Raw genomic sequence first — 72,089 nt, 5'->3', positions numbered from 1 at the left:
TATGAGGTATTCCTTGCTCAGTGCTTATTTCATGCTTTTTGCATTAGCAAAAAACAATTTCACACCCAGTGAAATTAGTGTTACATGTAATAAGAATATGCAGTTTGAAGCTTCATTCTGCTGAATTGGCCTGATTTGGTACACTAGGTTCCTAGAGAGCCATGCCTGTATTTTATATGGTTCAGTGAGATCAAAGGGTATTTTTTGTTTTTTTACTTCATTCTACTCTCATCAAACTGGAGAAAACGTATAAATTAGAAGAGTTTCAATCTAGTAAAGCAGTTTCTGCTAAGTATGTGCTTAATTTTTTGTTAGTCAACAAAGCACTTAAACATTTCTTTTGTTCCTACTGATTTCAAATCATAAACAAGCTTAAACTGAAATACACATATAATTGACTTCATAAAACAAGACCAAACTAAGAAATACATTTTCGATGGACTTATCCAATAAAAGCTTCAAGCTGCCATCTGATTCCATTAAAATTCATTAAAGATTTTATTTTTCTCAAAATCCCTGAATGTGGCTGGGGAGAATAAATTGTCAAACTTTGATACCTTATCTAAAGTTAAAACCTTTCTGTCAAACTTTGAACAAATATCAAAGTTGTCATGTTATGTTCAGCAAATAACTACTGATTTTTAAGAATTTAAAATAATCTATGACGTAATGAGATTAAGATATGTATTATTTGTAAAAATGCCAAATAAATGCTATTAGTGCTTTTGAAATCAGATAGTGAAAACCACTTCTCACTGAATCTCAGAAATAATATCACCAAGTATTCTCACATTTCTTCGCAAATGCACAAGTCATCTTTGGGCTTATCTTTTTCCATCAAATAGCAAAAATTACTTTTAGTAGAACAGCACAGTACACTTTTAAAGATCGTGAATATTTATAGTGAATGGAAAATCTACCAATGGTTATGTAAAATAACCATCCCAAATAACAGAGTAGGAGTACTGAATAAACCTGTAGAAATGTTTGATGTCTCCATCTTCCAGTTTAGACTTGATACTCTTCTATCTGTAACACCATAACAATATGATTTTTACATTTTCAGCTTTTAAATTCCTAACTTCTGAAAACCTCATGCACATCCCTTCATTAAGATCCTCACTCTTCCTATGTGAAATCCACAGAGGGAATAGGTTAACACATATTGCCACTGACAGAACAATTATGTGTGAAAATTACACCACAACAGGTGGTCAGCTCTCCAGCCTAAAGGGTATATGCTCATTAAGAAACACCTCACCAGGTGCTCCCCTAGTCACCTGTACCTTAAAACTTGTACCTCTGCATTTTTAGGAAAGCACTTCTGTCTCTTCACCACTATTTCTTTGTGAAATCTCCGTATCCCCTTACCTACATTTTTTTCTGAATTACAGTAGTTTTCTTCTTTTCAATGTTCCCCAAGTTCCAGCTGCTCGAATGCAGATAGTAAAAACAATCAATGAACCCAGCTAAATCATTGCTAAGGAACTTCATCTTTCTCCCATTAATTTTAGAATCAGATGCATATAGTCATGTGCTATCACATGTGCATTTATTGCCCATTTCACCTATGGGCTTTGAAATGGACAGAGCTGGCCAGGAAAGTCATGTAATGAACCATGGTATGTTCAAATCCAATTCCTCTCTTCAGCAGTTTCTATAGACTGGGCTTCTCAGGCCCCAATGAAATGTAAATCTGCTGTTACCCTCACCAGACATTCAGAAGGAAGCTGAAAAAGGAAACCCTACCAACACTCTCCTTCAAAAAGCTTTCTCCAGGGCTCAGAAATCCTCAGCAGACTTCCTCCTTAGCTGGGCCACCTGGAAGTGCTGCCCTGACTCCTACCCTGCCCATGCTACATGGCACTGGCTTTTCCAACACAAAACACTTTCTCTTTGGCCTATGTGTTTACTATTACTTATTATTTACATTTTTCACTTTTCACAAACTTTCCTATAATGAATTTGGGTATGCTTTTTAATGAAGAATGTGAAAAAAGTGAAGCCATCTGACAGAGTTTTCTATTAGTTTTTGAGTAGTAACCTTCGCAGCTGTATAAGCATCATCTGGAGATATAAACCTTGTTCTAAGCAAGGAGACTGCTTGGCTGTCTGATGAAAGGGTGTGTAAAAACAGAAGCAGATAAGAAACCCACAGTACATAAACATGAGGAGAACAGCTTCTTATAACATGAAAGCAGCACCACTGATAAAGCGGTTAAGGCAGTAAAGTATCTGAAGAACAACAGGCACAAAGAAGGAGTAATCAAACAGATCAAACCCTTATCCTCATGTCACAGAACCTATCAAGTAGTTAAACACAGCACAAGTTAAAAACAGAGTTAATTTTTTTTTAATAAAAAATATATACTCAGAGGTTTTTTAGTAAAATAAATTGCATATGTCTGTGTGGCTTTCATGACACATATACAGGAAAGAGATAGAATGAAAATAGAACAGTTCAAAATGGAAATAATTTGATTAAATAACAAAAAAAATAATTCTGAAATAAGTGCAGAAAGAGCATTATTATGGTTTTCGTCCTCTCTCATGCTTTTCCCCTTCTATTTCTAGTTAATAAGTTGCAGACATGTACAGGCACATCTGAGAGCAGTATCGCAGTATTTCAGTATCAGATCAGAAGGAACAGGGGTTCTAGGGAATTGCTGTATTCCCTTCTCAAGCATGGCTAGAGAGAGAGAAGCAGGATATTCAACAGAGGCTGTGGACCCAAGTGTTTGCCTTGTGAAGCCCATTTGGAGCAGCTGAGGACTGTAAAGAGACAAGCCATGACTGAAGCCAAAATCTCGCAATTCATTCCAATAGAAAACTTATGAGAGAGAATGAGACAACTAACGACTCTCTTGCTCTGTGTTGTGCTTGATTAGCAGTTAACTCCATGCCCCAATGGTGAATCCAGCGAAACCAACAGCAAAACTTCTCTTGTTTTCAACATGAGCAGGATTGCCTCTGACATTTATAAAGGAGAGCGGTAGCTACACAAGGTTACCCGCAGTTCCAGCAAAATCTCCTAACCATCTTTTCTACCTGCAGTTTCCTTTGCCTGCAAATATTACAAAACAGGAAAAAAAGCTACACAACCAGTGAGAGCCTTCTGCACAAGAGGAATGTCCACATGCATGCAAAAAGACATTCACAACATTTCAGACAAATTTAAAGTATTACAATAATTGCCTATATTAATGGCAAGGAAAATACTTCACATGTTGAAATGCTAATGTTTAAAAGTGAATTTCAAGTTACAATAATCACAGTGATTGTTAATAAAAATGAAAATTGTCATATTCTTTCATATATACATATAAATGTCATAGGAAATGCAAATAAACACAAAATATTTCTCGAGAAATTTACTAAAATGGAGGAAAACATCAAAAAAGATCCTTCTCCTCTAATCTGAGGTTCCACAAAATTATTTATTATTTTACAAAATTAATACATAATTTTTTTATATATTATCTACTAATCTTGGACATCAGAAAGTGCAAGATTCATGTTAATTTTCACTAGGTTTGAATCAGTGTCTAAGCAACCATTTTTTCACTACTTGGAGTATGCCATTACTAACTAATCTCAGCAAACAAACCAACCAATCTGAAGTGTATGTAGATTATACCTAATATAAAGTCTCTGTCATCACAGAAATATCTCTATGCCTATGAGAAGTAGATGAGTGAATGATGAAAAATAATCATGGCAAAAATAGATAAACACGTCGAGAAATTTTACAAAACACTGGGTATAAAATTTGATACAGTGAATTTGTTAATGATGAGAATAACCTCTCTATCTCATGATGGATAAGATCTGATCCCTACATATACTACTCTCAAAGATGGAAAAGAATGCTTGCAATTATTTTTAGATGACTTAAAGCATCTCTTCTTCCTAAATGAATTTTTCCTCTGATTCAAGCCACTGTCTTCTTCATTCTCCTCTGACTTGCAGGGAACTGCGTTGACAGTTTATCAGTTGAATGCAGTAACCTATCCCCTGAAATGCTATTAGCTTGAATTTGAACTGTCGGAGTTTAAATTTAATTAATAATAATGTCCAGTCTTCGTGAACGAAGATTTTGGGAAAGGTCTTTTACCTTTCAAGCCTGCGCAATGGATTTTTTAGGTGAGACACAGCCTGCGCTGAACTGAGCCCACCCTTTAATCCTAAGGTTCATCTGCCGGGGCCAAGCAAGCTTGGACAATGGCAGTGAGGTCCTCAGGACGTAGGTTTGTTTAGAGTGACCTTCTCATAGATGGATGGCCTCACAGGGCTAACGAGCTCCATCTGCCCGGGGGACCAGGAATCGAACCTGGGTCGCAGTGGTGAGAGTGCCGCATGCTAACCACTAGGCCACCAGGGGTCCCTAAATTTAATTAAGTGATCCTAATTTCATCTGTCCAGAATTTGTAAAATTACATCAGTGGATAGAAGAACGACTGTGTACCAAACTTGGCTTTCCAAAAGTTTTCATCCTTAACGTAACTATGAATGAGTGATCCTCTCCAGCTAGAGAAATGATCCACTGCCTTTCAATGCATACAAAGTTGACTCAAAGGCCAGAGATCGGCTGCTAAGTATAGTAGGGGAGTTATGTAATTAGTTATTTTGCAAGATCAATGAACTATTGGACTGCTCATACATTGCTGAACTCAGCCATATTCATATTCTGTATTGCCCAACATTCACTTCATTCTATATTTATGTTGACTACTTCGCAGATTTTATACTACATCTAAGCAATATACAATGAAAAAAAATAAAATGTACTGTAAAGTAGAAAAAAATGTGATAGCAATAAATGAATTCACATGTAAAAGCCCTTCATAATAAACTATCCTTCTTCTCCTTCGGGAGTTATTTAGTATATATACTCAAGTATATATGCTTGGGTATAACCATATATTAATTTTGCTCTTCCTAAAAGCTACAATGCAACTTTTTTTTTCCGAAGTTCATAATTAAATGAGTAAGACGCCTAAGAAAAATGTATTTTCATTTTATATTTGAAATTTGATTCCTTCTCAGTTTCATTGCTGTCATGCTTTCAGTTTATGCTCCCGTTCATAAAAGCACATAAGTGCATGCTCGACTTTAGGTATTCATGCAAACTCATGTAACTGAAGTCGTTGAAACGTTGCACCTTGTGACTAATTCCATTGGCTTTAACAGAATGTAGGCACTTGCTTAAAACTAACAGAAATAAAGTAGGTGTTTCAATACTTTGCTTAATGAGTCTGCAACGACTCTCATGTACTGAACAGTTCATGAACTGAACTGTAAACAGAAGAATGAATCACTTTATATTTGTTCAGGAAAATATATACTTGTTTAGCAGAAAAAGACTTTGAATATCATACATAAATATCATTTCATATGTAAAAGTACAAAAATTCTAAGAAATTTAAAGTCTATTTCTTCACCTTCAGTAGTAATCAGATTGTAAGAGTATCAGTAGAAGTATTTTGAAGGCTTTTCTATCTGCTTTAGCTCATGTTTCTACAAGAATTTTATTTTATAGTAAGAGATAAAAGTATAAATTAGGCCAGTTTGAAGTGTTAAAATTGTAATTGTGACATTGCAGAATTAATTTAAAGAATTTATAATATTTTAATTACACTAAGAGAAGATTAAGAATATATTACTTCACAGCAGAAGATATCAGTTATGGATAATAAAGGCATAATTCATGTTGCTGGATTCAACTGATAATGTCCTTTCTTTTCACAGTTCCATCCCAATTTTAAAGATGTAGCTATCATGCATGTAAGCATTTTGCTTTCAATAAAAAAACCCCACAAGATTTGCTTACATTTAGCCATGCATATAAATATTTATAAAACATCTTTGCTATCTGTAAAACTTTGAGGGATGTGATGTCATCTTTGTTTTAGAGATAAACTGCAAAGACTTGTAGAGATTTGCTTAATCTTGGAGTAAAAAAGGGTTGTATTTTGCTTAGCTGATTTTAAGTGCTACAGAGGTAAGAAAGAGACTGCCAGCCTCTTGCCTGGAGTCAACCTGAGTTAAATTTAACTGCATATTTTCTGATAGATCTAGGGAAAGAAAGGAATCCAGAATACCAGAAATACTTACAACCTAAACAAGGTGCCCATCTCATGCCTCCAGTTTTATGGCCAGCCTCAATGCCACTGTGAAGTGATTTATTCATCCAGAACATGGAATCATTTCGGCTGGAAAAGACTTTTGAATGAAGGTCTCATTAAAAACCGTTAATGGGAAACACCAACCTCGGTTGCAACCATGTACATCCATGAAGTATTCTAAGTGCTGATTTTTTGTTTTCAAGGTACAATGGGACGGACACCAAAGGCATAAACAAAAACAAGTGGTGGATAAAGCTGAACCAGCTTGATGGAAATGCAGTCTGGCTCAGAATTCCCCACAGCTAAGTGATTAGGGCATTAAATGCCCTAAAACCTTGTACATGGCAAGAGTTTGGGGAAGTGATTTGGCTAGAAACTCTAATAACTTTATCTAATAAATAAATCCCTGAACTAATTCCTGAACTGGCTCACCAGGAAGCTACCTGAATGTCAAATGCAAAAGCAAGGGCGTGGGTGGGACTGCTGATGGGAGAGAGGGAGGAGGACAACAGAACTGTAGCAGCCTGGATTTGGATTAGGTTAAAATGAACCACACCTTTCTAAGACTGAAGCCCACATAAATTGGGACATGTGGAAAACTTGACACTAAATCAATGAAGTTACAATGGACTCTTAAGCCTGGTATCATTCTCACTTTGATGCCTCTGACTAAAGGAAGATTTTAGCTGTTTCTTTTTTCTTGGTAAATCCTTAGTCTTGAATATGAAGACATTAACATGAAACCAAATAGAATTTCAAAAATGTTGAATTAAAAGATTTATTTTGTCAATGCATTAGATGAGTGTGTCTTAAAAGAGACATAGACAATTTCACTTTAAAAGTCTTTTAAATATTCTAAATACAGGGGAGAAATTTTGTCACAGAAATTTTACGTTTTTCTGACTGAGAACTCCATGTTGAGATAGCTTAGTTCTATGAAGTTGGTAGCAACAGATGGGGTTTATTATTCTGTTTGACTACACTGAATTGTATAAAGTTCAAATAAGGCGTCTTGCTACCAAAAAAATTGACAAAACTCAAATTAATTATTTTACACTACTCTTTGCAGAAGCATGGTAAAATTTGTAAAAGTTGTAAAAACACACTATAGTTGCACACCATAAATTTTATGTAATATGACTCATACTATTATTTAATTTACAACTTTTGCAGCATTCTAGAGAGCAACGTAGCAAACACTTAATTTTCTGGGCACAGTAAAAATGGAGCATTTGTGAAGTAAGAATGCACAGTATGGGAGAATATGTCCTGCAACTGCCTTCAGTAATTTAAAGAAGGGAGGCTAGAGTGAGAACTCCTTGCATACAATCAAGATCAAAAATTCTGGATATCCCATTGGCTGGGTGACTGCTCTAACCTGATATTCAAAATGAGATGTGTTAGTGTCAATATACATAACTAGTAGTTTGGGGAAAAGAATGAACAAAAATATGTCCTAGTGCATTGCTACTTTATTCTATCTTTGAACTGAAGAAAATTTCACTATCTGTCTTCAAAGAGCTTGTCCAGCACAAAGTTGTTTCAGGGTCTCCTAATGGATAACACAGCATTCCTCTAACATAATTTTTTCTGAAAAGTTGTCCATGACTTACTTTTGTGAGGGGAGAAGTTTTGCATATATGTGAGATATACTTTCAGAATGCTTAACAGAACAAGTTCCTCAGCAAAAGTAGGCAAAGCAACATCTTATTTCCAGATCTCAATCTAGTTTTGGCAGAAGCTAGACAAAAACTTGCTCAGTCTGGGCAGAAGTCTAGACACCCTAGTAACAGCGTTTCAATGTTTGAACTGGCTACGTCGATGCATTTCCGAAGCGAGGCGTCAACTCAGTAAGACTCAACAGAATCACAGTTTTGGATGTAGGCAACTACGTTATATTCTTGGTGTTTAAATTCTCATTTGGATTCAGCCACTATACTCATCAAAATTTAAATGCTTTTAAAAAAATGTTAAACATACTCATATTCAAATAAAAGTGTGATAGTTGCTATACAAATGTGTAGATATATTCACATGATGTGTGATTGTTCATTAAACAAATGGTTTTATTTCCATAATATGAAGGAACTGCTTCAGATGGGTGGAACAATTTCCCCCTTCCTTTGTCACAGGCCAGGATTTCTTGCACGAAAGGGTGATGGTTTACTTCATAGGGCTTGCCTGATCATGAGCTTCTTTAGCAAAACAAAACAGAAGATGAAAAACACATACCAGTACTAATTATCTTTACTAGTTATTCTTCCTCCTCAGTGCAGTCCCACGTTTTTAGGCACTGTAAGTAATGTGACTAAAGGAGACAATACAGACCTATTCATTAGTAATAACCACCATTGAAGGACTTCTCCATTTCCTCCCTACAGGTCTTAACAGGTTCTGTAGCAAACTTGTTGCAGTAGTTTTACTATTACAGTGATGGTAAAGATAGGCTTTAACAAGATTTGTAAGGAAAATCATATATTTGCAGGGCAGAAAGAAGTAGGCTTTCAGGTAGACAAACGCAAACCTGCTCAGACCACAGGAAAGACTCTTTTGTCTGCAGTCATGGAGACATTTAAATGACTGATTCCTTTCCCAGAGAGTTAGGTGCTTTAATCACGTTCCATTTGCACGGTATGTGTACCACAGTGTCCCCTCAAAATTACAAAGAAATGATCTGTTATACCAATTCATTGAAAGGTAAAAAGTTTGTAATCCTTTCCATTAGTTTACTTAAGGTTTCTTGAGAGGAAATAAACAATAAACAAACAAAAAGGAAGAAATGGGAGGAAGGTTAGCAATTTAGGACCCAAATAATCATTGAACTATTGGTGTGGCTACACGTGCTGAAGTTTGGCAAACCTACATACATAAAAGGCAGCAGGAAGTAACCAAATTGACACCTGGGACCCTTTTGGATCTTCAAAATTCTGAGTTTATAAAGGAATATAAGTACACTGAATATTTTTTGCAGATTAAATGGAAGAATAAACCCTCATCTAAAGTCATGAGTACTGAGAAAACGATTTAAACTACTGTTCTCTGGATTTTTGTTTTTTTATTTAGAAAGGCATTTACTGTCTTTGGAAAGGATCATCTGTAACATCTGATACTTTGGAGGGAAAATGAAAATAGAGTTAACCTTTGGTGTAAGCACCTGTAAGGGAAAGGAATGAAAACATAAGGCAGTAACCTCTAAGATACAGGAACCTAGCTGTAGGTACCTAATGCATGTGTGGAAAAAGTGAAAAAATTGAGAACTATGAATTACCGAGAGCAAGGGAAAGGCTAAGATTATTCAAAAAGTAGTTGTGACCAAAAGTTCACATTTTAAGTTAGAATAGTGGAAAAATTGAAAGAAAAAAGGAGCACAGGGCTGCAGACTTGCTTATGAATTATGTCCAAATTGGGCAAGAGACTATGTTTCATATCCACTATTGCAACCCAGTGGTCATCTCTACTTCCACTTGCAATTTCTGAAGTTAGGAGTTTTGATTCTCAGTCTTGCTGTATGTAAAAAGAATGGTATTTTCTTTCCCTGAAGTACTGTGAATTATAATCAGTATCTGCAAGATAAATTCTAAGTAGGTTATACAGAGGTGGCAAAGCACACTAATAGTTATGTTGACATTCTAAATATAAACATTGCAATTATATTGCTACAACTACAACTAGTGAATGCTTTGGATGCCAAGGAAGTAAGCTAATTTTAATCTTAAAACACTGCATCAAATGGAACTAATCCTGTGCTTAGCAACCTTGCTGAATCATAGTATTTTTGAATATGTGTTGTTGTACAGGCCACCAACTGCTGAAGCATGGCAGCAGGAGGCTCTTTAAAAGAAAGTTTAAGTTCCTGAATGGAAGTAATTTAATCATTAAGTAAAGTTTGTAGCACAAATGGAAATATCAGTTGAAAGTAATTTATCTTCTGTAAAGTACTTTATGTCCATTTTAACATCTGAGCAGTGAATGATTTCTTAGTTTTTAATTAAAAAAAAATCTTCAGGAAGATCAAATATCAATTTTCTTGGATAGACTGAAGTTAAGGTACTTTCTCTTGAAAATAATGATCGCAATCAGCTTATACCTTTTTTTCTCAATTTACAACTATTTGGCTAAAAAAAAAAGTTACATTTTTATATACAGTGAGATTTCTTCAATGTATAAATGTTTACTTTTCAAATTGTTATCTTAAACAAATTTTCTGTTATTGTTAAGAGAGCTTTGTTGGCTTGCTCATCTTTTGACCAAACAGGAATTAAATTTATAGCTTAACAGAACATTTACAGCTTCCATTTAAGGAATCTTTAAAATACTCCATTCGAGGCCTGAATCATGGTAGTTCTCCCATACAATGTACAAAACACAGTCACAGAATGAAATCACAGGTTGGAAAGGACCACAGTGGGTCATCTGGTCCAACCTCCCTGCTTTAGCAGGGTCATCCTAACGCACATCGCACAGAATTGCATACAGGTGGTTCTTGAATATCTCCAGGGAGGGAGGCTCCACAACCTCTCTGAGTAATCTGTTCCAGTGCTCAGTCACCCTCAGAGTAAAGAAGCACAAAAAGAAATTAAGTAAAGTAGTAAAGCAAAATAGAAGTGCAAAACTTGCATTCTAGAGAGTTCACAAATGAAATTTGAAATTCTGTAACAAAAGTGATGTCATCCTCCTTGAATGGTGACTCTTCACAGGCTGACAGGAAACAGAGATGACCTAACGTTTTTCCGAATTACTCATAACCCTTCATGTCAACAAGCTAAAAGATAAAAATGCATGTTATATCCTCTGAGTATCATGACTACAAATGACACTGTAAGGATGTCTTAAAATTCAAGATAGATGTACATAAATTTGTAATTCTTTAAAATAATATATATTTGTATTAATTTTTTGCATACACACAATTATTTCCCATTATTATTGAACCTACTCCACGTAGAAACTAAAAGGCCTTATATTCCCATGTTGTCACATTTAATAAAAAAGAGATGCCAAAAGCCAGCCGTGTGACTTGATTTACACATCAACTATGCAGATATCCAGCTTACTAGAGCATAAAGTGGGAGTTGTGAATGGGGTAAAACTGGGCCAGAATAAGGCATGGAAAAAATTAGGATTTCCTTCCCAATTTTGACACGTACGCTTCGCAGTGACTTGGCTCACACACCAATTTTCCCTGTCTTCCAGCGTAATCGTCAACAGCTTCTTGGCTGCTGAGGAAGGAGCTATATTCGGTACTCGGCTGCTGCTGTTACATGCGGTGGGCGCCTCCTCGGCTCAGCCGAGCAGCCCAGCACACCCGCCAGCCATCCCCAGCCACACCGATATCCCGCAGGATGGAGCAGGGGGCGGGTATGGACTGCGGTCGGTGCAGTACCCACACCTGCGAGAAAACGGGGAGTTAAATAAGGCGTGAGAAGCCCTATTAGAAGACGTGCGGGTGAGGGACCCTCGCTGACCCCCGAACAGCCGCGTTACTCAGCTCCCACGCGTGGGGAACGACCGCCCCTTCCCAGAGGTGTTACTGTACAGCTGGGTGGGCCCAAAGGCCGCTTCGTAGGGGCCCCATCGTTCATTTTTAACTTTCTGCGGGAAGCGGACGGGATCTTCCCCCTCGCCCCGGAGCAGTGAGGGAGTGCGGGGGCAGGCTCCCCTCCACCCCCTTCCCCCGCAGCACCGCCGCGCCGCCCCTCGGGCGGGACGCAGGGGTGTGGAAGGACTACCGGAGAGCACCGGAGCTGCCACCCATCCGCGAGCCGCGCCCGCGGCGAGGGGTGATCACCACTCTCCCGCTGTGCGCCGGGGCCGCGCTTCGCCCCGGCCCCTCCCCGCCCCGCCAGCCCTCAGCGGGACGGAGCCGCAGCGGCAAACCCCGCCCCCCCGCCCCGCGTGTGTCGCGGCTCGGCTGGGCTCGGCTCGGCACAGCGCTGCGCGGCACAGCTGGGCGCACCCTCGCCATTGTCTGCGCGGCGGTCCCTGCTGCGGGCACCGGCGGGCAGCGCGGCGGCTGAGGCCGCGATGCTGAAGGGCTCCGTGCCCCCCCAGAGGCGGCAGCGGGCTCCAGCCCCCGGGAGCAGCCACCCCTTCTGCTGAAGACTGAAACTTTGCGTGTCCGCCGCTCCCTCTCCTCCCCCTTCCTTTCGCCCTCCTCCATGCGCTGAGCGGCCGCGGGGCGCCCGCCCGGCCCCATGGACGCCTTCAGCGCCGCCAAGGCCAAAATGGGGGCGAAGAGCGGCGGCGAGGCGGCGGCGGCGGCGGGGGTGGCCGCGCCTCCGCCCGCCGCGCCGGCCCCCAGCCCCGCCGGTCCTGGCTCGCCTGCCGCGCTCGAGCCCGCCGCTTACAAGCTGGAGGACCTGGAGACCCTGGCCACCGTGGGTGAGTAGGGGAAGGAGTGGAACAAAGGAGCTGCTGAGGTGCCTGCTTGCGGCCGTGCCCGGCGGGAGGAGGTGCCCCAACAGCCGGCTGCCCCCTTTCCCAGCGCCTCTTTTTAGGCTTTTTTGTTTTTCCCCTGTGTGCCCCACTGCCCGGTCCGCGCCCTTCTCTGCCGCCCGCCCCCCGCCGGCCGGTGTAGGGCAGCTCGGGTGCCTGCGGTGGCTGCCGAGGTGGGCGGCCGAGGGGGACACGCCGCAGCCTCCGCGCTGATCGGGAGCCGCGCTGCCGGTCTGCGGGAGGCTCTTGGTATTGTCTGCTCCAGGTGCTGTGCCGGTGCCATCGACTCCGGGATCGCGGCTTTGATCTGCAGCACAGCGAGCCTGTAGCCGAGTTTGGCCTGTCTAAGGCGGGGGCAGCCAATGCTGAAGCGGAAAGACCTTTTGGTGTAAAACCTGGTTTATCTGGTTTAACTTCATTTACCTGCATCATGATAAAGAATTCATCATTTAAATGTAGTTGTCGGGCCAGTGAAGAGATCAAACAGGTTAACTGAATACAGCTGAGTGTATGTCAAACACCCAACACGCTGTTGCCTGGAATATTGATGGAAAGATGCTTTGCGCGTGTAGAATTTTTGGTAGAAGGTAAGGTCACATCTCACATGTACCACACCTATTGGAAACTACGTGTAGTCAGTGGCAATGTGGAGTAAATGCGTGTGTGTAATAAATTGGCATTTTAGACATCAGTGATGATGTTCGTTGTGTTCATGTATCTGTGCATTGCATTTGAATGTACATTCGTGTAGTTACAGACGTTTTTGCACCTGGTTTGAAAGCTTGTATGCTCAACCACGTGGAAGTTTTGTTCATTTTTTTCTTTATAGGACTGTGAAATTATTTTGGATAGATTTATTTCAGTAAGTGCTGTAAATCTGAACTTCCCGTAAGCTCTCTTTAGCCAAAAACGTGCGATACAAACCCTTTTTTAGTGAAGTTGATGGTTTTAATAGGTCTTGAAAAATGGAGTTGGAAAGGCCCAAGAGCGTAGTTATCAATGAAGAACATGTTATTTTCTCTTCAAATGCGTTGTTTTTTGATATATTTTTCCACTTTGAAACGTGAACGGGCATTTTATTGAGAAGTTATTTGAGATTTTTAAGAGACTTCTTGAAAGGTTTGTGATATGTTTTTTCTCCCGAAGTGGTTGATCTCTTTCGTTACATCATGACCAGTTGCTGTTGATACAACTATCATCACAGATGATTAAGACTTCAAGTGAAACACGAATTGCAGAAAAATAGTAATTTTTAAAGAAAGCATAGTAGTCATGGAAATATTCCTGAGGCCAGTGAAGAAATGTGGAAACAGTATACCTTTTTTAGAGTGTTCTTTAAGGTGTTCCTTCAAGGTTAAGGAAGGAAGCAGAAAGTTGTGATTCCACAAGGTATAAAGAGAAGCCTTAAGTGAGACTGCTTGATATGAAGAAAGAGAGAAGGGAATAAAATGTGAAAGGAGCAATAGCTGCCTGTCAGGACTCTGACAGAATGCTTAGTCTCCCTTTTCTGTCTTCTCCAGCTTCATTGTTTTTTTCTTTTCTTTTCTCAAATAGCTCTGTCTGAAAAGATGGCCATTCTTTGCATCTCTTTTGAACTGTGACATTGGTTGTTTTGCAGGGAGAAGGAAGACAAAATGCAAAACTGGAAGGGTATAAAAATGTGCACAAATAAATACGTAAGGCCTCACCTTGTCAAAGAAACTGATCTGTGTTACTGTAAGTTGGTTTAAAAATGAATTTATGACATGCCTGTGCGTCTCAGTAGAAGGCTGTGACAGGGACAGGATCTCACTCCTGACCAGGAAGCAATATTGCAGCCTCAAAGTGATACTGAAACTGAACACATTTGTACCTGCCTCTGAGTGGCTGAGTTTATAAGAGGTGCAGTGCCCTACCAATGTCTCTGTAGTGCATCTGAGATCTGAGGTTGGGCTGCTCCATGTGCACTTACTAACATGCTACATTGCATTCCTGAGTTAAATGGGCTGCAAGTTAAATCAGTGCAAAATAGTGCAGGGTAACATGTAGATGTGTAGTTTACCTTGAAAACCTCTTTTTTGCTTGGTTTATACCTTTTTGAATTTAGTTAAGTACACTGTAGGTTTATATCACAGGTACTGAAAGAGTATATCTACAATTCTTTTTAGCAGTGGTTTAAGTCAATATTACCCTGTCTTCCATTTTGATCTCCCTACACAAATAGATGAGATTAATGTCATCAGTTTCACTAAAGCGATTTAGAGTCGTCTGCAGTTTGACTGCTCTGATAAGAAAAATCATTTTCTTTCTGCTGATGTTCTCGAAAGCTGTGTGCTCTGAGATATTTGTGGAGGGGAGGAGGAGTACTCAGAAATTACATAACAGGAAGTTCTGATATCTTCTTTGCTAGAATCATTGTTGCTTATAGATATACCCAGGCTTAGAAATAGTTAGGGCCTTGGAAACAGTCAACTTGAGAAAGAGTCGAAATAAGACAGTGAGCTCCATGCTCTTACAGCTGTTTATGAGTAGTATTTAAGGTAAAAAAATTATGTTGGTGTCTGTGAGATTATGATCATCCATGACTTTAGGCATCTTCTCTTGGAGGACAGAATAAAGGCCATGTAAAAAAAAAAAGTTGAATGCAATATCTGCTTTGAATATAGTAACTACTGTTTTAAGTATCCTTCATAGTCTAAGAGGATTAAATTCTCTCTGTTAACCCGACCACCATAATGCAGGCTGAATTGCATGTGTTCTCTGTGATTTCTGCTGGGACACTGTGCCTGGTTTAGCAAAGAACTTGCTATGAAGGAAGGAAGAGCAAAAGGGAAGTACAGTTTAGCATAATGATTCAGAGGACATTTATCTCCCTCAGACATCCCAGAACTCAACCTTTGGTTTGGTGTTTGTGGGCCCTTTGTTAAAAGGCAGAGTCTAGAGTACAGGTATGCTTTGGGGGGAAGTGCTCTAATATTTAGTTGATAAAGTGAAGTTATGCATTTGGGGAGGGTGTAGGACTGGGATGCATGGTGGTTTCTGGCACTAGTGGAAGTTGAACAAGAAAAATATTTCTTTAAGGATACTATCTGAGGGGTTGAAGATGTGTTTTTGAACCTTTGAATTGTATGGAGTTTTTAACTAGTCTTATATGAAAGGTGAACACTCCTGCTCTGGAGCTATTGGAGGTGCCTGGTTATCCCCATCTTGTTTTGAATTAATTTTCCTTTCAAAGGAGATTGAAATACAGATGTTTGCTCAGCACACTCAGAAACTGTTGCTCAGGCCAGACTGAAATACTGTGTGCATCTCAGTGAATTTACATGCTCAGCTGTGCCATGATTGATTTAGTTCTGTGCTGCACAGAAACAAAAATTAATATGCCATGACCACCATGTTCATTGAAATTTAACTGCTGAAAGTTCATGGACCACTTCTGCTTACCTGAACTAATTTCAAACTTCTTGTAGGTCTGGTCAGTGGAAGAGGGAGACTATGAACAGTAGTGGCATAATTTCTGAATCATGCTTGGTTTTAATGAGCATTTAACATGAGCAACCTTCCTATTCCAGTAGCCAGAACACCTGACACGTATCCTGAAATGGAGATATTAAATTTTTAATTATACCACAATGAAAAAGTAATTCAGGTAAACCAGAATAAGTAGTACAGGAAAACCAGAAGGTACTTCTTCACTTTTGTGTAGGTGAAGTTGGCAGAAGGAATGTTATGTTCCCAATTGAAATGTGTGGTAATAGGAAAGGGAGAAAGAAGAGAACACCAGGAGGAGAAAGATGACAAACTTATTCTTGCCCTCTGTTCTGTGAGATCTGTTTCTTGCCCATTTTTCAAAGTGCAGTGAATTCCATAGTAGTCTTTATAAATGTAAATTTGGTTTTGTAAATCTACTCAATTGATTGAAATATTTTAATAACAGTATTTTCATGCAAAAAGGTTCCTTTAAACTACTGTTCCCATGACGTGCTTTACACTAAACAAATGCAGAATAAAAAGTTGGGCAAACCAGTATTTTCTTTTTTATGAGCATGGGAAAATTTAAAAAAGTTCATGGGAAAGATGAAGTGCAGCGTATTTTCAAATACTTAATTTCTCTATGTTCACACACAAAAGTTGCTAGTCAAATAAATTTCGAATGGCATTGTGTCAGCAGGACAGTAGGTACAGAACTGTAGTCTAAAGCAGTAGGAATTGACTCCTGGATAGGACACTGCAGTACTATTTTCCCAGCGTATTGTTTAGGTAAGAAATTCTGCTACAGAGTAGCCAGTTCTTTACACCAAAGAATGCTGGTGGCTTTTTTCTCCAGGGGAATTTTAGATGACAGTTCTCAAATTACTTCAGTTTCTTACCAAGTGTTATTTTTTGTTTCGCTATCAAGATCCTCCCCTTTTTTAAAATATTCTAAGGGATGTGTGAGCATTTTTTTCCTTTTTTGTCACCTTTTCTTGATACTAAAATGATAAATAATAATCCATGATTTTACTTGGCAGTGTTTTTAAATAACCACAAGTTTTGAAAGAAAACATGGTCTGAATGTTGTGACTGTAATGGTGACCTGAATTCACCATTACGTTTGTACATCTTTGAGGCTTTAGTCATAAAGCTAAATGACTTGGACTTTGTTTTCAGTCTCTGTATTTCTTACTTCATTTTTCACTCCCACAAAATGATACTTGTCCCAAAATAAATTCTTATTATTGTTATAGCTGGTGTTCTAGAGAGAAAATGACCAGGTGTGACTCATCTTTCTTCTCTTGCTTTTCCTGTTATCCACTGCTGAGGTGAATTTCAGTAGCATAATGTTTATTGTGGATTAGGCAGCAACAGGTTCTTTCCCATAAGGTTCTTTTTCTCACTAGGCTAGAAAAAATGGATTGAAACAAGTATTTTATCTTTCAGAGAGGTTCAGGAAAGTGAGAGTGTATTGAAGAAGTCTGAACACGTGAAAATTGAAAGTTCACATTTCTACTTTTCTGTCTTCAGTGTTTAAAATCAGTCTTGAGGTAAATGGTCAGTGTTTGCCTGTCACCTGTTTCTTTTGTCTGAGTCTAATTTAGATATTTAACTGATTGCAGAAAGAAATTCATTATTCTTTGTCTGATGTTGTGAATTTAACACAGAATTATAGAGTTAGATGTTATAGAGTAGGCTTTGACACCCACGTATGCTTCTGGAGATAAGTAATTTGTTAAGTCCTATAAATAGCCCAGAGATGCCCAGAAGTGCCTTTTGCAATGCAAATAATCAAATAATCTGGAACCCAACTAGTGCTAACATTCCAGGAATAAGAAGCGTGCAAAACTCTTCCACAAAATGAAAAGCACCTAAGACCATACCTTTCTTTCCTCTGCCAAGTTTATGCTTAAATAAAAGTAGTGTTCCAGGTGAAAATACTTTTGAAAAATTTCTCTGTCAAGTGTTGTGTGTCAGCCCAAACTGAAGAAGATATGAAACCTGAAGAGAAATACCAATTTGAACTAATTTTTTTTTCTTTCAAAGGGAAGAAGTAGGAACTTAAAGTACTGGTGGTTGAGAACATGAAGGCTCTTAGGGCTTGACTCACCTTTTTCTATATTTAGGTTCCTGAGTTTGCGTGTCTGGACTGTTTGTAGTGGACAGGGAGAACAGCCTTTTGGAGATGGATACCTTCATATTTTGGCTTTTATATCCCAAAAACTTAAGGAGGCAAATTCCTACCTAAAGTGTGTTTAATCCTAGTTTGGTCCACTTTTAAGGATGATATGCAGTATAATTAGAAAAAAGACAAATGTGGTGGAATTTGTGTGCCACTTTTGTTTGTTATGAGCGGCATAGATATGTATACAGTGATGAAAAGTGAATTTTTGTGAAGTAAAAGATGGGAACAACATTCTTTGTGAAGCTTGTTTACCTTGTTAGGTACACAGTTCGAACTTCACATTAGAACAGTGGTTCAGTTTTCTATATGAAATACATTTTTTTTTTATCCTTGTTTTAAATACTGAAGATGGATAAGTGATGGTGATCTGTAGGATTTGGTAGTGCAAACTTTCCACTTGGCTGCCCTTTTTCTTCTGCCCACTTTGTTTGCTCCCATCCCAGTTTGGACTAGCTGGTCTGTTAATTGATTGGCAGTAACTTTTTGTAAATGTGTTGTCATTTTTCTCCAGGGAATCAATTGGTCTGCTTTGATACATTTCATATCAGACAAATAGCTAGTGTGTGTGTTATTTATTTGTGCATAACTGAAGCACATTAAATACAATGAGGGAAGTATCCTTTCTGTGTGACTAAACTGTATGGTGTGCCACCAGTGGTAGGGGAATGTTAGACTTGTCCGTTGAGTTGATCTGGTAGTGGAACCATTCCTGCAGTATCTGATTTTCTAGTCTTGTGCCTTTCATTTGTTTGGGGACTGTTTATTTACTACCAAAGTAAAAGTAGTTTGGTTATATAGTTCTAATTTGCAGTGTATTTCATAGCCCTTATACCAACAAGCTGTGGTGTCTAAAATAGACTAATTTTTATGTGAAATCTTTTCTTCTGTTTCTTTTCTGGATATTCAGTTTGAATATCACCTTCAGCTTTCCCTATTGCATTTTACATTTTATATGTAAATATGCATATACATTTAAATTTATACAAACTCATAAACCCTAAGTTTTACTGTTCCACAGCTTGATGTAGGAAGAGTGAGAATATGCAAGTCTTCTGCTCATTTTCTGCCAACATATATGGACTTCTTTATGGATATCACACTTATCAGACCTTTGTTCATATAGTACCTACAGCATGCAGCAATTTTTTTTTTTTAAGTTTTTAAGCCAGGATTTTTTTGCTTCCTTAAAGGATTGGTTCTGAGCTAATTTTTCATGAAAGATCATGTACCTAGTATTTGTTACTTTGATTGTAATATGCAATTTGCATATTCAGGTGTAATGATTTATATTTTGTATTTATTGGAGTACTTGAGAAAAGGAACTCAAGGCAGAAGAGCTATATAGTATAAACTGTTATTAGAAGTTGTACCCTTGGACATGCATTATTTTTTGTGTGTGCACTTGGCATTGTCTTACGCATGTTTGTAAAAAGCACTAAAGCTATGAAAGCAGTACATTATTTTGCCTGGAAAGTGGGATTTTAGAACCGCTGACATTGTCTACTGCAAGAGGAAAGCATATGAAGGTGCCAAGGCTTGAGATATTTTTTTTGTTTGTTTTTGGTTGGTTTTCTTGTTAGTTTCTTCTTTACATGATTCTTACAAAGGAGGTAATGATTTGTTACCAAAATCACATAAAATGACCATTTCAGGTGTCCACTATGCAGGGGTTTTTTTATGAGTTTTGGTATGGTTCTTTGCTAAAATGCAATTTCTTACACAGTGTCCCAGGCATTTGCATAAGTGTTGTTCTGTTTGTGTTGGGGAATATGTGCAATCTGAAATATTTACAGTAATGGCACTGCCATTATTGTTGAAGGTGCAGAATGCTCTTGGATGGAAATGTCTAGTTAGTACTGCTTTTTATGCCTCTCAGGTATTACTCCAGTCAGTAAATTAAATGCTCTAAAGTGATTTCAGTAGATGTTCGGAGAGCTATCCCTCCACAGTCTCTTCAAAAACAGGCTAAACTGGGTGTAAGATTTTTACTTTGCTGCTCTACTCATGAGGGTGCACTGTAATAGCTGTATGGATGGCGAGTATAAAAATTAAGAAGCTGATGGTTGACTGTGTTCATAGTAAACTTCTGGGTGCTATAATAGCAGACTCCTCTAAGCAGACTCCTCTAAGCATCTGCCCCCAAACTGATGACAGACTTCCAGCATCAGACCTCTTCCCCCCCCTCCAGCTTGGCACTTGCTTCCTACAGCTCTTGGGTGCAGGAGATGATAGCTTGTACAGTTTTAATTTGCATGGCCTGTCAAAAATAACTTCAGAGTATGCATTGTAAATTTCAGTTTGTTTTCAGGAAGATTAGTGGGTAACTCCTTGTCTGTCTCTGGAGAACAAACAATGAGGACAGCTGCTGGTCAGTCTGTTTCTAAATTGGGATTCCTGTTCCCTATTTCATTAAAATGTTTCACATTGCCTGTTTGTGTGTTGAATTTGTGTTCTGAGGCCACTAAACTCTCCCTGACTTTTGTGACTTTCAGAGGCCTATAAAAACTTTGATAGTATGTCTTTATGTAAGCCACCCAGTTGTCACACTCAAAAGTGGTGAATTTGGAATTTATGCTGAATCAGCAACATTGTTCTTCCTCCTTTTTTAGTGACGACATAGTTCAATTGATTTAAAATAAATTTATATTAGCAACAGTATGTGTAGAAATCGCTCATGCATTAATATATTTGGAAATAATGTAATTTGGGTTATAATAAATTTAAGAACCTTTCTAAAATTTTCCCAGTATTGCACCTTAATTCAAAATATTCTGTTTGAAAGCTTTCTGCATCTCTTCTAGTATTTTTACAGTGAGTAGCAGTGTTTCCTTGGATCTGTTAATGGAAAATTGTTCATGATTAAAATTGGTTTTGATACTTTTTTTTTTCTGCTGCAAATGGCAGCTGGGAAGAAGCTGTGAGAAAGACAGTGTGTCCTACAAGACAGAACCATTAGAAGGAAAACAAAAGTAACTGAGAAGAGAATTGGAAAGAATCTGAAAAAAAGAAGTAACATCAAAGTTAATGCAAAATATTTCCAAAGACAGGAAAATATATTTCTTCTGGGGTAAAAAAAAAGGTGGATTTTTAATTTTTTTTTAATTTCAGTTTTATACATTTCATCCTTCATCATTTGAAAAGTAGATACAAATTGGGACACATCTGTTCCTGATGCAGTAAAGCCTATGACAGCTATCCAGTTTTAGAATAATTAAAATAAACGATATTCTGTAAACTGTTTTTCAACTGTCTTCAGGGCAGAAGTATGCCTTTTGTCTTTGCTACTGAAAACTTCACATGCTTCACCTCCTGTAAAAGTGTTAATGGATGATAAACTGTTAACCAGCAGATACCAGTAGCTTTCAGTTACAACTGACTTGAGTTAGATATGAACCGATGAACCAGCCAAGATAGATTTTTTTTTTTATTTATTTCTGATCCTCACATCTGTCCCTGCATTCTAATTTTAGCATCTTTGAGCTTGTGTAGTTTCTTTAAGCGTAAATCCTGAATTATTTTGAAATGTTTGTTCTTTAAATTGAATGTAATTTAAAATTATGTTTCTGTTGATCTGTGTGCTGTGTCAGCTGTAATAGCAAGTGACCCTTAGCAATGATGTTTCAGTTTTGGAGAAAGAAAGTCTGCAAAAGGCATGTCAAATACTCTCAGCATGTGAACTATAGCTCATGAATTCAGTTAGCTGTAGTTTAATCTATCCCATCAAAGTAGTGTTGGATTTGCTGTTCGTTACTCCCTTTACTGCAGACTGTGATCCTGTTTTTAAATATATCAGTCTAGGTTCAGATAATTCAGAGATTGTATGGCATGAGAGAATTGAAGGGAGTAGAAGTGAGAAGCAACTATGACAGCAAACAACAAAATAAATCAACGTGAGTTTGGGTAAATGAGTGCACACGTATACATGTATACTCATCTATCTACTTATATAGATATGTTATCTATATATAGATACATATATGTTGCTAAGAAAGTTGATGTGTGATGAAGACATACATAGGATAGAGTGAAATAACAAAATCTAGAAGAAAATGTTGATTCTGATGAAAAAAGAGAACTTGGTTTTATTTTGAAGTTTTGAGTATGTATAGAATCATAGAATGCTTTTTGTCAAAAGTGACCTTAAAGACCATCTAGTTCCACCTCTCTGCCGAGGGCAGGGGCACTAGACCAGGTTGCTCAAAGCCCCAACCAACCTGGCGTTGAATACTTCCAGGGACTGGGCATCCACAACTTCTCTGAGCAATCTAACCTAGCATCTAACCTAAACCTCTTTCAGTTTGAGGGCGTTCCCCCTTGTCTGTCACTATCTGCCCATGTCTGAAGTAGGTTTTTTCTGTGAAGTCTGCTTGGAGCCTTGCCTTCTCCAGGTTGAGCAACCCCTGCTCTCTCAACCTGTCTTCATATGAAAGGTGTTCTAGGCCTCTGAACTTTTTGTCCTTCCTTTGGACCCATTTTAACAGTTCCACATCTTTTTTATGCTGAAGACCCCATTGCTGGATGCAGCACTCCAGGTGGGACCTCACCAGAGCACAGGTGATGCAATCCAGGTGGGGTCTCACCTGCCTTGACCTGCTGGCTTTTGATGCAGCTCAGGATGTGATTGACCTTCTGGGCTGCAAGCATGCATTTATGGGTCATGTCCAGCTTTTTCATCCATGAAAATCCCCAAGAACTGGTGACTAGCTAACTGCTTTCAGTGACTGGAAAGTGAGAATACTGTGGGCATAAAAAAGGCTCTGTGTGGCTGACTAGATTGTAACTGTAATTGTGATATGATGGGTTGAAGATTTTGTTTCTATTAGTAAGGTTTATGTGCTAGTCTTCACTATTATTACCACTATATAATATACTTGATACTCTTTATGACCATACAGAGCATTATGAGTTAAGAACTGAGAAATGGCCTGTGGAACAGAGCAATCAGTAAACGCTTAATGCTGATAGTTGATTTCTATCAGTATTCTAAATACGCTATATGTAAAAGTTAAACTACTGTGTTTAGAGTAGAAGTTTGTGAGAAAGGGTGTGATAAGGGTAACACTAATTATAGACTAATCAGCTTTAGATCTGTAAATTCTGATCTCCTGATGCTTTCAACTGTCACAGGTAACTGATAGGAGTTTTGGGGAGTTTTGTGTTGTTTTATGTTTAAAGCTTTGTTTTCTATTTGAGATGTTCCTTAAATTGTCCAGGCCAGTGAGAATGGACTCCATGTGTATTGAGTCAGTGCACTGTCCAAACAGTTGTGCTGAAATGCACCTTTTAACATCTCAATTGACTTCTCTTATGTACACATCTTAAGTGATTTGCCACTGTGCTACCCCGTGCTTAGTCACCATCAGGTTAATGTGTGAATCCAATTAATTGTTGGTGTGAGATTCTCCATTTTGAGGGGAGTCTTGAACACTGGGTCATTAGTAAGGATGAGATTTTTGTCAGCCCAAACTCAATACATGTGAAGAGTTACACGGTCCTCTCTCAGTGCATTTAAAAACTGAACAAATTTTTTTTGACGTAAGAAAGATTGTCAGATGTTACAGCAAGTTCTCAGGTCTTGTAGAAAGATTTGTGTAGGGTACATGCTCACGTATGTGCCTACTGTTTTCCTCCTTCATGATTGATATGATATTGTTCAAATCCTACAGCATGAGGATGAGGTGATGTTTTATTTTATTTTATTGAAACCAGTCCTTGAATTGATAGATAATATTTAAGAAAGAACTACATATAAACAATTTAGAAATAATAGATTTGAACACAAGTGCCATCAGAAATGGCATTGGAGATCTGTATTTTGAAAGATTATATGCAATTTAAAGTCACATATACTGTGCCTTTAATGGAAGGGACTTAGTGTTCTGCAGTACAGGTTTTGATTTTCTTAAGTTTAGGCCTTCTCACGCTACAGATACTGTTTAATATTGGATAAGTTGGCCATTCCAAAATAACTAGCTATCAAATAGCATAAAATGAGTGTGAAATCAGCTACCTGCATTTTGTCATGAATAGTCCAAGAAGTAACAAGCTTAGCTCTTCTATGGTGTTTAGCTTGGAAATTTAGAGTGAACTCTCTGCAGCTTGCTAAGCTTTCCTTGGTCTGTGTGTGATTGGACATATGTACTGCACGATATTTTACTTCCTGTATCATTGGTATTGAATTTTGAACCTTATCCTTCTCTTTTCTCTTCATGTGACTATATGGAGGATTGTCGGTTTCAGATTGTGACTCATGAATAATTTCAGATCTGGTAAATTCTTTATTATACGTATATATTTATTCTTTAAATATATTTGTTCAGGAGCAGCTACTAGTTATTTGAAATGAGATTTATTTCTATAATCTTGTATGTCAATCTTGCTTTTGCATGGGAAAAGAAGTATTGTGTAGGGAGTTCACCTACATCCTTGCCTGTTTGTGACATTGCATCTTTCCGTCTATGTTTTCAGATGTATGAAATTTGCAAACTATGTTTAATACAAATTTTGTTAAAAAAATTGGACCTCAGATGACTTTATGCTTAAGGAAAAAAAAAAGATTGTGTTGAGACAATGTCTACCACAGAAATACCATCAAGTATCCGTCAAAAAGTCTATCCTTACTGTTGCAAAATTAATGACATTGTTATGATAGATACCGTAGCCTCTGAAACTTACTGTAGCATTCACTGTAGTGATCTGTTCACCTCTTGATTTCTGTTTTCCTCATTTAGTTTCCTGAGAGTCACTTTGAAAATCAGAGTTGTTTCATGAAAGTTTGGGTGTGGTTTTTCATAAATTCTCAAATGTTCTTGTCTTGGTTCATTTTTGTTCATTTAAATAATGTCAATTATGTACAACATTCTATTTAAAGTCTTATTTGTTGACTTGGATGGGTTTCTTGGGCATGATACTCAGAGGTATAATAGTGGAGAAAGAGATTGGAACCCAGTTTTGAGATGGGAGGGAAAGTGTGTGCATAAAAACTGAGAAGGGCAGTTGAAACTGTTGGAAAATTGGTAGAGTGGCTTTTCTTTCCTATTAAGAAACTCTATAGTAACAGTAGAGAAAACTAATGTGTCCATTCTATGTTTCAGTCGCATAGTAGGCTGAACTGAAGTTAGAACAGAATTTAAGTTTAGACTTACTTGTCTGCATTGTAGAGAAAAAGCAACGAGTGGTCCATACAATCCTGAGTAGCATGAAAAATTCAAAGTCCTTTTCTGATAGAGTATTTAGGTGTTTACACAAGACAAAACTTTCTAATTACCATTGGCATGTCTTCAGTAAAATGAGGTATTAATACAAATAATATTTTTAGCCTTCTATTACTAATGTAATTGTTGGGCACTATAGAGATTTTTTTTTTCTAAAATGTTTAATGTTTGAGAATGGAATTTAACGGAGACTGGGATTTTGAAACTTACTGTGTTTGTTCCAGTTCCATATCAGATATAACTTTATTTGAATATTGTAGACTTACTTGCGCTTTCTTGCGTAGTAGTTCTTTATGTGGAGAATATTATGATGTTCATACTAGTGCCAAACAATTGTGATTTCATCACCTTCTCTTGTACAGAGTTACACTAATTTTTGTAAGGTATACTATGCGAGAATTTGGAAAGGTAATGAACATGTGAAGTAAATTCTGGATACCTAATGCATCATTATTCTGTAGTCTCTCAGGACTATCAGTTGATGCTGCATTATGAATATAAAAAAAGCCTTCCCTTTGAGGAATACTTTGTTCCAATCATGAATTCTCAGTGTATTGACCCGTAACGAAAAATAAATAAATTTGCAGTGCATTTTCCAGGTTGAGATAGAATTTTGGGAGATTCTTACTGGCTTGTCGTTTGATTTTGTTTTGTAAAACTTTGTTTACAGAAGATAGAATATAGAGTTGTAGTGGCACAGCGCACTGCTTGTGACTTAGAGATGCAAAGTTTTTATTTGAGTCTTTCGTGAAGGTATTCATTTTGCTATAGTTACAACACTAAGTCCTTTGTGCGTATTATAATAAAATCTCTAGTACTCAGTACAACCCAAGATCAAACTAAATAGAAATTTTAGAAAAGGTCTTAATTATATCAGAAATATTTTTCTCTTTTTGCCAGCATAACAGCTGAAGTGTGAGTAACATAACAACAGTTTTAAGTACCTTCTAAGACTATTGTGCTGTATAAACTTGAATAACATGTAAAATTACAGACTATGGATAAATCCAAGCTTCCAAATTGGATATGGTTTGAGCTGTGATTATTCATACAAACTGTATCCTTTCTTGTGTGTGATGTTTAACTATTATCAGGATTTAAAAAAAAAAAAGCTAGATGAATGAGCTGACATTTTTAATAGCACATTTGTGACACTGTGCCAGTAAGTTATATTTAGGTAACAGTGCTGAAGATTGTAAAGTCATATAGGTATCATTGGGCATAGTTTTTGTGATGTAGGAAGAATTCAGTGAGTTGCTAACAATTCTTTTTTAAACCTCACAAATGTGTACTTCCTTAACAAATTAGCACATTCTGTGTCAATAGTTGCCATGTCATGAAATCCTACATGCACTTATCAGACTGTATAACTTTGACGTTGGTTTCTTCTGTCTGAATATAGACCTATGCAGTGTAAATGACTATCAAACCTACATGTGTAGAATCAACAGAGGTAAATAAGTACTTGTGTTCATAAATCGGATTTGTAAAACCACTCTGTTGAATATAGAAGTGCCTTTTTTTCTCCTCTGTTGACTTGCAGGGGATTCCACCTGTCTGGTCCAAATGTAAGCTGTGTAATAAGTGAGGATGTTCCAATTCAAAGTGTCTGGGGAGACTGTTGGTCGTTTGCCTAAAAGATGGGAGAAATTCTGTCTCTCACCTTGTATTTGGGGTACTGCCTTAGCCTGCAACATTACTACTTTGACTTTTTTGTATTGTGAAAGACTTTCTTTAGGTTTCCATCGTGAGTTGAAACAGGCCAAGAGCAGTGGCAGCTATTCAGAACATAAATGGATTGTATCTTTTAATGTCCAGCCATAAAGAGATGATATGGAGCCACGTGGTGCTTTGTGGTAGTCTTTTATCTTTGAAAGTAGAAAGAACTCCAGTATGTCATTTTACAAAAATACCAGTCCTAAGGTTTTAAGATATATTGTGAAGAGTGAACTTTATGATGCTTTGAGGTCTTTAACTACTACTCAGTGGTCAGGCTTTGTCTTCATTGGAATGTCCAGAGGTTTGTTGTTTGGTGGTTGTTTTGTTTTGTTTTTTTTTTTTCTATAGCCTGAATTAGCTCTAGGTCAGTTTAAAATTTAAAAATGGTGGTAAAAAGTATGATTGGAAAAAAGAATGGAAAAGTAGGTATTGAGTGCCAGTGAGCTTTAGTTTCATTTTTGCTTTCTGAATATTAGTGTATCTGGTTTTGAACCCAGCCTTTCAAGCTGAGTCTCAATTTTGGTGGTACACGTGTATGTAAATATGCAAGTATGTTTCTGGACCAGGGCCTTCTGTGTTGAATTATGTGGTAACACACAAAATAGCAGGGAATAGGTAATCTTGGAATATCTTTCTATTAGTTGCCTATTTAGCTATTTCCTGAAATGCGTGAGAGAACTAAAATGGGCTGAGTGCATTTAAATTAGGTCAAAGTCTTAGATCTGTCTTCATCCAGGAGCTCTTCAGCATAATCTACTCTTTGGTCTTTATCTATTCACCACTTAATATGGTATTTCTACAGTGCTTTTAATCTGTTTGAAAAGTATTTAAAAAGACAGGTTTTATACACTGTGAAGTGTCCCTCTCAATTTGTTTCTCCTTTAACATTGCTTTAGATGAAGATGGAAGTGAAATGTAATTGAAAGGGATGTATTGTAAGAGGTACTAGTCCCTCAAAGGCTACTGTCCAGCACTGGTGAAGGAGGAAATTGGTCAAGTTACAAACAATGTGGCTTTTATTACATTCAGTCAGCAATAATAAACCTTTGTACTTTAACAAGATTTTTTTTTGTTTGCTTTTTAACAGGACACAGGGATATTAAGCCTCATGCTTTCTTTGCATTAATATGGGGCTGACTTGCAGCAAGTAGTTCTTTCTGAAAAGCTGAGTTTTAGGACAGGCAAAAAGATACTGATTGTGTAAAAATCCAATAAGTGTGTAGAGACATTTCTGGGTTGAAAAGAAAGGTTGCTAATCAGGTCTTAGATACCTACTAAGTACCCCCATTTAGGCTTACCTAGTTCAGAGGAGGCTGCTGTTAAAGTTTTGATCCATGCTGTTGCATGGATCTAATTTTTATCAGACTCCATGTAGCATTAACTTCTATGGAACTAAGTTCTATAATCCTTCACAGATTATTGCATTTGTGTTTGTTTCTTAATCATCAAAATTTTATTTCTATTTATTTTTCTCAGATGAAAACATGAGTTTTGGGCACAGACATGTTTTGTAGTTGTTTGGCTGGCCAGTTTTATTTTAAGATTTTCTGTTTTCTGTGTGTATAATTGTGAGTTTTGTGCATATAATATGTTTCATGGCAACATACAGGACCTAATATGTTCAGCTGTAGCAACTGACAGAACAAAAGCTGCTAGAACAATATTTCAAGTACCTGAACAGTAGTGTGTTTTCTATAGAGGTGCTGTTTTAAATTTTTAAGACCAAAATGACTGTTTCTTTTAGTTGAAGTTACCTAAAAAGGGTTTCAGTCTGCTCTTAACTGTGACATGGCAATTTGTTTAGTTTTGGGGAGTTTATTTTGTTTTGGAGGGTTTTTTTGGTGAAAAATCAACTATATCAAATAGTTGAATTAAATATCTCCATGCTGAATTTGAGTAAAGCAACAAGCCAAAACAGTTCTGTAAATGCTTCCAATAAAGAGGGAAACTGAAGGTCAAGATAGAAGTGCTGATAAATGGAGAGAGAAAGCTTTACTGTTTGTTCTCTTGGGAAAAAACTTGATTGTGAGTGTGAAACTTAGCAACTGATCTGGTTTTGGTTTTTTTCTGATGTAAGATGTCCCTGCATGTGTTCTACCTTTTGTTCTTACCTTCATTGAGAGGGGAAAAAGAAAATCACTGGGAAACACTTCTCTTGCATTAACTGAATAGAATAAGTGAAAAATGATGTATTAATGATTTACTGGAATTGATTATTTATATACTACCAGAGGTAAACTGCAAGTTATTCGTCCTCATAGAAAATTAGTCAGTCCCTTTTGGCTTAGACTGCTTCTGGGGCATCCAATTCAAAATACTGAGAGTAGTACTAATCCCAGCTCAAGAAGCAGGAGCTATATATCCACAACTCACACCCATTCACAGACACAAAATCAAACAGTATCTGAAGAGAGATCAGGATTCATCACTTTGGATTGTATTGTAAAATGTTTCTGTCATAGCATTTTTATTACATTTTTTAAACAATCAAAAGGAGTCTTGGATTTTTATGATTTTTTAATGATTTTTATTTGGGATTTTTGTGATACCTAGAATACTACTTTGTTCATCTTGTTGGTTTTCCTTCTCTTTGTCTGAGTCTGGTTTACTTTGTGACACATTTTGTTTGTGGTAAGTAGAAGTGTAACACTCTTGAATAAAAATAGTTACTTTTAGCCTAAATGTCCATCAATTTGTCTGAAGTTTCATTTTAAGGAAGCTGTTTCGTAGTGGTTTTAAACCCTTAATCTTTTATAATTGCTTTAATTATTTTTAACTTAGAGCACAAATTGATTTAGAAAGAATACTGAATTACTCTAAACTTGATGGGAATTTTGAACACCAGCTGATGGACAGAAGGTGGCTAGATATGGGGTTTGCATGTCTGGCTTTTGTTGTTTGAGGAATTATTTAGAAAGAAACCAACAGGTTAAAAATCCTTCTCTTTAATATTTGCATTCCTCTCAGTTAATGTGTTTATTTTAACCTCTCCCTACCTGAAAGAAGCAATTCTCTGAATAGGATTTGAATGAAATAACCTTTTAAAGTCCAGAGATGGTCTATCTTGCTAGTATAATTTCCAATTTACAGATTCTTTTCCAACTATTAAAACCTGACACTTTTTGATAATGCTTTGATTACCTGAAATTCTCATCAGCTGAAAGAGAGAATTTAATACTTTCTAGTGTTCTAGCTTGGCATGCGTTGCTAGCCAGACAGGTACCTGATTCTTAGCTTAACTGTGCTTGTCTTTTAAAACATGATAGACTAAGGTTTTTGAAAATCAGGTCAAGACAGATTGATAAACTTCATTTCTAGCAAGTGTTTGGTATCATTTAAAATATGTGATTTCAATGGGCCTTAATTTAGATCAGCAAATAGTATGAAGCTTAGTTTCTAGGTGAAAAGGAAGTTCATCTTTAAAGGTTTCTGTTTGAGCTGTTTTTATAAAAAAAACAGTTTTGCAGTTGTGACCTATCTATACGTCAAGTGCAATATTTAAATGGGTAAAGTAGAAGTAATAATGACTTTGCAATGTCCTATTTGGAAAAGCTTTTCATCTGCTCATTTATTCATCTTCTTTCTATCAGTGTCTCACGAGTCATAGATAAGGGAAGGCATGGGAAGAGTTGCAAAAGTACCATTCAAGTAGGGAAATACCAGTTTTATGAGAATTGTTCTGAAGATTGTAGATGTTAAGGTTTTGTGAAGGGACATGCATGTAAATTCAATGTTCTAAGAGCTCTTTAGAAATTGAATGGATTTAAGGTTACCATCACCAGCAGGTGATGATATGGTTGGTCTTTATGATCTCATTTATTTATTGGTTCCTGGTATTTCAAAATGAGTAAGTAAAAAATAGAGAGAGGAGAAATTTCCAAGGATTCTGCTTGTTTTGTTTAAAGACACCCTGATATTTAAAGTATTTTTACAGAGAGACAATAATTTGTGAGCCAAAAACATAGATAAATCTGAGATTATAAAGGAACTTGCACTATCAGCGTTCAGTTGATTGGCACATTTTGGAAATCAGAAACCTGTCTCTGAACTATGTGAAAAACAGGAAACTTAGCTGATGGCTATTAATCACCCTAGTGTTTCCTGTGTCCTTAGTTCATTAGGATTGTAGTTCAGAAAGATTTAAATGGGTGGGTCAACAACAAGAGTTGTTGACACAATTCCTTGGTATTCTCTGGCATATTAAATTTTGTGCAAAGTTGAAAAGAGACTATAATGAATTCCAGGTTGTTAAATGTAGTTTTAGTGGTGTGTTGTTATAGACTCCTTGTATACCAAGTAAGAAGGAACATGAAAATATGCTAGGTCTTTGGAATCTTTGGAAATTTCTTACAGCAGCCCCTTTGACTCAAAAGCTAGGCTGTACTTTGAACATGCATTGCTAGTTTCTTTTTGACTTCAGCTGAGCTGGGATAAAGACTTAATGATACTGAACTTCCAGTTTAAAAATGGTTTGACAAGGGGTGAGTCTATAATCCAAAACAGAAGTAAGGGAAAACCACTGATATGCCACTGGCAAAAATATATTTGGGACAGGTAGTCTGAACAGTGATGGTCTTGCCTGGAATGTGGAGGGCATAGTTCTTGCTGTGTTCTTGCTATCTCACATTCTTGCTAAGTAGAAGGACGTTTTCTCTATCCAAGGGATGCTTGGTGTAAACTGAATCATAGCACAATGCATGAATGAAAAGCATCATACAAGCCAGCTGCTCTGGCAGAGCTGCACAGGGTGAGCACTACACATGCATCTCTATTTTCTATGCTTTTAAGTGCTTTTAATCAGACTGTCTCATTTCACTGCATATCATTGAAGGATATGCAAAAGCTTTACAAAAATTGTGGGTTGACGTTTCCTTCTTATATTCAGGAGTATGAGATGAGCAGTTCTAGACAGAAAAAAAGACCTCCTATAGAACCTCTTTTAAATTTCATTATTTCTCTGACATGTTTTTCAGTTTTAGATCCGAACCCTCTAGAGTGATGCAGAGCTATAAAAACAGTGGTCTAAAAGTTACAGTGTGCAATCTACAGCTGACTTGCAGAACAGCAAAGACACTGAATTTGGCATTTTCAGTTGACACTGGTTTATGGGTTGAAACATTAATAAAAATGTGAACTTGGCTACTATGATGTCCAAAATCATCATCCTCATTTTGAGTTGTCCTGTTGATGTGCCATCTGCATCATTTGTTGTAGAAGCCCACAGTTACTTGTGCCTTGTGGTTTCCCCATATCTTTTCCCCAAGTGTTAATCTTCTGATTACCAGTCTGTTAGGACAGGCTGATTTCCTTTGCTGTGCCACCTCAGGAATTACTAACAGCCTCCGTTTCCCAGGCTAGGCTGTTCAAGTTCCATCCCAAAATGAGACAAAGTTTAAATAGAAGACGAATTTGACATTCAGTAGTGAATTTGTAATGTGATACAATTTGCTTAGTTCGTCTCTGATATTCAACAGAATTAAGTCTGTTGTGCTTGTAGCTATCAATAAAGACTAATATGTGTCACAGTAGGAAATGTTTCTTCTAACTGTAAATAAAAGTGAATGCATCTGATGGTTTTTGTAGGCATCTGTCGAAGTCGGGACCAAAACCTTTGGGACTCAGAAAGCAGCCCTCAGGGTGGTAGATCTCACATGACCTAGTTTATTCTTCATTAAAACAGATGGTATCTATCTAAGCAAGGCAAACTTGGTTTTAAGAAAGAGCTGGGGATTAAAAGGATGGGAAGCTGGAACAGCCGGGCCTAATTAATGGGAGCAAATAAAGAGGCAAACTGAGCATTAAATTAGTCACCTACATCAATAGCAAAATAGTCACTACATGACTACTCACCAGTTGTTTTAGCTAAACAAAAGTTGCAGGATTGGTTTTCCTAGCATCAAAAGTATCTAAAATTGCATCAGAAATATTCCCACATTCTTTATTCTTTTCTACCAGGCTTCAAAGAGAGTAAAATCCTGGAAACTGGCTGTGGTATTTTGGCATGGCATTAGGGAATCCAGCTTTTGTAAGACTGAAAATGCCTTTCTTGCATTTGATATTTAGGCCAGGCTGGTCCTTAGCAGGTTTTGGCCCTTTGTGTGTGTTTAACATGAGAAGGTTACCTAATGGAGAAGATGGCTGGCATTCCTTCAAGCTCTACAACCATATAAAATATGCAATGGGATAAAAAAAAATTATTGTTTCTGTTGTAAACAGATTGTACTGGATTAGTGGTTAGCATTTTGCATATTTTTATTCCATTTGCCCATTTAGTCCTGAAAATCCTGAATTATGTTGTAAATAGCACAGGCACTCTTCACTTTCTTTTGTGGCCAGAAACCTTCACCTGCCATATGCCTTATCAGGGAGAAGGGGCCTGCACAAATAAACTAAACTGCACAAATCTGCCTTTGACCTTCTAGTAATAACTGAAGTATAATTTTCTGAGGTGCTTTTTTTGCTCTAAAACTCTAATAATATGCCCTATAAAGACAGGTAGGGATATGCATGTGTATATGTAGCCATTGCTCTTCCTTCAGCAGGATAGTACTTGGTAATTCCCAGGACTCATGCAGAATGGTACAAGGTCCCTGAAGTTCCCTTGGTTTGAACCAGCTATGAAATAAATGTCAGTAGAATAAAGTACAGATTTGTATATACTGAATTTCCTTTCATTCATAACGTGCAAGTATAAAATATTTCTATTTTAAGGTAATCCTAAGGAATGTTTACTTATCTGTCACAAAAGGTTGAATTCAGTTAGTTCATTCAGCTAAGCTCTGAGGTAATCAGGGAAAAAGGTTGAACAGTCCTTTCACAGGGATTAACAGAAACTGTTCCGTGACTTTAGTGTCTGTTTCGTGGAGGGCAAAAGGCAGTGGTGCTTTGATGGAAGACTGGTAACCCTGCCTTTCTTTGCTTCCAAAAACTTTCCCTCAAATTTATGGAGCTGGGCCTTTATCTTACACACTGCCACTTCACTGCTTCAGTTTTTTAGTTTTCTTACTATGAATCTGAGGAGCAGAATTTACACATAGTCACAAGAAGACCTGTTTATATAAAAGAGTTAGGTTTTCTTGACTATGCTAAACAACCATAACATCATCTTCTCTCAGCCTTCCACTTTGACCGTCATCCTGTTCCTCCCTCAGCCCCCCCAGTTGCAGGGAAGAAAATTTAAAAAATGTTTGCAGAAAAGTATGAGTAGGAGACCCAGAACAAAAGTTTGAAGTGAGATATTTAAATTATAGTTGTTTTTGTATGCAAACTTTATCTGGTTATTTGAAGACTGGCTGCGCATAAAAAAAAAAAGCTTACCAATTAGTCCCATGGAAGGGTGGTGGGTGTGTGTCTGGGTACTGCCAACTAATGCAGGCCTAGTGGCTGCATTAGCTATAAATGCAGGTGATGGCTAGAAAATTCATATTATGAGAGATGTCTGAAAACAAATATTAGATGACTTCTTAGTCTATACAGTCTTGTTGATTTCCATCGTTGCTTAAAATTGGGTTAAAGATGTTTGAAAGAAGACTGCCTGCGATCAGTTCAAAAATAAAACTGGTTAGGGAGGTTCTGTGTTCTCGCCTGTCTGTGTGGTCTTCTGGTTTTCCCGGAGGCGCTCTAGATTAGGTGCTTGCCACTGTTCTGGAATAGCTTGCCAAGCTTTGCTGTTCCTGGCAGAGACTTTTTAAGGAGGCTGTGTTTTCAACATTAGGAGTATTGCTAAATAAGTCCCTGACAGGTTCTTTGAAAATGGATGGAACTTGTGATTTTGTTATTTCTGAGCAGCAGTTTGTAAAGTTAGACCAATAGCATAAGGAAAAGTAAAGCATTCTAAAATAAAAATTTCTAGGACAAGTAGAACAAGTCACGAAACACACAATCACTAGAGACCTAGGAGCAATTAGGTATGTGTTCACTTCTGACTTTCCTGTTGCATATGTCTGTGGAAGCACTTTGTTCATACAGGTATCAAAATGCATGCAAAACCCACATTTGCTGATGGGGTTAGTACTGTTAATTTCCCTGAGTCCGCATTTGGAAGTTGCAAAAATGACGGGTGATTTTTAGTTTCAGTGTGCAATATGACTGTAGTTATTCCTCACAGTGTTTTTACTCAGAATTTAAATTTCAACTCCTAATTTTGAAATAACCTAAGTTACTATTTTTTTTTATTCTGTTCATTAAACGTAGATGTAAATAATCAGTATTTAAAGCAGCTTGAACAGATATCTCTGCTTGGAAGCTTTTGGTCCTTAATATTTTTGTATGGGATTTTTTTTACTGCAAAAGCCCGTCCCTGAGCAAATAAAGTTGTTTACAGGTATAGTCATGTAATGTGACTACATTGTTAAAGGATTTAATTGCATGATAAATTTTCCAGGGTAACCTGATGGCTTACTTTGTTATAACAGCAGGCTTTTTCTGAGACTTCTGTACAGTTTTTGTGGTTAAAGAACTGTAACTTGGGACAGGTGGGAACGTAAAACTTCTTTGATAGAATCTTTTGTGCTTGGACAATGGTAATCATTGATGTGTTTGTGTAGTGAGAAGTTTTATCTTAAAAGCTGGCTTTGAAAACTGTATTGTTAGGGGAGCTGCAAGTTCCATAAAACTGGATTGCTGGAGTTGGTAGTTTCTAGATTGTAAAATGAGTATTTTGTTTTATTTTTTAGTAAATGCAATAGTCTTAAACAATATTACAGATGACTGGAAAGAAAAACTTAAATAAAATGTGAATGTTTTAGGTGAGAATACACATAAAGAAAACAAACATTTTAAAAGTAAATTCTCAAGTTTCTTGAATTTACCAGAGGCAAAAATTCCCTTGTCTTTTCTCCCCAATTAGTGCAATTTTAGAAGTTCATTTCTTGGTCTCTTTCCCCTACCTCTCTCTCAAAAATCTGTTTCCTTTCATATGCATACTCATCTCCTTGCACATGTTACACATCTTAGAAAATTAAAATTGTCTGGTAGTATAGATTGATGGTAACTGATTAACATAATCTGAAATCAATTGACATACCAATTAATAATCCTGTAATGCGTCTGTGGGCTGCCTTTCTAGGGTATGTGCAGGGAAAGGGAAGATTGTGAGCTCAAGTATAAGATTTGACTTCTTTGGAGAGAGTGACCTTTTACAAGTTAGGCACTTGGTTTGAACGCCAAGTGTCCTTTATAGCAGCACATATTTCTGTCAGAATGGGATTAAAAGTATCTGGTGTAGTTCTGTAATGGAATCTACATGACATTGTTTAATGAGCTGAAAAAGAATAAGCAACCATCCAACGAGCTGAAATGTGTGTCCAAATGTGTAACACTGTGCTGCACTACAAATAGTAATGTGGCTAAATATGCTAGTTTTAACTTTCATTTCAAACTAAAAGAAATAGTTCAGTTACGTATGATTGTCATGAGCTCAATGCACTGAAAAGGACCTTTAATGACTACTGGATGATGATGATGATTGAATAGACAAATGCTAATACATTATTTAAAAGTCAATATGTTTTTTATTTTCCTTTTATATTTTAAAGAGTGAATTGAAAAAGGAATACATTAACTCCAAAAAAAGGGTGCCAGAGAGCTACTGTTTCCAAGTGATAAAATGCTGCAGCACTATAAGCAGATATTTTTTTAATTTCTTTTTAGAAAGGTCAGCAACTTTTAAGTATTTTTTTTCCCATCACTTCCTTATCCTACTGAATCACTTCACCTATCTGTGCATGTTTAAGGGAATAATTCCCTACTCTGAATAATTGGAGACTGGAGTTGTTCTCAGTCACCAAACGTTGGGAGATGAATATTTTTAAGTTTTTTTGTTGTCATCATGATTCTGTATTTTGTGTTCTTTGTGTTATGAGTTCTTACATTTTAAACCTTGATTGATTTTGAACTACCTAGTTTTAATAATTAATAAATGGAAATAATGAAGTTGAAGAGAGTGTTTCCCAGCTTTTCTTCTGCATTTGGCAGCAGTTTTGCTTCTTCCATTAATATTGGTTGCATTTGAAACTTACATATTGCATACTTATTTTTTGTGTGCATCTCCATTACTCTTTCTCAGGACCATTTCTCTTCTTTGCAAGAAATACTTCCAGTATCTATCCAAAGAGTTGCAGTATCACAATACTATTATTTTTTATCAAATCATTATCAAGAAAATTGAGAAATCCCAAGAAAAAGAATTCTGTGAAAACAGGTAGAATATGGGAAAATGTGAGGAAAACCAAAACAAACTAACCTGGAATTGAGTTCCCGTAGGTTTTGATTTAGCAAGTTATCACTGTTTTTTTTTCTCCTTTTACAGTAAATTGATGTTTCTACTTCAACTTTTCAGGCACGGGTACCTTTGGACGTGTTCATCTGGTGAAGGAAAAAATGGGCAAACGTTACTTTGCACTGAAAGTAATGAGCATTCCTGATGTCATTCGACTGAAACAAGAGCAACACGTGCACAACGAAAAGTCTGTCTTAAAAGAAGTCAACCACCCCTTTTTGATCAGATTGTAAGTTCTTGTGTTTTTTAATTCGTTTAACTCATGCATTAAGTGCAGTTACAATATTCCAGAGTCTCATTGCAACTTCTTATGTAAATTAACCGATGCTGAGCATTTAATTTCTATTACATAATCTAGACTAAAATAGACTCTGGACTAAAATATTTATTATAGAAGAATGAAGAATTTAAAATCAAGATGCATAATTTAAACATTCAGGCAATAATTTATGATAAGAATTTTTCTGTCTCTTATTTTCATGCTGCAGAAGAGAAATCTTCTTAAGTGAGGGGAAAATACTAATGAAGAATTGTTAGGATTTGCTCATCAAAATGACTTCTAGAATGATTCTTGATGTTAGAAATGTGATAAAAGTATTTTTACATGTATGTCTTGTAGGTATCTAGCTAAAGATATTGTTAAATGTAAATATCTGCTTTTTAAAAACTTATGTGAACTCTTGCAAACTTTATTTTTAAGGAGTTTAAATAACTGCAGCACTTCTTGGACTTTGATATTCCCATATTTAAGGTTGTTAAGTGATGGAACCTATTGAGAAACATGTTTTAAACACACTTCATAAAGAACACTTTTTTTTTTCATGGAATTATGGTAATTCTAATGATCCCAATAATCCCATTGTTAAAGATGGAAGGTATAATACTTTTCTGTTCACAGAACCACAGTATTTCTTGTGTATCTGAGTCCAGAGCTATTAATTGGATAACTAAAACTCTGGGTAATTGCAGAGTTAATTTCCATTTATATTTTCTCATGCATGGATACAGGGCTATTGACCAAGATTTGTTTTGCATTTACCTACCTTAATGAGTTTTACATAAAAGTATACAAAATTAGCCTTAGTTAATCTCTAGCTGCCGGGAGTGCAGTCTCCTCCCAGAGCTCAGAAAGTATCAGAGAGAAAAGAAGAAGGAACAGCATGGTAGTCATTCAGAAGACGGAATGAGCCCTGCAGGAGGAGGCTTTTTCTCTGGTGTGTTGTTGCTTTTTCCAGCATCACGATGCTATTAGTTTCCAGCTAGTGTTCAGAAATCCTGTGTATGGCACAGTATCAGTAAGATGAGTTGTATGGTGTGTGTGGAGTTTGAGATGCTTGGAGGAAAGCAAGATGAAGAGGCTGAGTGCATCTGGTTAGACTGGTTGGAATAGGGATGGAACAGGGGGAACAGGATTTTGTGTATGTCTGTGTACATAAGTAAATTCTTTAAAGAAAACCCCAAACCCAGCAAAAAAACCCAGCTAAATAGGTCTGTGTGTCAGGAAGAGTGACAATAGAGAAACCTCTGTGACATGTCAGAGATAGGGATGCAAGGATTCATGTCCATACAGAAGTGATCAAAAATCCAAACTGGTAAGTTTTCTTGAATTTCATTCATACCTTATTTCCAAAATATCAGATTTTTAAGTTGCCAAAGGACGCAATTTACTTGTGTGCACGGCAAACATTTTTCACGTCTTCTAGAGCTGTGCCTTTTCTGTTGAAATGTCCAATGAGACATTGCATCAGCTGTGCTCATGTAATTGTCCATGTGATGCCTTTGTCCCTTGGCAAAGGAAACTCAAAGCAACCTAGCTGAAATGAGGTAGTTAAAATTTAAGTCACAATAATATTTGTGTGCTTTAGGTTAAACAAGTTTTCATGGGTGATTATCACTGACTGTATGACAAATAACACTTTCTATAGCTTTTTATGTGGGTAACAGCTTTTTTTCAGCTGCCCAATAGATGTGGATTTTTCTATGAATTCTTTAAAGTGTTTTATTAAGTGTTTAGCAAAAAGGGGAAAAAAATTAATGTAGTTCTGCTTCAGTGCCTTTAAACTGTGTTATCTACTTTCTGGGTTTTATATTTTCAGTTAACTTCACCATCTTAAACATGGATGGTATTTTCCTTAAGGAATCTGTGTCAGTGAAGCACAATACTTCAACATTTTATGATGGAAAATAATAAGTAACGCTGAACATAATTGATTTCCAGTGTTCGTCCTTCCTATGTCTTGCTATATATAAAGAGTTTATATAACTTTTTCCTTTTCCTGTTGCTTGTGAGAAATGTCTTTTCTGCACTTAGGGAGGTCCGGTTTTTCTGTAGACACTTAAGTTATTTATCTACATATTTTTTTAAACAATTTTTTGTAAATGCTTGTTTGGTGCTTGCAATCTTTACTGCATGTTTGAGTTATATATCATACCTCTGTGTGCAACACTTCATAGTGAGCTGTAATGTTGACATGTATCTTTTGATTTTTTTTTTTCAAGAGAACAAGAATTAATAAAAGTCCACTATGTCTTGTAGTCCTATAAGCTAAAACAGGTTGGTTGTAAGAGTTCACAATGGCATCGAAAGTTCAAGTAGTAAAGCTGAATTGTAGAGTTAACATCACCATGCATATTATTCTGATCACAGCTTCTGAGATTTTTTCTTCTTTTTTTGTATTGGAATTACTATTTAAAGCAATCTCCATTGCAAGTATCGAAGTTCTTAATTTTGCCCTTTTTCATGTATATCAAATAATGTATCCATTTTTTCTGTGGAAACTACTGTAAAACTACTTTGTTTTAATGGTCTAGATCTTCCATTTTTTCCCCTCTGTATTCTTTGTCAGATTTTGCTCTTTCTCTCCACGTACGTGTTCTTTTAAATATGTGGTTTTCTTTGTTTTGCCCACTCCTGTTCTTCTTTCATTGTTTATTATTTATTAACTACCTAAAGTACCTCTCCAGAGTGTTTTTACTAACAGTCAATGAAGATACTGTGGACATCATCAATAGTCAATTCATTATGTTGATAGGGAAGAAGTTCCATAAAAGCAAAGGCAAGCCTGGACTCTGCTTTCTTCATCACTTTGAAGGAATGGAAGAGCTGTTACTGATGTCTGGTAGTCCATCTCATTTTCTTGGTTGCCTCAGTGCTGGTATTAAAAAATAAAATCTTACTGAGTAAAAGTCATTCATGTGTTTGGGACCTCAGCTTGCTCTGTCTTTGCCGAGGCTCTCTGCCTTGATTAAGTGCCAGGTGATACTGCAGAAGTACTTGTGATACTGCAGAGGCAGTTACTAGAAGCTTAAGTAGGCTCTCTTCTTGTATCAGTAAAGTAGGTAGGGATACAATGTTCTCTATCTTTTATTATGAAATTGGGGCTATCTCTTTTTTTTTTAATGATAGTGTTCTTCAAGGTGTTGTTACCAGATACTTAGTTTCTTCTTAACTGTTAAGTTACATTTGAGTGTGTGGTATGTGAGTTGTTTAGTGGGGATAGAAAGAAAAACAGCTTAGTTTAGAGGAATGTGGGAGAGAAGATTACTGTATTCTGTAATGAAGCATTTTAAAGCCACATGGAATTATTTTCTTTCTCCCTTACCTGTTCTTTACTGTTCTTTACTGCACACTAATAATGACTGTACCACAATAATAGTTCTTAAATTGAAGGTGACAGTCTGAGGAATGGAAGGTACTTATCATTAGGTTGATTCTGAGGTACAGAAATGAATCTTGTTTTGCTGTCATTTTTGCTTTCCTATTGCTTTTTGTTAAAAGATACCATAGAAGAGCAAGCATTGTGATCTGATGCTTTAGCTGGGGTTGTGTATTTCCAGGGAAGAAGAGATAGCAGGACAACTTTGTGATGTCTTATTTTGAACGTATTGTCATGAAAGTCTTTACAAAAGCAGATTCTGCTCACCCCCATCACTTTGGCAGTATTTCATTACATAAAATATAAGGTGTGTAAGAAATGTCTGGTCTTTATATCAAGTCAGTTAATTGGTGTTTAGCAGAGACCTATTTTCTACAATGCAACAGAGTTTATCAGTTAATTTACTTCCTTGGCTTGCACTGTACTTATCCTCAACTATCTGTTTTATGTTGCAGGTTAAATCAGCTACCTTGAATGTCTGTTACATAATCTTGTTGGATTCTTGGGGGTTTAATATTTGCAGACTAGACATCAGAAATTAGTTATGTACATTTTATGTAAATTTACTTCTAAAGCAAATCGGAGATGTAATTGCTTTATTCAATAAAATAATACTTTTATTACAGATTTTGGACCAACCACGATGAACGTTTTTTATATATGTTAATGGAATATGTGCCAGGAGGAGAACTTTTTAGTTACCTACGCAACATGGGACGTTTCAACAACAGCACAGGACTATTTTACTCTGCGGAAATTATTTGTGCAATAGAATACCTGCACTCCAAAGAAATAGTTTATAGAGACTTAAAACCTGAAAATATATTACTGGACAAAGAAGGACATATCAAGCTTACTGACTTTGGATTTGCTAAAAAGCTGGTGGATAGGTAAGTGAGGTTTTCTTATGGTAATTACATTTTGCTTGCTAAACAGTTGGGAAAAAAAAGGTTTGATTTCAGTGCTCAGCACTTCATCTGACACCCCATGTGATTCATACACATCAAGTCATGTAATATGAAGGAAGTGATCATCTTGAAATGGCTGCATGGAAACCCGTATTACCCCTTAGGTAAAACTGGGAGCAATATCACACATAAGCAACAGTAGAAAAATATTTTTAGATGAGTGATTTTGTATATTGAAGTTTTTATGTAAAGGGAGTTCAGTAAAATAATATGAGCAAATATTAAAATCTGTACAATAATCCTCCATACATATTGAATGGCTAAATGTTTTGTAACTCTTGTTTCCTTCTGCTTTCCTTTTCGAGATTTTTGGAGTGTGAGAATAACATTTTAAAAGCCTGTTGCTAAAATGAAACTGCAAAAATCTAGACAAAAACAATGAAGCCAACTTCAGCAGAATTGGTTTATTTAACTGTTAACTTTTACATTGCTGTAAGCTTTAATAGCATATGTAAATTTGTTGATAATGCAGAGGTTTTTTTTCTCTCTGTTTGGACTACTCTTCCAAGATGACAATGCATGTTCTTAAAAGGAAGCAAGAGCATTGAGATTCGAGAAAACTGAGGAAAATCTAGCCTGTCGTATCAGAAAAGCAATGTGACAAAGTTTGGTATTATACCCTTGAGCCATCTCTTGAGGGGAACAGTATTACTTTGTTCTAGTTGAGGCAGCTAGTTAGGTGCTATATAGGTGCTTATTCTCTTCACTCGTCCGTGTACCTGTTTGATGCTGCTTTTACAACAGATGGTTCAGTGTGTGAGGATAATTCTACAACATCAATTTGAAAGGATCTGAGTGGATCTGAGGGAACTACTTAATGCATCCCTTACAAAGTCAAATTCAGATGAGAAATCAAATCATGTTATAGAGGTCATAATATCTGCTTCCCCATGGGTTACATGCACACAGTGCCGGGTTGCCTTGGCACAGAAGAATGGTAGACAGCTAATAACTGATAAGCTGGTTCTGTTCACCTTTAAGGTCTGCAAGTATGTTTGAAAACCGTAGAATTTTAATATCAGCACATTTGATTGAATTCAGTTTCCATTGGGCAAGCAAATAGGCATCCAAATGCTGACCTTTTCTTTTAATACTATGTTTTTAAGTCAAAATAACTTCTTGCAGAAAGAGGCAATGCTACTTCCATGTAAGAAAGTGGGACAATCTCTTTATAAGACATTTTCATGCAAATTCTTATGACTTTCTCTTGACATGTAGATACTGCCACTTAGTGGTTATTCTTGATTTGGATTTCTGTGGCTTTAAGACAAAACAGAAGTAACCCTTAGTTAAATAAGATGATAGTTCACATCAGAGTATATTTTTCAACCTGGAAGATAAATCTCTATGAGTGGATTGGTTCAAATGCATTTTAGGACATCAAAACAAGTTATCACTACTGGTTTTAATTGTTTTTTTTGTTTCCCATATTTCCTGGAGGGGAAGTGAAATCGATCAGCTTGTGTTAAATTGAATCATAGAAGACTATAGTAGTTTTATCTTCCTAGCTGATTTACTTATAAATGTACAACAGGTAATATAAATACAGAACATAACATTAGAAGGAGCAAGAACATTATCAGTTAGAGCACAGACTTGCACCTGTGCAAGTCTGGTTTAGTTTTTTGTGTTATTGGTTTTATTGGAACTACATGATAGTTCCAATAGTACACTCGCTAGTGTATTAGCTGAAGTCATTTTTACAAAGCTGGTTTTGTCACTGTAAAAATACACAATTGTCACCATTTATCCACTAATGCACTCCAGTAAGTTCTTTTGTTTATGGCATAGGCTATTTAATTAAAATTATGGGATATGTTTTGTCATTTTTATGTTGATAGACATTTGTACATATGAATCTTACATGTACATTTGTATGTGTGTAGATGTGTGTATATGTACAGTGTATATGAATTGCGAAAATAAGACAAGAAGCATTTATGTTTTTCAAACATTATGAGGTAACCTGCCACTCAGGATCAGCAGATATATTCCTAGAGAGAAGACGACATGATATGGAAATTAAAGCATAGTCTCCAGAAGACCTTTGATACAATTACACATTCTTGATACATAATACTTCACATGAAAGATTCTGTAGCTGCCTAATTGAGGTATTGCTGTATACATTTTCCTTTCTTGCCATTACGCTGTGTGAAAACATGAAGTGTTCACGATGTCCATCTACAATTAAGCTGCTCTTTAGAAAGAATGTCTGGCTCATAGCTCATGTTCCCACTTTGGGAAGCAGCCTACATGTTTACCTTCTTATTAGTACAATTTCTGAAGGGCTAGATTCTTAATATTTTCTTTATATAGACAGAGGAAGGAGAGGAGGTTTTCTTTTCTCCTTCTGTTCCTTGTTGGTATGTCCTTCTGTTTATCCTTGTTCCTCCTTTTGCAGTCGTAGTGTACGTTTAAAAATTCTAAATTTTTCTCCAAAACAGTGTGTCTTTGCCTCAGCTGCTGTTTATTTCTTCTCTTTTCCACCTTGATGTTGCTTAACTGAAGACTTAATAACCTTTTCAGTTTCTTGTAAGTACATTCATACTTTAAAAAAGGGGCAATGTCAAGAAGAGAGATGGGGAGGGGATTTGCTTTGAACTTTACAGCCATTACATTTGTAGACCTTTCTTTTTCTGAAAAGTATATACCACTTTTTATGTATAGTATTTTCATTAAAATTTTTTTCTAATCTGGTCTTTTTTTTGTGTATCCTTTGGTTTTTTTTTTTTAATTTCTGTGTTCTTTCAGAGAAGCTAAAAACTAATCTGCATGGAATTTTGTGGGGTTTTTTTATGCTCAGATTTCACTCAGAAAGTTATAAAAGTTTTAGGTAAACTTAAAACTTTCTTTTTTTTTCTGTAATGTTAATTTTAGTTTCTTCAGTTTATATTCCTAAAAATAATTACCTGTGAAAGTCTTTTAGAAACTTGAAGTGATTAATCCTAAATATATTCAGGATAGTTTTGCACTGTTGCGTAAGCTGAATATTATTTTATAGCTTACCTTTGTAACCACAGTAGATTCTTTGTTTTATTTTCACATTTTAAATTTAAATGTTCAAACTTATCAACTATTGCTTACCTGCATTTCAGCTTTTATTCTGAAAACCCAGAGCAGTGGATATTTTCTAGCAGTTTGAAGGGAAAAGTCTATTCTTATTTTTCTGCATTGTAATTTATCTTCAAAAGGATGATCTGGAGTTTCAGATGAGTATGAAATAATCATAAAATAGTAATGATAAAAAAATACTTTAGGCAGGTTATCTATTTATAGCTTTTACTTGATGTGTTTTCCAAAATATTAAGTAGTTTGTTTCTTGACCAACAAAAGGAGAAACACAAGTCTTACACATCTGATAGCACAAATACATAGCTTGGAAAAGAACATGAGCTTCTTCCCTGTTTTTGTGTAGTCAGTGAGAATAAATTTCTTGGTGGTAATAAATTTTATTTTGTAGTGCAGCTAGGAGACTTCAAGTTATGTTAGCCTTTGCTTAATTCACAGTTTTCCTCTTGCTTCCATAAAAAGATCTTGTTAATAATCTGTACGGTTCCCCAGCAAATTGTGTAGGTCCTGGAAGTCATGGTCAAATGATTTATTTTTTTCTTGTATGTAAATGACATTGATAAGGGATGAAAACCTTCTTCTTCCCAAGTACAGTAAAACTGTCAGCTGCTTCACTTGCAGAGCTGACTAAATCAGTATGATTAACAATGCATACAATGCTGTTTTGCATATAGCTTTTTAAATTTGGGAGAGGGAGAAATTTTTGTTTTAAAAGACAACAGCTGTTTTTTCTGAATTCCATAGTGCTGATCCATGCAACTGCTAGATGGCAGTAGTGTCAAGCAGTGCTGAAAGTAAGAGTTTCCTTCAGTATGCTTGATCTGGAAAATGAGAGTTTAAACTTTTTAGATAAATGTATGATAAAAATTAAAAATGCGTTGTTTACACTAATGAAGGTAGTTTCAAGAGCCATGAAGCACATTGGTTGCACAGCATGTCTAACGCATTCTGACAGTTTAGCTGGAGTAATTTAGTTTTCACCATAGGAAAATCAAGCTTGAAGAAATTCAAGTCATAATTCTTCATTTAAAGCCTTGGCTGACAGTACAGCTCCTCTTCCTTTATCTTAAGTATTTTTATGAATATAGGCTAAGGCTTAAAAAACCCCAACAAACAAAAGGAAAACAAGGGAAAAAAACCTTCCAAAAGCTCTCTTTAAAATAATTCATAGAGTTATAGAATATGCTGAGCTGGGAGAAACCCATCAGGATCATTGAGTCCAACTCCTGGCCCTGTGCAGGATGCCCCAAGAGTCACACCATGCGCCTTACAGTGTTATCCAAATGCTTCTTGAACTCTGAGGCTTGGCGCTGTAACCACTTCCCTGAGGAGCCTGCTCCAGTGCTCAGCCACTCTCAGGGTGTAAAACCTTTTCCTGATATCTAACCTAAACCTCCCCTGACTCAGTTTCATGTGGTTTCCTCAAGTCCTGTCACTGATCACCAGAGTGAAGAGACTGAAACTTACCCTTCTGCTTTCCCTCATGAGGACCACAGTGAGGTCTCTCTTCAGTCTCATCTTCTCCAGGCTGAATGAACCAAGTGATCTCATCTGTTCCTCATAAAGCTTCCCCTCCAGACCCTTCAACATCTTAGTTGCCCTCCTTTGGATGCTCTCCAATAACTTAATGTCTTTTCTATATTGATGTGCCCAGATCTGCACGCAGTATTCAAAGTGAGGCTGTACCAGTGCAGAGTAGGATGGGACAATCACCTCCCTGCAGTCTCAGAAAAGTTGTTGAATTAGTATTACTTCTAAAAGTGATTGCTACTCAATGCATTTGTTCAGGAGCATGTTACCAGTTTGCTTGGAAAAGATTCTTCCTGCTCTCACAAATATTCAATAAGAGGGTTTTTTGGTGCAAGGTAGAAATCATGTGCAGTGACCATTTGTGACTTTATTCTTTGTCATACCTAACTAGAACTGTTTTTAAAATGTGATACACTTTTTTTCTTTCTTATTCTGTGCTGTTATTTCATTTTCTCTGAATTGGTGAGCACTTTTTCATCTTTTGACTTGGTATTGAGTAAGTGCAATTTATTCAGAATGAAAGCACATATTTTTTCTCAAATGTATACTTAAACTTAAGTCAAGGGAGTGAAGCCAGGCAAATTCTACTTGGCCATTTTTACAAAGAAGAGCAATATATTTCTGGAAGAATTGGTTTCAGAATATTCTTTTCAAATTGTAATTTGATCTTTGTAAACATACCTGCCTGATTTCAACTTATTTCACGTCTTTACAGAACTCAAAATATACATTTCAATTAGTTAGCAGTATAACACTGTTTTATCCTTATCTTATCATAGAAAGCTGTGACTAAAAATGACATTAAAATACATCAAAAATAATGCTGCTTCATGCCACTTACATATCTCACATTTGCTTAACTACACCTTGTAAATAAATAACTAAAAATACAAAGTGTTTTAATGGATATTGTGGAAGTGATAACAGGTTTCATTTCAATACTATTTGAGAAACTTTACTTAAATTGTAAAATGAGTCTGTCTTGTATGTGTGACTATTTACTGATTTAAACTACTACTTTTTTAACTCCCGTCTTCCCTTTGTTTTTATAAACAAAACTTCTTCCTTCTTCTGGAAAAGGCCAATAGGCTTGTCTTCTGCTGTGCCTGTCAGTAGTAGTCCATGAACTCCCAGGGTCTGCAGCTCAGAGGGTGAAAAACCACTGTTAGTAATTTCAAAGAAACATGCAGCCTAATGGGTAGAGTATCATACCACCAGTCAGCAAACTCAGTCCACAGACATTTTCTGCAGCCAAGAAGTTTCTTAATTTCCATGTATCTCTGTTACAGGGGAAGTGGAGAGCATCATCAAAGCAGTCTGTTTAGATCTTGTAGAGGCCTTTCTTATTTCTGTTTCTATATACAGTAAATACATAGGTATATGTTGGGTACTTCTTATGTGTGTATTTGGTTTTTCTTATTACTATGTTTCAGTTTAACTTCAGTCTGGTTTTGTTGTTTGTTTTGTGGGCTTTTTTTCTTCTTTTACTCCCAGAACGTGGACTCTCTGTGGCACTCCTGAGTACCTTGCACCAGAAGTTATACAAAGTAAAGGCCATGGAAGAGCTGTGGATTGGTGGGCCCTAGGAATTCTTATATTTGAGATGTTGTCAGGGTAAGTGATAATTACTATATCACAGCAATATTATGTAATACGGTCTTTACGAGTTCTGTTTACAATATTTGGATTAGCAAATTTGGGCTAAATTTATTATTGATATACTAGTTTAATTTCTACCTCTGAAGCAAGAAATTGGGAAGCTGTACAAAAGAACAGATATCACTGTTCTTATGGGAATGTTTTAGGTTTTTGAATTTGTTGGTTTTGTTTGTTGTTTTGGTTTGAGGTTTTTTGGTTTGGGGTTTTTTTTTTTGTTTTACTTAAGACTTTTGTAACAGCTGCTCTTTTCCCCATCTGTTTTGGAAATTCAGGCTTTGTCAAAGTTTAGGGTTTTTTTCATAAAATCCTTTAAAGGCTAAAGAAGAGGATTACTTCTGTAATTAATTTCTAGCATAGCAATATAATACTTGCAGTGGGAGCTTTAGTCTGTAAAAATGCATAATGGCAAGTAGGAAGTATTAATACACTTTGTATTACTACTGAGCACTGATTTTTTAATTATTTTCTTTTTTAAACCAAAGGAAGAAGAACAGAGAAAAGCTTTAAAGGTGTATTTAAAATCAGTTTGTTCAAATGCTACATTTGATGTTTTGGAATTTGTTTGATAAGCAATGTTTCCTAAAGATACAAATTTAAACTAAATTAACTGGCATTAATATAATTAACCGTTTATGACTTTCTAGTATTAGTTATATAAAAGTAATTGCCTTAGTTTGCTCTGATTTCAAAAAAGAAATACTGTTTTCAGTACAATAAATAACTGAATTAGGGAGAATGTGAAATTCTGCTTATGTACTAAAAGCCATCTGCGTGTTTTTCCTTGGCTTTTCTTTGTCATGGCTGCATTGTGTGAAGGTACTAGCAGAAAAGAGAGAGATTTTGAAAGCATTTGGCTTTGCCATGGTGTAGAACAAATCCAGGCGAAAGCAAGACCTTCATAGTTTCTGAAGAAACATAGTATATTTCATCAGTTTGGTTTCTTAGAACTTCTTTTTGGTACCTGACTGAGTGTGCTCTATGCCTTCTCAGTCCCCACAGGTGTGTCAGGTTGCCTCTGTGGCCTTTCGTTGTAGATCTGCAGCCCTGTGGAGTGATCAGAACAAAATGTCCTTGCTTGGATTTATTCATCCTTTTCTCTAGTCAGCACTGTCACTTTCACTCAAGAGTAGTAACTTTGGTGACTCTTCCAGTGTTTGGACAAGCTCGTCAGATTGCCCGATCAAGCAGATTCCCTGATGGATGGATAATCACTTCAGAGCTCTAATTCATTGTGTGTATTGCTGTGAAGAAGTCTACCCAATAGCATCAAAACTTTATCCCAGGACAGTATTGCTGCCCACTGCTTGCTTTCTTAATATCCTGGAGGCTTGCATATGCATAGGCAATTTGTAGACAGAAAAGCATGAAAAGGTGTAATAGTTATGACTGACCCAGGCAGCTTTTGCTGACTGGTCTGATACAAAGTCATTATTTATGTAGGCTGATCTGTGCAGAGACCAGGCTTCACCTTTCTTCTATCACTCCCTGTAAGGTGAGCAGCCCAAGTTGGTCGAGAGGAATCCTTCTCAGAGGGATGAAAGGAACAAGCAATTCCCAGCAGTCTTGTTGCCACTAATCTTAGTCCTAGACAGCAGAAAACTGTAGGTGAAAGCGTCTGGTGCTGTAACATGAGCACAGGTGCTGCAGTCACCCAGCTGTAGTCTGAGTGATTTACCTTCCTGCCACGGGCTTCAGTGGGACCACTCTCTGGTCTGTGGTCTCAATGTAAGTGGATATCAGGCCTTTTTTCTTTGTGTGTCTTACAGAGATGTTCGTGGGATTCTTTCTACTAGAGCAATAAGAGAAGCAAAGTTTCTATTTTACTAAGTTAACATACTGACTACAGGTGATAATCAAGCAAGATCTCATTTCTGGAGTCAGACCTCAAGACTGGAGGGTGCTGAAGTATGACTGCTATATATTCTGCTGAAATATGACTGGCATATCTTCTTCATGAAAAAAGGGAGCAGCTGCAGTCATTTCTATGTAGGGCCTTCTGTGTCATGACACCATCTGGCTCAAGGGATGAAACCTGGATTCTGGGGGAGTGGGGAGGGGTGGCTTAATTTGAACACTTGGGCTTTAGAGACCTTTAACCAATAGAGGTAAATTACACTTTTCTAAAAAGCAGTTGAGGCCTTATATAGGCTGATTGACAGAGCAGCTGTCAGCTGCGTGCGATTTTTGTCATGGCCTTTACTGCAGTATTTGAGTAGACGTGCTCTTCGTAACTGAATGCTGTTTTGCATAGGGACTCCATCCAAAACTAAAAAATAAAAAGCAGCCTTCAGTCATTATCCAAAGCTGGGATAGGGTTTGGTTTGGAGTTTTGGGGGTTTTTTTTGATTGTTTTGGTTTTTGTTTGGTTTGGTGTTTTTTTGGTTTGGTTTTTTTTGGGGGGTTGTTTGGGTGTAAATTGATACTGCTTAGGTCTGGGTTGTTGGGTTTTTTTAGGGGGATAGAGGGAGGCAGAGATTATGGCTTGTATGTGTTCCCTTTAGGTGGGTAGGTTGTCACATAGGGTGGATGCTTTTAGTGTTTTATCGGTTTTTAACTGTTGTTGACAGTAGTGTTTTTAAATGCTTTTCCTCACCAACTAAAGATGTGGCTTGATATTTATACTGTCGAGGCTTTTAAAGCATAAACAGTCCTAGGTAACTTTATCCTTTGAAACCCAAAGAAGTTTTAAGAAATACAAAAATTTTTTTAAGGTGAACAAAACCTGACTTCAAGACTAAATTATTGTCTGCAAGTAAATTAACTTAAGACATTTGGTAGTTATTTCCTGAAGTTAGTCTCTCTGAAGCCCAAAAGCAATTGAAAAGAATTGGTTGATGTGTATGTAAGGAAATCGTCTTTCGAAAAACAAACAAACAAACCCACACTTTCCTGTTCTATGGTGTCTTATTTCCCTGTCTTAATCTCTAGAGGCCCGTGGAATTCTAGTTCTGCACATACTAGATTTAAGGCAAGGTCCCATTTAGGTTTAAAATAGTAAGATATAGGAAAGGGAAAAAGCAGGGAGAACCAAAGTTGAGAAGAAATCTTTACAGAACACAGAGTAGAGTTAATCTAAACAAGCTAAACAAACTGTAAATACAAAGAGTTGGAAGATCTGTTTGAGTAAATGAGTTTTGTTAAAATTTACCATAAAGGAAAATATATTTGTTATTTAACATTAAATACGTTGTCGTAATTGTACTGTCATCAGATACGTAGCTAACTGAATTTTGCCTATTAATGAGGGCTTTGTGGGTTTTTTTTTTTTGCAGTGGTGGTCATATGTGATGTGCTGGTCTGTCATTTTAGTGGTAATGGTTCTTGTCTGCGGATTCATATTCTCAGACTTGGGTGTTTTCACCTGAGGTTTTACAACTTCTGTTCTTCAGACTATCTGTTATCTTTGAGACTAATGTCAGTGCCATTGTTGTGCATAAGTTAGCAAAAGGAATGATTTGAAGCTGTTGTCCCATTTACAGAGATATTACTATTTATAATATAGCTTGTTTTCAGTTGATGGAAAAAAGGCAGCTGTTTGTTTTTGTGTGAAGACAGTCTGAAGCTCAAGGGGTTTTGGATGATTTATTAGGTAGCTTCCAGCACAATACTTATGTTGTTTTGTTTAAAAAGTGTGCTGTGTTGAAGACAGACATTTACAAGAAGCATCAAACTCAAGTTATTTGGTTTGTCCATAAGAAAACTATGTAATCTTTCAAAGCAGTTCTCATTTTGTATATAGTTCAAATACACTTTAAGCAGCATTGCCAAAAACTTATTATATAGAGAAGTGTGATTTAAATTTCTCTCAAGAGCTCTAGACATTCTAATTTTGGATTTTCAAAGTGGGAAAGCCGAGAGCAATTTAAACATGTAAATATGTAAAAAATTACCTTTTTATTCTTCTTGATTTCGCACCTCAGTGTACAGTAATGTACAGTTTACTGCAGCTGGCACTTTTGTAATACATATTCACAAAGTTTCATTCTGATAGCTTTATGCATTTATAGATGCTAATATGTAATTACAAATAGAAAATTGAGTGTACTGTTTGTCAGCTTGCTGTGGAGAATGTGAAGAACATTAATATTACCTGACTTTAAAAAAAAGTTTGTGCAGGATAGTTTGTGTGCGAAAATTTTGTGCATGTTGAATACTTATAGTGTTTTCCTTGTTCTTTAGTGTTAAAGCAGGAATTTTTGATAACCAGAGTATTCTTCCTGAGATTCTTCTATTTTTCAGTTACCTGGAAAGTAGATTTTCATAATGAAACTACTCTGGCTTTCTGAACACCACCAAGAAATGTTCTTTAGTCTTTCCTTAATCATATAGTTTTGTTGTGCATTTCAGTGCTTTGAACTATTATTGTTTTTTTACTATGTGCCTACGGACACCTTTACTTAACTATTCTGATGAGATTTGATTTTTCCCATGGCCAAATTTTACAGTATTTCAAAGGAAATGCTAATCCATTGTCCATCAGCTGAAAAATGAAGAAATTAGTACTGCTGAAAACAGAATAGAAATAATGTATAGTACTTGTTGAGGAATAAGCTAGTTCAAGTACCATAAAATTAAAGAAAGAACATGAAATGGAGCCCTTGTTTGTGCTACCAGTGATATCCAAAGTCACCAGCACTGTATTTGTGTATGTATACAAATAGTTAAGTTCTCTTAGAAAATAATTATAAAATGTTAGGGTCATGTGAAAATGTTTTAAACATTGGACTGTAATAGTATTTGGATGTTGTGAATATGGTTGACACTCAAAATCTTTTTTTTTTAATTTTTATTCTGTAGGCATTTTGAGACAGAAGCATAGTAAGAGCGATGCTTCAGTCATTTACGGAAGGCAAAGCAAGACTGAGATTAGTGAATGAGTAGTTCTTTATTCCATTCCCTTAGAAGGTTTTAAAAACATGACTGACGCTCAGAAATTTCTTGGCACTTGGGCTAAGCTGCCTATACTGGCTGTACTGATGCACCCTGATGTACTCTGAGGCTCTTGCAGTAATCAGGGTAATATATTGTGCTAGTAAAGGAAGCACAACAGAAAACTCTTTTAAGTTCTTCCTGTAGCTGTACAACAAGAAGCAGTCTCTGTTAGCTCATAAATTCATGAAGAACTTTGTAGAAAATATAAGTGTAGAATTTTAATTGCATCTTGATTTACTGATCATTGTGGGAAGGTTATGAAATAAGTACTTAATCTGTCCCACACAGAAAGACAGCTACATTTTGAGAGTTCTGAACAGTCTTTCAAAAACCTTATCTAGGAAAGCATACTTGAAGTCAAGAAGTACAATAAGTAACTGAACTGGACAGTGGTTTTATGTGAAGGTCCTTTAACACTTTAAACAGTAACTGGTGAATAAGAGTGTGCCTACAGTTACAGGACAAGGTCAAAAATGGTAATTCTCTTTTGGAAACTACACCCATGGGTTTTACAGATAAAGGCAAAGTATTTTTTACTTCTAATACTGAAAATTTGTTTGATAAATTATATTTTTACTGTATTAATGTAACCCTTTTATATTTTTCTATTCTATTGTAATACTTAAATTTTAATTCTACATTCAGCGTGTTGTGTACAGAAATGTTTGCAGTTTTTCAATGAGAACCTTAAGTTATTCTTCAAGTAAGGATTTGGTTCATGGTGCCGTACCAAAAAGAACGACATAATCAGCTATTTCTGAGGGGAATTGCTATAACCTAATACTGCTTATAAGATTTTTAGAACTTCTTTTTCTAACCTCTCAAAATTTTCTGTATTAAAATAGGTTTCCTCCATTTTTTGATGACAATCCATTTGGTATATATCAGAAGATTCTTGCTGGCAAAATAGATTTCCCGAGGCATTTGGATTTATATGTAAAGTAAGTCCATGACTCCAACACTATATTTTACTTTCTAAACATCTCCTGAGCACTGTTTCTGAAGGATCTTTTTAGAAGACAAGATACAAGATTCTGATTTTCTGAAACACCATGTTGGAAAATATTTTAGATAACATTTACACTTGCAGTCCAAATGATCTTATATATCTGGTAGACTTCAAGCTGGTGATATGGTTGTAAGATAGTATCTGACTCTCTTACTTTTCTGCATATTCTGGGATATTAAATGCTTTTCCACTTTGTACAAGGCTCACTGGTAGCAGGTCCCTGTAAGAAAGTAAAGAGGAGAAATCACACCTTGATTTTGGATGATCTCATTCATTTCATAGAATCATACAATCATTAAGGTTGGAAAAGACCTTCAAGATATCAAGTCCAACCTTTGACCAAATACCACCATGCCAACTAGACCATAGCACTAGGTGCCATGTCCAGTTGTTACTTGAACACTTTCAGGGCTGGTGACTCCACCACCTCCCTGGGCAACCTGTTCCAATGCTTAACCACCCTTTCAATGAAGAATTGCTTCCTGATGTCCAACCTAAACCTCCCCCTGTCTTCTCTTCCTGCCACTAGTTGCCTGGGAGAAGGGGCTGACCCCTACCTGGCTACAACCTCCTTTCAGGTAAATGTAGAGAGTGATAAGGTCTCCCCTGAGCCTCCTTTTCTCCAGGCTGAACTACCCCATCTCCCTCAGCTGCTCCTCACAGGACTTACTCTCTAGACCTTTCACTAGCTCCTTTGAGGTGCTGAACAGAGTCCAGAGAAGGGCAATGTCTTTCTTGTAGTGAGGGGCCCAGAACTGGACACAGTTCTTGAGGTGCAACCCCATCAGCACCGAGTGCAGAGGGACAATCACTTCCCTGATCCTGCTGACCACACTGTTTTTGTGGTTTCACCTGCTTTCTGTAGTGAGTTGTTAGCATAATATATCTGTCTAGTTCTGTCAACTCCTCTTCCTTCTTTAAACCACAGTATGCAGAACTGGATAGTCTTTGAACATCTCTGCATCATTAGCTTAAAACAAGTGCCAAGCTTATTTTGTCCTAAGAAGCCAGTCTGCTTCTTACCTTACTTTTACCCCATTTGCTTCCACTTTCTTCTTCCAATAAGTTGATATCTTAGCAAGGAAGAAGACTATCTTGGGTCTTGCCACATCCAGACTATGTCTGAAGTATTAGTGTTATACGGTGTTTATGAAAGTTGAACTTTAGCTCTCTGTTCTGAGGCAACAAAACTATTTTCCTTTTTGAACTTTGAGAAAACTTTTCTCCCTAGATATATGTAGTACACAAACTTACTGACTGACATTTTTCTACTTGCCTGTCCCCTATCACCCTCCTATGCTTTTTACTTTTTGAATTTGTACAGCTTTGCCTTCCCCTCCTGCTGCATGATGGTCTTGCTATTTCTTACTGTGCTGAATAACTGCTGTATGTCTTGTGTAAGTGCTGTTCCTTCTGGCCCAAGCTACCATCTCTTCCCGTTGCTTTTCAGTGTCCCTTTTGTTAGCCACCTTGCAGTCCCATCAGATGTTTTCTTCAAGTCCTTTGTCCTGTATACATGAAGTTCTCGACGCATTCGACTGTTAGTTTACATCTCTTCTGAAGAGCAACTTCTGACATGATGATAATAATGAATTAACCAAGTAGAAATTCCAAATGAAGACTATCAGTAGAATTTTGTGTTAGTTTCTGAAAAAGCATAGGTATTAATTACGCATGACCTATTTTTTTGGTCACTAGTGAGTTTCTGGGTTATTTCTTTTTATTTTTTTCTTTTTTTCCCTTTTTTTTGGTTTGTTTTTGTGGTTGGTTGGTTGGTTTGGTTTTGTTTGTTTGTTTTAAACTTTTGTTTACAACGCCAGTTATGGGAAATTCCAAACAAAACATCACTGCTACAGCACTTTAATGGTTATTGGTCTGGAGACACCTTCATGTAGAGTTTGATTCCCCAATTACATACAGCAACATATCTATTGAATTGACTTGAACATGATAATTTTTAAATTATTCTTTATAAATTATATAATAAAGAAGCACTAAACCATCTATTATTTGTTTCAGTGTAATGGATATTTTTTCTGTCAAATGCAGGAAGTATCATCTTTAGTGACAACGCAGTATCACCAAGCAGGCTCATCCCTTAACCGCTCTATGATGACTTTTTGAAGCAAGCCAAAAGTGATCCATGAAATATTTTCTGGTTGTATAGGAATAGGAAACTGTGATTTATCTTTGTCCATAAACCTTGTGAATCTGTTTTTGGGTTTCTGGATCTTCACGCCTAGTTCTGTTTTAAAGTACGCTTATAGTCATTCCTGTAGCCTCTTCCATAAGGAGAGGTCTTGTCTATGAAGAACTGTGAAGGTGACTGTAAAAGGAGTTGGTCACATGATTTAATCTAATCCAAACATTGATTGTCTGGAACGATCATGAGAGTTTTAAAAATTGCTTTCACCATGGACTTTTTTATTCTTTTATCTGGCAATTGAATATTTTTCCAGTTGAATTTTAGAATTGTATTCCTGCCAAATACAACAGCTTTTCAAACAATCCAACACATTCACTCTCAGTTCGTATATTCTTTATGCATAGACTTTTGTGATTTCGAGGATAGGTGACACAGTACTGTTTTGATTTTTGGGTAGTAGGTGTTCCAGATAGGGATGGAGAGAGGCAGACGTGTCATTATTATGTTTGCATTCTTTTCTGTAAATAAGGCTATTGACACTTTTTAAAATTTTTTGTAAAGTTAAAAATTAGAAATAGCCATACTCTGTAGATCCCCAGCATTTCATACAGTATGTCATCTCTCAGGTCTATTTGAGATTGTAGAAATAAGGATGGTTAAACTTTTGTTCTTTGCTGCCATTGTACTTTATGCAATTAGACCAGAATGCCATTTTTCTACAATTAAATAGCAAAATAATCTTTGAGATAAAAACTAACTGCTTGCAGAAATATTTTTCCCTCAACTCATAAGTAATAAAGGTAATTCAGTAGATTATGATACTTTTAATTTATGTTGTAGTTGTTTGGTGCTTAATATTTAAAGTATTTTACTATTAAAATGGAAGAGTTTTATGTCTCTATACTTTTAAAATGTTGATTTAACTTTCTGAAAAACTGTTCAATGAATCTCAGGGGATAATTTTCATTTTCAGTGAAATGCAGCTTATAGATGTTACTAGCTTTAAGCAGATGACTACCTCTTCCATGGTTTCTCTGGATATTTAGCATAAAGTTAAGGGTGCAGCGTTATCTGCTTTATATATATTAGGGTTGTGTTCTGACTAACAGGTTTGAGATCCATTTTGAGATTTGGAATGCCCAGTAAAATAGAAAAATACAAAGAAAGAAATGGTGCTACTTGACAAGGGACAGGGGAGAGAGAAAGTTTCTTTCCTTTGTTTCTTGAAAGAGCAAGAATTCTGCAAGTTCGTTTTAAAACAGGTTATTCTTTTTTATAGTTTACTCTAAAATGTCCTCAAATATGAGGAAATGAATGGGTCAAAAGGAAGTATGTCTGTATTTGTGTGACAGTCAAAAATAAATAACTTTTGTTTAACAGAGAACGTATTTTCTTTACTTCAGAGACCTTATTAAGAAGCTGCTTGTGGTTGACCGAACAAGACGACTAGGAAATATGAAGGTCAGTGTAAAATGCTAGGTGTAACACAGAACACAGCACAAGGTTTAAAGAATTCTGTAGGAAACATGTAGAACAGCTCTTCTATAGCTTTGGTTATGCAATCCCAAATGCAAAGTTTAGTCTGTGTATTCCTGTTTTTCTGAAAATCATACTCCTATTTGGGTTAATGCTATCCTTCATAATAGTTTCCCTCCCTACTCACCACTACCACCCCCCTTCATTAATTTGAAAACTTAGATTAGACCAGGAACATAGGATTAAGTCCTGTAGTACACAGGGCCAGCTCATTTGGTTCTTTCTTTAGAGTTGTTAATCCTGGAAGGAGCACTAATCATATTTGAAGCTTAAAAATTATTTTCAAGAGTATAAGGGTTGTTGTAATACCATGATGTTTGGTCATTGTCTTGGAGGGGCTGGTTAAGCACAGTCAAATAGTCTTCCACGAGGAAAAATTAGTCATCCTAATCTGAAGAGACTTCTGAAAGCAATAGCTTACTAGAGACTGTGCTCACATATCCTGGGTAGCATTTCAGCCTACCTCAGAAATACACCTGTATCAGCGGTATGTCAAGGAGGAACACAAAGCAATCCTCTAAATTCTCTGAGCTGTCCTTGTATGATGTCAAGATGATGAGAGCTGTATGACAAACTTAGTTTGTGCAATAGCTGTGATTGGTAGTTCAGTGAGAAGTTACCTGCATGTGAATTAGCTCAAGTACTTTAAGAGGTTAGCCAGAACACCACACAAACTCGGTATAGGTTAATTTACCCTTCTGGCAAAGTAAATTAATCCTTTATTTATTGACTTGCTCTTGTTCTTACAGTGTGGCAGATATCAAAATTAGCTTGGGTAATCTTTTATTTCTTTAGGGACAGCTAACATTTTTATTTCTCTGGGCAAGGGAGGTTAGAGGTTTACTTTTTTGCCCAAAGCACATTGAATGGTGCACATAGGTGAAGAAGTTAGAAGATGCACAGTCATACAGGTGTCTTTTGAATATTTGTAATATAAGTGTAAATGCTGTAACGAACTGTCCAGGGTTTTCTTTTGGAGTCTTTTATGGCACAAAGTCAGACTGGCAAGAAAAACCAGGAAATAACGTTTTTCTTATCCTTCAGAATCCTTTGCAGTGTTTTTCAGGGGTGGAAGCAGGAGGATTTCATAAGCTGAAAATTTAAAACTGATTGACCAGTGAAAATTTTTATATCTTTTGACAGTTTTGAAGGAAAACAAAAACAAAAGCAAACCTTGATTTATTCAAACATAGGTTTTAGAAAATGTGTTTGGCTGGCTTTTGTGTTGGTTTTGGTCATTTTTAGTCTGTGGTTGCTTAGGTTTGTTTTGGAGTTTTTCCCTGCAATTGACTAAAATGTCAAAATCAAAACCAGTTCTAATGAAAAGCAGGCTTTGGGGTGGGAGTAGTAGGTCAGACTTGTGTCTGATCCTTTTCCATGATTGTAATTGGTTTAAAAAGAGGTAAATTCCACTGGACACTTTCTGGTGAAGCATTGAGACAGATCTGCTTTTGAGGGAACTAGGTAATGTACTGTTCTTCTAGATGCCTCTTGGGTTTGAGCAATGGATAGTCTCACTTCACATAAATCTGAAAATGTGTGATATACTTCATTTTGTGGAGTTGTATGTGGTATGACCTTGAGTGCTATGCTGTGATCAGGCCTGAAACAGAGAACCAGCTGTTTTTCCCCAGTCCGTAATCCCTTGAGAATGAGCCTGTGCTTGAAACAAGTTTCATCATGAAAAAGGAAAAAGACATTTTTGTTCCTTATGTACATAATCAAAACAGGCACCTTTAACTGTATATCTAAAATGAAAACAAACGTTCTAATGTATTTACTTCTGTAACAGTACTGAGAATCTCTTGCTGTCAGCACTAAACTTCTGTAATATTTGAGAAAACTTTGTGCTTCCGAGACGTTATTTTATTTAAGACACCAACAACTCTCAGTTATTTTTTTATTAGTGTAAGAATTAGAAAGTATATCTGAATAAAAATGTTGAGGAATACAAAAGTGAATAGAACTGTACCGAATGGTTTTGAGAGTACTTTAAAGCCTGTTCTTGATCTCCATTGTGTCAGAAGAATGCAAAAAACCCCGAAAACATAATAAAACAAAAAAACCATAAACAAACAACAAAAAGAAAACCAACAAATAACAAAAAAAAATACTCCCAAGCCAAGCAAAGAACAACAATCAAACAAAAACCCAAACATTTGGGTCTTATTGCTGGAACTCAGGATCTGCTAGGGAATTAACACTATGAATTTATCCTGTAGAATTTTTTAATGATTATCACCTGAAGAAAGGATAGACTGTTAGTCTGCTTTGATACCACAGGTCTTATGATGAAATACATGGTTTGGAATACATATAACTAACAAAATAGTTATTTTGATTTTTTTTTTTCTTTAAAGAATGGAGCAGATGATGTGAAGAGACATCGATGGTTCAGGTCTATAGATTGGGATGCTGTACCTCAAAGGAGACTAAAGGTATATTCTGCGAAATACTGTATAGGACATCACAAGGAGAACTCATTGTTCATTTAAGCTGATCTGTTGAAGGTTTGTTGGCTGTTGCATCTGTGTGTTTGTGTGTATGACTAAATGTCTATATGCACACTTCAGTAATTAAATGCATATTTGCCCTTTTACAATGCAGAATTAATTGTATGACTGTCTGTTTGCATTTTTGTCTACTTACAAAATGTCTAAAAAAAACCCTGCTTTGCTTATGTTGATTAATTAATACAACATTTAGTTTTCAGTTTTAGGGTTTTATAAATAATTACTTGTATGTGTTTTTTTTATTTAGGGGGATGGAGGGGATTGGTAGTCTGATTATTTTTCTTTTTTTCCTTGCCCTTACATTTATGGAAGTATTTTACTCCGGGCTTTAAATTTTTGTGCCAAGTTCAATTCAGGTAAATGCTTTAACAAAATGTAAAGCATATGGGAGTAGGAGGAATAGGGAAGGTGAAAGAGAAGGATTTATGAATGTAATTCTAACGCACTTTTTAACAGCACTGAATTCTAGTATTGTATGAGGGCAGATGTTTGCTAAAACCATCAACATTACAAAATGCTTTTTCAAGTCCTTTGGAACTAAAACTGCCTTCTTTCTTTCCTTCCCTAGAGTTCTAACTCATGATTTCTTACAGCAGTGATTTTCTGTAACAGAGGTTGCCATATGCAGTCAATCAAGTGCCAATTAAATGTTTGTTTTTCTTTTTTTTGCATTAGTTTCTTACACCTAATTTCTGGCTAGTTATCTTAAATTGAGTTCTTGCAAAAAAACGGAAGAGATTAAAATGTTCTTGATGTATTCTTGTAAACAACATCCTAATACAAAGCTGTAGATGACTTTTTTCTTTAACAGAAATAAGTTCACATATTTTTTAAATTTGTGGATTTGTTTTATTTTTAATCATTACTACCCACAGTTTTATGTAGATGTGTTGTAATGAAGTCACATTTTTCAAGTTATTTACTGTAAATTGTGTTCATGAAAATCTGCAAAAAACCACAATCTGGATGATAACCTGTTTTATAAGTATTTAAATTCTGAAGTTTATGAAAACCTTCTCTATTGCCAAATCAATAATAAATAAAATAAACAAATTAAAACCTGATTGTTAGATGTACAGTCCAAACCTTCTTTGTGTGGCATTTTTATTTAAAAAAAATGAAAGAAATTTTTTAAAAATTGAAAAATTTTAAAAAGAGTCATTGTCATATACGTGAATCTAAAACTTGTTTCTTAATCTTTGTGATGATTACATAAAGTTCTTAGAAGACAAGATGCTGCTTAACTAAACTTCAGAGCAGGGATGTGAATTGGGTTAGAATTTTGCTTGATGGTTTGTAGAGGCAGCTATATTCTTCAGAATTTGTTTTTACAATCTCACTGTATTTCATACTGATGAAGAGATTGAAAATATGAAATAATGCACACAATGCTCCCTTTTCCCTGTAAAAAGTGTGAATTTCTCTAGTGTACAAATGGCTTATTGATTCATCGTCCTAATAAGGTCTTAAGTATCAGTATTATATAAATAATACTAATGACTGAAAGAGAGAAAATAATTTCATTAATCATCCTTTCTCTCCTTCTTTTGTTTTGTTGTCTCTTTTTGTGTGTCATTTCACAAAACTATTTTTTCCTGCCAAAATGCCTACAGGGAGGTGGAGGTATAGGCATTGCCCACAGTGGAGCAGACAGTTCTCTGGAACAGAACAGATTCTACACATTTTTTAAGCATCTGGGCTGTGTACTGAGACTGCCAGGTGCAAAAGCAGGACTCTGCTTTTGGCTAAAGGTTAGAAGTATCACCTCTCAGGGGCCCTTGGTTTCCCATTTAAAACCTACTGATGATGACATCGATTTGAAAAGCCCAGAAAATCAGATAAGGTCTCACAAGCAGTGGAAGGCAAACTTTCATCTTTTTGAGGAGATGCAGAGTAACATTTTGCTGTACTTTATAGTTCTGTCTGTGGTATAACTTGTATTAGCCAGTTCAGTGATCATCTGTAAGATTTTCTCATTCTAAAGTGTTCTATTGGACTCACAATGATACTTCAGCTCTCAGTTGCTGAGAAGGGGTTAGAGAGATGAATGTCCCTTGAGAAACAGAAAAGGGGTTTGTCTTACATTAACCTCTGCAATTAATGAAATATTTCAGAAAGGAGGTTTATCTCATAGCCTATGGGCAGAAGGGTAAAGTAATATGAATGCTAGATACAAGACAAGGAAAAACTACAGGTACCGTGAAGCTGGTGGGCAGTACTAGAAATTGAAAGGATCCTCTGAGGAGAGAAAGAGAAAAGAGATACTTATGGCACCTTCAGGTTTCATAAAAAAGATCAATTTCAATTAAGTTGCTTTTACAGCCATTCTTGTGAAATGACTTACAGTGCAGCAATTTCTTTACCTGTTTGAATTTATTGCTAGGTTAGGAAAAAGCACTACCTACTAGGTAGTGTGAGATATAGAGAAGTTAGTCATTTCAGCCACCTTAAAACCGATCAATCTATTCAAAACCAAAGAGAAGAGGAGGATTTTCTCCTTCAATTAGAAAGCAGTCTCCCATACTGCTATGCTACTTTTTCTTAGTTGAAAGGAACCTAATATGATTGCATTCCTTTTTGTTCATAGACCACAGATGATGGGAAGAGTGAGGAAGAAGAGTGGCAGATTATGCTATGATGGCATGTGCCTGGAAGCCTAGTTGTAGTAATGTTTTGCAGTAGTTATCTTCAGCCTGCAAAGCAGCTAGAGGTAGTGTTAATAACATAGGTCTCTATATTATAAGTGTCTTTTAACCACATTATTTAACTGCAAAATAGACAAGGTGTGGGAATGTGTATGTGTTTCTGCAGGCTTCTCTCCCTCATGCCGTTCATTATTAGGTGAGCTGTAAATCTGTGAACTGCAAGTCTGTACCCTCTTTGTTTAATTGGTCTTTTACAGAATTTTTGCTTTAATATGATGGGGGGAGATCACTGAGGAAACTGTACTAACATTTTTGTTGTGCTTTTTCTGACTAGCCTCCTATAGTACCCAAAGTATCCAATGATGGAGATACTTCCAATTTTGAAGCTTATCCTGAAGATGACTGGAATAAGACACCTCCAGTACCTCCTAAAGATCTAGAAATTTTCAAGAACTTCTGAAAGCGACATCTACAATGGATAAGGTATGTCCAAATGTCAGGAGCCATCTTGAAAACATTGCAGAGTGAGAACCATATTCAGAAATTACATCTTCTCATTCATAATGGCTTATGGAATGACAAAGATTATTTATGTCACAGGCTTTGGTTTTCTACAGTGATGAAGAATTATTTGCATAGAGATATTTAAGTCCTGTCCTTAAATCTTTTAAAATAGTATGTTAAAAAGAAATATATAGATTGATTTGACAGATAAGGTAATGTAATTGTTCTTAATTGCAAGTTTTTTCTATTAAGAATGGAGGCTTTAGTTAGAAGAATAAGATTTTCAGATTAATTCTGTACCCTGGATTCTGTCTTTTAACTGTGATAGTTTGATACTTGTTATTCAGTTCACATACTCCACCTTGTGTTTTGTGTTCCTTTTTTTGTCTTAGAAGCTGGAAGAAAATTGAAGTCCTAAGAGCAAGTCTGAAGAATGATGGAGTTCATATGTAAATGAAAATTTTCTTTGTGGCTAAGAATGATACTGAATTCACATGTGTGTATTAGTATATAGTAAATACCTAAAGAGGTGGAGGCAGGCAAGAATGATTTTTTGCTGTAAACATTTAACATTAGTTTAGTTAATTGTAATAATGATAGTCTACTCTGAAGTAGACTCACTAAAATAGTATTTTTAGGATTTATTTTTTTTAACTTAACTATAAGTTTCCTGCTATTCTCAGATCTTTTTTGCATAGTTAACTCATAGACTTAATTTTATAAGTTTATACTAAACTTGTGTAATTAAAAGCACAAATTAGTATATATGTATATAATGAATACAAAACAACTAAAGCACAGGAATTGTGCAAAGATGTAAATTTTTGTACTTTGCAGAGTCTATGATTTTTATTTTTCAAATAATGTTTTTCAAGAAGTTCTTTAGGAATAAAAATCTTAAAAAGGCTAAATGAGTTTTTCATCATCTTATATACATTTTATAATTCTTTGTAAAAAATAAAAATAATTACATTTTAAAAAAGATTTGTACCTAAAATTTCCAATGCCTCACACTTGCAACCATAATACTTGAAAGCAGAAAGACAAGGGCATGTTTTATTGTTAAGGTGCAATTTAAAGGCTAATTCAAGAAGTTCTGTTAAAATTATGTCTCTCTGCAAACCGGGATTTTGAATGATTTTACACTGTCTGAAATGGGATTCCTCACATGAAGGCTCACTGTAAACATGCAATTCAGTGCATACTGAAAAAGGGCTCTAACTAGCTCTTACAGGAGTTGTTCTGTCTCAAGCTTGCTGTCTTCTCCAAGCATGAGCCATAACAGACCTTTTTTATTAGTGAAATAGTTGTTGTTGAATGCTGGGTGCTTCAGAATATCAGAGGGAAGACTGAATACATAGTAAAGCCTGATTTTTCTGCTCCTGCTTTTTCAAAAATGTCCCGAAGTCTCTGCTGCCAGGAATTTCATATGTATAGGGTTCAAACCCTAGATGTAAGGAGTCTTTTTTTCACCCTGTTCTAACATCTTTCTAGCAGCTTGAGTACACTGTATTTTGGAAGTATTTGCAATATTGCTTCATTTTAAGTAGCAGCAAGTATCATCATGTGCATATGGATTTGTGTATATGAGTGCACATGAACGTGAAGGTAGATTGTATACAAGTTAGAATTTTTTTTTTTTTTTTTTCAGGTTACATATTGTGAGGCTTGTGTTAATATAGGGGAATTGATTTTGAAGTGCTTCAATTGCAAAAAGTAATTACATTGACTTTACATTGTTTCCAGAGCCATGTGTACATACTCCTGTAACTACTGACCTCGTCAACATGCTTTCTAGGACAAAACTGCTTTCAAATTTTTTTTAATTCAAATCCTGAATTAAAAACTACAACGAAACCAGTTTTTAAACATTATTTGAAGTGATCAGTTATTTTTTTCTACAGTCTTGGACTTAATGAACTATTACCAGCCCATTTAATTTATTTGCACAAGTGAGCCTATTTTATTTTAAGTCTTTGCTGGGACTTCATGGCCCACTTATGTAGTTCTGTCTGAGAGTTCATGCAGATATACACTGCACTAAGAGCTCTGGATTTATGGATTTTTTTTTTAAGAAGACTGGAACACTTTTTTTATTTTCTATTCAAGTAGGATATTCTCTGAAGTTCGTTTTACTTTGATTGCTTCTGTTAAAACATGTTTTTGCATATAGACTGTTGCGTAAGGACTGTTGTCTTGCAAAAGAGCCCTTAGGCCTTTGGTATTCCACGTCAGTGAACAAGAATGTTAAACATTAAAAAACCAACCTTTATTTTTGAGTTTTATATATATATATATATTTTTAATTGCCCAGTTTGAGGTTTTAAGTGATTAAGTTGCATTGTAAACTCAATTGCCTTGTAACCAAATTATATAAACGCTTCATGATTTCAATGAAGAACATGCTGTAAATTTTCCTGTAAATTAGCTTGATCAATGAATATGTGTGCTACTGAGCTTTAACTAGTGTGATCTTCCACTGTAGAAAGTCATTGTTAATGGGTCAAATATAGGTACTAAACTATGTTTAAATGGATGAACAGGGATTTTGCAGTTTTGAAAGCAATTAAGCTATGGCTGTTCCTCAGCCCATCTGCCTGCCGTTCAGAAGAGTTGTGATGCAGTGCTTCCTATGCTATAGAATTGTTTTTCAGCTTTCAATGACTGTAGCATGATTCCTTTTTGTACTGTACTGTGTACAGACTTTCTATGTTTTGCACTTTTCTATGGCAAACCTTGACTGCTCTATAAATACTCTGTTGTGTAGTAAGTAGTGATAGTGATAGCAGGCATTTGTGTGCTGCATAATCAGTTTGAACTGCTAGGCTTGCGAGGTTAACTTAAACTAATGTTGTATGTTGCTGGTTGCTTATTGTAGCTCACATGTATAAGTACTGTTCAAAGTTACAAAGTCAGCCCTCATTGCACAATGAAAATCACTGTGATCTGTACATAAACCCTAGTAAAACTTTATTGCTGTTTAATTTATGTAATATCTGTCAAATCTGGATTCATTTAATAAACCTTTATATCTTTTTAAATGTTTTAACCTAGTTTGCTTCCATTTATGGTGGGAGGAGGTTGAGGTTCTTCATCCAAGAAATTTATGAAGGGGAGAGGAGACGGAGTAGAAAAACAACTGTTCCTTGTTTCTAGGAGTTAAGTCTTTCCAGAACAAGACAGGAGTGCTGGAACATGGTGTGGAAGAAGCACCAAAAACTATATTTTCAAAATCATTTCAGGTAGCACATCGATAATGAAAAGTGTTAACTCAGACTTCTCATTAAACTTTGATTATATGACCCTAATTGCTTTGACATTTTCACAGCTTAATGACCGTGGATGTCAAAGGAAGTTGCCAATACAAAACAGCTTCTGGGTTTTATGCAGAGTAAAAAAATCTTTTCATAGGTAATGCTTACCAAATGATGGGATTCCTGGAGTGAAATAGCCTTCATTAAGAAGACAGATCAGCCAAGGAAGTAAACTTCCATTGGGCTTGCCGTGACAGACAAGATTTACAAAAGATTTTTCAGATTTCCAAATACAAAATAAGATTCAATGATCAAACAGTGAAGTGATTATTTTTGTCATTGTAATTAAAAAAGAAAACCAAATCGGCTTTCTTAACATGCCAGTGCCAAAATCATGAACAGTACTGAAACTTACTTAGCTTTGTTATGAGTCTTTGTGCTGGATTTTTTTCTGTTTTCAAACTGTCAGCAATAGTAGTAGTTAATACAATAAAAAATGCAACTGAGTCATTTACCTTGTAATGTCTAAGTTTCTAGTGTATTCTGTACACTAAGTGGAGAGTTCATCCTACTTGAAATAATTCATTCCATAACTTTTTTTCTCTCTAAATCTCTTTAGTTGATCTGAGATTGGCATAACTTCAAGCAACGAAAAGGAGAAAAGCTTCAATAAGAGTACAGAAGCAGTTAATGACTTTAAGAACATATGTTGTCCAAAAGTGCAGGGGTTTTGTTGTTTGGGGTTTTTTTTCCTCTGCATAGGGCCATATAGCATATGATGTATTGGAAGGAAAAGTACAAGCTACCTTGAAAACCAGGTTTGAGTTACAGTATAGTTTCATATATTGCCAAAAAAGTTGTTGCATTTACTGGCTTTTTTTAGCTGGTTCCCTTTAAAGACATCCATAGCTGTATTTTCCTGTATTGTTTTGAAAGTGCTTGCTTAATGTTCAAACTTGTTTCCCTGTTGCCCCGAGGGTGACATTAGTGGAGTTCACTTCTGTTTCTTCTGTTGAAAGAATCTCTGATCCTGTTTCTTCTTAAGGTGTTATGGGAGATAGCAGCAATAAATTACAGATTGAAACAATGCATTATTGTAAGACTCATGAAAGACTATGAATGAGAAGTAGACAAACAAAAGAGAGAAAAAAATCCTATCATGCTAGAGTCTTTCAAAGGGTTTCCAGTAATATGATTAAAGTAAACTCTTTAAAACAGGGTCTTAAGATACAAAGTTTAAGAATCAGATACAGTTTCTCCTATTAATTGCATTTGTTCCATCTACCCAATTTATCTCCTTTTGCATGTTTTGAATAGTGGGAAGTCAGTAGGGGTTGTATAACTGGCTGGAAAAATAGGGTCTCTGGATAAGGTGAAAAAATTATTTTCTACAAAATGCTCTAACAGAAATGTAACACCGCAGAACAAATGTTTACCTATGGCAACAAGGGGGAAAAATATATGCATTGCATTTGTTGCCTGGGGGTCACCATAGTGCATTTAGGCAGTGTGCCTTTCTTTGCTTGGGGTTTTAATTTTTTCGAATTGGAAAAGGGGGCTGTGTGAAATAAAAATCTTCAATGCTTATTTCTATTGATACTGTATCGTCTTCTATAAGAATAAAACCAAAACCAACTAAAAAAAACTCCACCACCCGTGAAGTTGATTTAACACAGATGCAGCTTCTAGAGACGGAGAGAGTACTTGAAACTAAAGAACAGCAGTATCTCAGGAATGAGAGAGGAAGTGTTATATCCTTGGTTTTGAAAGTTTTCTGTCAGAATCTCCTACACAGTACCTTATGTTACACCACAGGGACTTGGGACTTCAAGGATCAAATTAGGTAGACTAATTTGAAGTGGGGGAAGGAAATACTTAGGAATAAGTTTTGACTTTCACTTGACCATTTCATAGAAGCACAGGGTGGTTAAGGTTGGAAGGGATCTCTAGCGGTCATCTGGCCCAGCGCTCCTGCTCACACAAACCAACAAAACAGGATTTTGCAGTCATCTCAAATGACATTTTTAGAATTGTCCTCAAGAGCTGAGAAAATAAAATGTACACTGCTCTACATTTTGTTGTTGTATTTCACTGAAAAATAAAGCATTTATTTTTCTATTAAACCTTTTTCATTTTAAAGTTTTCCAAACAGCCATTAATAATAATAAATAATTTCTTATTTATTATTAATATAATTAATTGTTCTCACAACTTTAACTTCAACAGAGTTGAAATGAAAGGCTAAGGAATTTGCTTAGTTCTTTGTCTTCTCAAATGCTGGACTGTTTAACCTCTCTGGACTTAACAGAGGTCTGAAGTCATGAAATGGACTATGTGTTGATGTCAGCTGCTGCACACTGATTGCTCATGACAAGCAAGTCTTGTTTGAAGGTGGTGCTGGATTTGCTGTCTCTATAGACAGCTTTGGATTTTCATTTGGAAGAAAACTGATTTTGTGTGTCAACCAGCTCATGGTAGAAGGAATATTACCTTAGTGACTTCCATGCATAGAACCACAGTTTCCAGTAGTTCATAAGTCTTTTTACCTCAGAGTTGTAATGGCCACACTATTCATCCTCAATTCTCTCAAGTCTAGAAAGCTAGTGCGGCCTTTCTGTGGATTGTGGAGGGGGGTTGAAGTCAGTGCAGAACCCAGATCTTTGCAAACTGAAAGACTAAGGACTGCTGTGCACTGAATCCAAGGAGCACTGGATATTGCACAAAACATACCTCTTCAGATAAAGAATTTTCACCAGAAACTAACTTACACTCAGTTCTTTCAATGGTGATTTGACAAGCTGACAAATAATGAAGTCTTGTAACATTGTGCTTGCATTTCCACCAGACATAGTCTGGATTGTTAATAAATGCTGAGGAGCTCCTCTATGGATTGCTGGAGGGTGGAAAGAGAATGCGTCACAACAAAAAGTCCGTACTGGAACCATGAGCCCCAGCATGATTGTGTTAGGCTTGCCAGCCAACTCTTTCATCACAGGCAGATGGGAACAAAGCACAGCAAGACCTCTCAGAAAAGAAGACGTTGCCTTGGTCAGGGAAGGCGTTCAAGGCAAAGGCTGGAGCAGCTCTTGCCTGTTCCTGGGGACTGGCTGCCAAGAGTTGTGTGATAGGTCTGAAGACATAAACCTGCCTGCACCCCCCTAGATTTATTCAGGCACCCCAAATTATATAAGCTCATGTAGGGTGCCTTATGTCAACAAAGAATTCCCTTTAATATTTTGGCTTTTAGTAATAGAGAGTACATCTTCTTTCTTCCTCCACTACAAACTGTGGGAATTGGCTTGGAATATGCATAATTGAAAACAGAGGGAGACTGATGCCATTTCCAAGTCATGCCTTTCTTGTGATATATTCCTCATTTAGTTAGCAATCATTTTATGTACATACAGTAATAACACCATATATTTTTTTAATCCCCCTCTTTTGAAATACAATATAATAATTTAAAAAAAAATCATTCCAAAGTCAAGAAATATTTTGCCACTGTTAATTAACAGAGCCTGAGTTATTATTTGTCCTTTGGTTGAAAGCAGGATAGAAGAAGAATTGTTCTCCCTCTACATAAAAAAGAGAAAAAATAAAAAAAAAATAAAAAAGGAATTAAATAACCACAGAAATAGTTTTAGACTATATTCCAGAGTCATGTTTATTTTTAAACAATACTAAATCATTCAATTGTTTCAACCAGGCTTAGTTCCAAGCAGTTCTAAATTTGGTGTTAAAAGAATTGATCTTGAAATGATGTGCAAGAAAACAAAATGCTCTTCCTCTCTCATTTCCTGTTTGAATTGATGAGAATTTAGGCTCTTCTTTAGTTAATTTGGCATGTGTTGGTCCCCCATGAACTAGCTGCCTTTTAGTGAAGCATCACAGAATATCCTCACATGCAAAGCGTGAATTTATAATCCAGTGCATGTTGTAAAAACATTATTTTTTTCTTTAAAAATGAGCCACAGCACAATTAAAAGTATTTCAATGGTTTCGTACTATTGGATACAGAAGTGATTCCACTTTTGGCTCTCTGTGTTTTGAATATGTCAAGCATTGCCATCTAATACCATTGATCTCAAATGTTAGAAATATAACACACAGCAATAAAAGCATAGCAAAGCATAGTGAGATAACAGGAACATCAGTTGTCACACACTAAGTGCTCTGATTCCTCCCAATGGTCCTGATTCAAAAACGAGTGATATTATAACTGAATTGGGAGATAGAGACTCTTCCCCAAGAATTTAAGCAAATGGCCAAGGAGCTTCAAGATGTAGACAAAAGGAGATTCCACAGATATCTTGAGGGGCTGTGGCTCTGCTCACTTGGGGCATCAAGTGATGTGATTCATAAGAATGCTTCAACACATGATTTCAAAGGAAAGAAAAAGCTTTACTAATACACCAATATATTTTTGGATCCAGGTCCCATATGTAGTCATTAAAAAAGTGTGATTCAACAGGCTGAAAATGTGTCATGTTCACGTACAACAACAGTGCCATGATCCAGTAAAGAGCTTCTGCAGAGCTTTTTCAGTCTGATCTTTCTGCAGTGTCCTGTAGATAATATCTGAGTAGTGAGAAAAATTCTTGGAAGGCCTGCAGTACGCTGGATTTTTGCATGTGGTCAGACATCACTGAAGGGAGCCTGACACCCTGAGTCACCTATTTCAGCCTGAGTCAAGGCTTAGTACCTTCTAGGTGGTTATCCAGCTTAGTCACTGTAAATGACCTTCCAGAGTCAAATTAGTATTTAAATTAATACAATTAGTACTTTAAATTCTTTGATACTTTTATCTTGATGAGCATGGTGGAAGTGTCAAAGTATCCTGCTGTGCAACATGCAAATCCAAACACCCGCACGGCTGTTCTGCCTCTCGACAAACTGTTTCTATAATGGTAGCGTAAATACGGGAGCCAAAATAAGGAGTGGTCTTTTTCCACTGTGTTTTAGTAAGATGAGAGTCTATAAGCACAATCCAAGGGGGAGAAAGGAAAAAGAGATTTGTGGGGTAGACCCTGTGGTCTGGGGTTTGCACCAAGAAGTTAAATAGCAGCCAGAGAGTGAAAGCAGAGCACTGACAGCTAGTGGAGGGAAGAGGTGAGACTTGAAAGAGCAACAGGGCAGGAAAGGGAAGCTGTCACAAAGCCAAAATTAATTTTAAAAGAATGAGACTGAAAGGAGAGAATGGAGAGATTCTGGGGAGCCTAGGAGTAGGCTTGTTCTTACGGCATAGGTCTGTCTGC

General features: G+C 36.4%; 1 protein-coding gene across 1 annotated transcript; it reads left to right on the top strand.

The window, feature by feature from the left end:
• Nucleotides 1-12,097: 12,097 nt before the first annotated feature.
• Nucleotides 12,098-66,625, top strand: PRKX (protein kinase X-linked). The gene is made up of 9 exons (XM_027675116.1): nucleotides 12,098-12,506; nucleotides 37,471-37,639; nucleotides 41,693-41,956; nucleotides 48,131-48,250; nucleotides 54,073-54,168; nucleotides 57,786-57,843; nucleotides 60,279-60,356; nucleotides 63,411-63,559; nucleotides 63,973-66,625. Exons 1-8 carry the CDS (start codon nucleotides 12,320-12,322, stop codon nucleotides 63,534-63,536), a joined length of 1,098 nt encoding a protein of 365 aa, XP_027530917.1. The 5' UTR covers nucleotides 12,098-12,319; the 3' UTR covers nucleotides 63,537-63,559; nucleotides 63,973-66,625.
• Nucleotides 66,626-72,089: the final 5,464 nt, after the last annotated feature.

The sequence above is a fragment of the Neopelma chrysocephalum genome, unplaced genomic scaffold (assembly GCF_003984885.1).
Source record: "Neopelma chrysocephalum unplaced genomic scaffold, ASM398488v2 Primary Assembly neopelma1_25, whole genome shotgun sequence".
NCBI lineage: Eukaryota > Metazoa > Chordata > Aves > Passeriformes > Pipridae > Neopelma > Neopelma chrysocephalum.
This window is presented reverse-complemented; position numbering and strand designations above follow the sequence as displayed.

Excerpts from the sequence above, each read along its gene's own strand:
- PRKX (XM_027675116.1), top strand. The coding sequence starts at position 12,320 with ATGGACGCCTTCAGCGCCGCCAAGGCCAAAATGGGGGCGAAGAGCGGC. Across the intron at positions 12,507-37,470 it reads GGAGACCCTGGCCACCGTGG|GCACGGGTACCTTTGGACGT; the intron begins GTGAGTAGGGGA and ends TCAACTTTTCAG. Across the intron at positions 41,957-48,130 it reads GCTAAAAAGCTGGTGGATAG|AACGTGGACTCTCTGTGGCA; the intron begins GTAAGTGAGGTT and ends TTTTACTCCCAG.